The 69,660-nt window shown below is 56.1% G+C and overlaps 2 protein-coding genes and 1 long non-coding RNA gene across 4 annotated transcripts; 2 read left to right on the top strand and 1 right to left on the bottom strand.

The window, feature by feature from the left end:
* Nucleotides 1-26,619: 26,619 nt before the first annotated feature.
* On the bottom strand, nt 26,620-29,807 carry LOC308556147. Its single transcript, XR_013998681.1, has 4 exons — nt 29,543-29,807; nt 28,668-28,730; nt 28,196-28,342; nt 26,620-27,641 (listed from the first exon to the last, which is right to left on the bottom strand). It is a non-coding gene; the product is annotated as an uncharacterized lncRNA (long non-coding RNA).
* A 1,465-nt stretch (nt 29,808-31,272) lies between these two features.
* FAM20C (FAM20C golgi associated secretory pathway kinase) lies at nt 31,273-59,716 on the top strand (the record flags this gene model as incomplete). 2 transcript variants are annotated; one of them, XM_081137533.1, is made up of 10 exons in its annotated part: nt 31,273-31,826; nt 33,435-33,613; nt 40,860-40,938; nt 52,574-52,666; nt 53,571-53,686; nt 55,897-56,077; nt 56,938-57,047; nt 57,251-57,332; nt 58,100-58,159; nt 58,795-59,716. In XM_081137533.1, the coding sequence occupies 10 exons, from the start codon at nt 31,273-31,275 to the stop codon at nt 59,042-59,044; spliced, it is 1,704 nt and encodes a 567-aa protein (XP_080993659.1). In that variant the 3' UTR covers nt 59,045-59,716. The 2 variants fall into 2 exon arrangements, with proteins under 2 accessions (XP_080993659.1, XP_080993660.1); XM_081137534.1 differs by lacking the exon at nt 31,273-31,826 and adding an exon at nt 32,386-32,448.
* An 8,225-nt stretch (nt 59,717-67,941) lies between these two features.
* FOXL3 (forkhead box L3) lies at nt 67,942-69,067 on the top strand (the record flags this gene model as incomplete). The annotated part of the gene is made up of 3 exons (XM_081135500.1): nt 67,942-68,048; nt 68,382-68,550; nt 68,693-69,067. The coding sequence occupies 3 exons, from the start codon at nt 67,942-67,944 to the stop codon at nt 69,065-69,067; spliced, it is 651 nt and encodes a 216-aa protein (XP_080991626.1).
* Nucleotides 69,068-69,660: the final 593 nt, after the last annotated feature.

The raw sequence follows: 69,660 nt of genomic DNA, 5'->3' as shown, positions 1-69,660 counted from the left end.
ACCCCAAGTCTGGACTTGAAACCTCAAGCTTTGGCAGTGGCACCTACAGGCCCCTGGAAGTGACCATTGTAAGGAAAGTGGCTCAGCTCCCGCAGGGGGCTCAGGAGAGTTACCTCCTGAGGGGGTAACCTCAACTGTCCACATCAGTCCACAAACCAAAGGCCTGTGGCAGGTCAGCACTTAGATAGGATGGAGAGAGCCTGTGTGGTGAATATACCTGTGGAGGGATCTTCAGCCACGTGTCAAATTCCCCAATTCTGGTCCTGAGCAAACCTGTGCAGGGCCCATGTACCCTTTTCATCTCATGATCTGGCTGTGTTCAGCACCACCCAAGTACAGAGGCGGATCCACCTGGGCTGAGCAGTCAGGGCCCATCCTGGAGAGAATGTGTATGTGGAGCAGGGGCTCCTGTGGGCTCAGCTGGTCAGAGGAATCTGGCCGCGTCTGGGTGAACACATGTGTCCTCCCCACCCTGGCAACCCCCTGACTTGCAGGAGGGACAGCCCAGCCAAGAGCCCTTGTGCAGACCACACAGGGCCTCCAGACCAGTCCTGGCTCTCACTTAGCACGCTTTCTCCCAAATCTTTCTCTCTGATTTTATTCTACTGAGGGCCTGAGCTTTTACATCAAAATCCAGGAAGCTATTCCTCTATTCCGTGCTTTCTGCTGACAGGCTCATTTCCCAAGGCCTACCTGGCAGAAGGCTGGAGGGCGGAGGGTGGGCCTGACTGGCGGGGTGGTGGAGACTCAGATTAGAACCTCAGCATGTGTCCTGCCCCTTCCCTGGAGCTTGCACTGTATCCGAAACAAATCAACAAACTGTTGCTAGCTACTTTTCCAATATTTTTATCTTACTCTCGCGTTTGCTTTGTGGCATGTCCCTGGATGGAACTTGGGTATCCCCACCCTGTCCCTGATGGGAGGAGCTGGTGGCTCTCGACCCCTGAAGGTCTGCACTGGGGTCGGCTGTGGGTCTGAGCAGCACCCCCACACTTGCCTGTGGCTGGGAGTGGGCCAGAGGGAGCAGGTCTGTGTCACTGCGGCCCTGAACTCACACGGCAGAGCCACAGCTTCTCTTGGGTCCTGCTTGGCCATGCTGCATGGTCCAGAGGCTTGGCCCTCAGCCTAAGGTTTGTAGCTCCAACAAGTGTCCCAGGGTAAGCACTTGTCCTACATGGGGAAGGCTGGTCTGGGCTCCTCCTGACTCCATCAGCCTCAGATTGGACACCTGGCTTGTAAGCTCATCAGCTGCTTGTCTTCCCAGCTTGTGAGCCACCCAGCTACCTGACCCTGCAAACACAGAGCTGTGGGCGCTGGAGCCTGCAGCCTGGCTCAGCTCAGGAGGGGCCCTCCACCTGCCCTCTGAATCCTCAGGTCTGGGGGTGATGGCCCAGCCCTGAGCCCAGGGCCTCTCCAGCACTTTCTTCAGGCAAACAAGGCTTGATGACACAAAGAAGGCCAGCCAGGCCCTGCCAAAGTAACCACCGCCCTGTACCCCTGACCCTCAAAGCCACAGCAATGGGAGAGGACTGAGAAGGCAGTCCCTGGGTCCACTGGGCTCTCCACCTCAGCCTGACAGAGTAATTAGACTCATTAAAACCCTCGGGGATCAGCTAGCACTTGATGTCTTGGGGAATAAAAAATGAAAATGCAACCAATTATTTCCCTCAAACACACAGAAAGTGAAGTCCCTGAGCTCAGAGATGGGCTGCAGTTTGTGGAGCAACAGGCAGGCAGCAGGAGGCGGCTCTCTGCTTGTCTCCACCCAAAGACTCCCCATTGGGTTCACGCAGAATCCCAAATCCCTTGTCACCCCCCACGTCACTGCTGCTCAGAGCCCCACTCTTGAAAATTAGCCCATGGACCCCTCCCCTCCCCATTGCTGAGAGAATCCACAGCAGGAGCCTGACTGTGGCTTTCGTGGAACAGAGGGACCTGGAGGGAAGGCAGCGAGCTCTGGGACTGCTCAGGGAACTACCCCCTGCCCCATGCTCCATAGCCAGCCAGGGCCCAGCTCTGGCCTTGGTTCTAGGATCCGTCCAGGGGAGAATGTATGTGTCTGTGTCTCCTGGCTCACAGGAGAGGCAGGAGCCACAGCCCATGCCCTTCTCTGTCTGGCTTTCTGTCAGGGCCTTGGGGAGGTCAGGGTCCTGGAAAAAGGAGCCCACGGGACTGCTGACTCAGAGCCACTTCCTCCTCTCCCCACCCTCACCATTGGGGAGCACAGGCGCCCACAGCTCAGACCCACAGCCTGACTCACCCACTTGCCAGCTCTGGCTGGACCGTTTCCTGGGAAGGGCAGTCGAGGACACAGTAAGGAGCCCACAAGGAGGCGGATCCCAGGGTCTCTGGGCCCCGAGCACTTCCCCTCTGGCCTGCACTGGACGGCCATGTCCAGAGCCCCTGCCTGATGCTCAGACCACTGGGGGTGGGGGCCTGGAGGAAGCGCTGGAACCTTGCATTTCACGTTGGTCTTAGCCGCAGCCCCGACACAGGTCACAGGAGAGGTCACTTTGTGTCTGTTTCTCCTTGTCTGAAATACCTCTTCACACCTTCTGCCCAGTTTCTATCAGATCTTTCACTCATTCACATTGACTTATAGATTTTACATATTCCTGATGCTGACCTTTTGTTAGTATGTCCTTAGTGAATATCTTCTAATTTTTAACTTCTCTCTCATTTTATTTAAGGTGATTTTGATTACCAGGTTTTTTTAAATTTTAAATACTCAAATTCGTCAGTCTCTTATTTTATAGCCAGAGCTTCTTTAGTGCATTTTAGGAATCCCTACTCCAGCACCACAGGACTTCACCTGTACTTTCCAGGCTGAGTTTCTAAGAGAAGTGCCTGCATTTCAGCCCTTGGTCCTGTAGCTGGTTCTGTGTATATCATAATGTCAGGACCCCGCTTCTTGTCCCCTGCGTCAACCATCACCCACATCGGCAGATGCCTCTGTTCTTGCAGGAAGGAAACCCCCACAGGAGAAAAGGGCAGTCGGATTCAAACACATCCTTGGAGAAGGAGGAATGGTCTCCCGCCCAGATGTCCATCTTGTGCGGGCCCCTGCGACTTCGGAGATGTGAGATTCTCCAGAACAAATTCATTGTGGGGTTGAGTCCAGTCCACACTAATCTGAAGAACAAACACAAGGAGCCCTTTCTCCAGTGCTGAGCAGTTCTCACAATCAGCTAAATGCCGCCACGGACACCAGCCTTGGGGCAGGTCTCCGGGGAGGGGATGCTCAGACAAATCCTTATGTCCTGGGCAAAACCCCAAAGTGAGTGAGGCAGAGAGAACTGTCTGAGCCTAACCACTTGGTTCCTGATTCAGCTGGACCCCCCTGCCACAGACAGCCCCTCTCCAGGAACTACTCACTGCGAAGCCTCACCCTCCAGGGCCTCAGTCTTGGAGTTAAATCTGCATTCGAATGCAATGACAAGGACATTGTGGAGACTCAATTAAGTTGTGCATTTAATTCCCTCAGCTGCCTGGGCTCATGGCAGGGCCGGGGGACACGTGCCGTTTCCTGTGGTTATCTGCACAGGCCAGAGGTGGGTGTTCTCACTGATGGAAAAACTCAATAGAGCTGTGACCAGAATGGGTGCAAAATGGCAAGTTATTAAAAATGAACATCTTAAGGCTCATGTTTCATTGATGTGGACAGAAAATGCTGGGCAGGGATCAGTTTATACAAAGAGGATTTAGCTGCCTTTAGGTCCCTCTCACGGACAGACCCCAGATCAGGGCAGTCTCTGGCCACCGGGCAGGACTGTCCAGAGGTCAGAGCTGGTGTCTGTGACCCTTGGAGGGAAACCAGCTGGACACAATTACTTCAGCAAGAAACCCTGACAGCGCAGAGGCCGCAGTCACGAGACAGGTGTTCACCTTGAAGTTGAGTGTTTGGCCTCCGTGGACCTGGGCAAGGGTGTAAGCAGATTGTTGATAATAATTTAGGAATTGTGAAAACCAGCGATGCCGTAGCTCTGCACTTCTCTGGTCTCCACCGTCCTGTGGAATGGGCTGTGCTCTCCTTCCTGAGGAGGGCACCACCGTGAAGACCTGGGTGGCTCCTCTTGAAGGGGACCAAGTCTCTGACACACTGGGGGGGGCGTGGGGGGGGCTCCACTGTCTTTCACACCAGCGCATCCTCTACATCTTTCTTTCTGAAGTCTCCAGTCTACTCGTAAGTGTTGCCTCTCCTGCAACTGTCTTCTTTGCTTCTGTGGGCTCCTTCCTTCACAGACTTCAGTAACCGCATCTTGGTTGAGTGTGGAGACGCTGGGAGCGGGTGTGCCGTCCACCGTCCTGAACTTCAGATGTTAACCTTCACAACCCAGTCAGCACCACCACTGTTTTGGACCAGTTCCCTTAGAACCGGAAAGACAGATGCCAAATAGTCGTGGCTCTTTGGGTAATTTAATACGGATGCTCATAACTTTATATTCTAATGTTTCTGCCCTGGGTAGAGACTGCGTTTGAAGTTGAAGGAAAGGCACACCTAAGAAAAAGGAGGGATGGAGGGAGCTGGGAGGGAGGGGAGGGTGGAGGGAATCGGGGCCTCATCACCCCTCACTCACTAGGATGGCCACAAAACAAAACAAAACAAAACAAAACAAAACAAAACAAAAACACAGAAAATAACGAGTGTTGTGGAGAATGTGGAGAAATCAGACCCTCGCACGCTGCTGGTGGGGATGTAAAATGGTGCAGCTGCTGTGGAAAACTGTGGTGCTTCCTCTAGAAACTGACAGCAGACTATCACCGTCCTCACCTCCGATATCATGGGCCGCGTTTGCCTCTTTCTGATAGACTCGTGTTGTCTGAGTCCTGTCCGGCTTCTTTCACTGGGTATTATGACTATGAGGTGCATTCATAATGATTGTCCCCCTGCTGTTTAGACCACAGGACCAGGTCACAGTTTGTTCATCCATTCTGCTGTTGGACATTTGGGCCGCGTCATGAACTGTGTCCCTCTGAGCATTTCTGCACGGGTCTTTTGATGAGCAAACGTGTGGATTTCTCTGGGTTGCATACCTGGGAGCGTAATTGCTGGTCACAGGTAGGTGTACATTCAGCATTAATAGAAATGGTTAAACAGCTTCCCAATGTCCACTCTCACCCACAGCACTGGACAGTTCCAGTTGCCCACACCCTTAAAATTGCTTGGAATTGTCGACATTTTAATTTTAGTCATTCTGTTCATTGTACATTGGTATTACATTATAGTTTTAATTTTCATTTCCCTGATGCACAACAAGTGCTGAGCTTACCAATGAGCAGGTTTTCTCATGTTCTAACATGTGTGCTGAGGATTACAAGTTTCCCTCTAGTCACAGCCTTCCCTGTATCCCTGAGTGACAGGCTCTGCCTGGGACAGCTGCTGAGGGTGGGGAGGACCCCTGTCCAGGGGAGTCTGGGTCCATCGCTGGGTCCCACTGAACACTGTCAGAGACACAGGTGTCCTTCCAGTGAAACTCCTGTTGGGGAAGCAGAGGCTCCCCGGCCTTGCTCTCTCCTGGGAGCCCAGAGACCCCCTCAGTCTGCCAGCATTGAAGGAAGAGAACATCCTAACTCCACTGCTTGGCTCATGAATCCAAGGAAGGGGAAATAATCTTGTTGCAAGGCCCACAGGTCAACCCAGTCCTTGCTCCCAGACTGGGATGCCACAGAGGTGAGCTGCTGAGGCGTTGGGCTCCAGCTCTGCTCCTCAACTATCAGTCCTCCCTGCATGTGTCCATCAGTCCACCCTTGGCCAAGGAAAGGCAGGCAGCCACTCAGCTCCCTTACATCCCAGGGACAGGGTTGATCAGATCCAATAACGGGTCCCTGGGAGCACCAGATGGCCATGCCAACCGCATCCACGGAGGCTGACCCTGGACTCTGATCACTGCCTGTCCTGTAGGCAGCAATCACCAAGTGGCCATGTCATCAATGAACAGTGACACAAGTCCAGCTAGAGTCTGTGGCTTGCCTTGCACCGGGTGGCCTAAGGCCATTGAGGGGCCAGGCCTGGTGCCTGCTTCTGTCATCCGAGCAAAAGGCAGGTCTTGCCACCAGCTGACACTTGGAGTGTTTCCCGGTCAGTGTCTGGGTGTTTCCTGCAGCTGCCCAGGTTTCCCAGTGATTGTAGCTCCATGACAGGCTTACTTCTGATGAGAAACCTCTGCTCTTGACGTCGCTCTCTTAACCTGCCCGTTGTTCTCGAGCTTATTCTCCCAGGTAAGCTTTTGGATCTCATGAGCAGGTTTTGAAAACTCCAGATGTGATTTTTCTGACTCGTGAGTAAACCGGGAGAATGAACGTGCTGTTCAGTCTCTACTCAAGGGCAACGTGTGTCTCTCCTTCCCTCAGGCTGCTGTGTAACCTCCGTGAGGCTGTGACCGTCCACATCAAGCCTCTGCCTTTCCAAGGTGTTTATTTGGGTTGTTACTGCTGGGATCGTCCTGTTACGTTTTCACATCGCTAAAGACTTTCTATAGAAAATGCATTCATTTTATACGCTTGGTTGTCATGTTCTTACCACATATTTCTACCACTTATGTCCCGTGTACCCTGCCCCGGGCTCTGTCCCAGGCAACTCTGTTCATGTCTGCAAATGCCGGCTTTGCTGCAAGTCCTGGCTGGATCCGGCGGGAGAGGTCCTGATGGGGGTGCCCACCATGGGGGCCTCAGGAGAGTGCTCCCCAGACACTGTCCGACAGCCCTGCCCTCTGAGATTACCTGGAGTGGGCAGGAATCCTCTTCCGCGGTCTCGCCCACTCCCACGCAGAGCCCTTCTGCTCCTGCCTCACAGGAAATATCCCTGTGGTCTCAGTGATTACTCACCCTCGATCCCAGCTTCCTGTGTGCTGTGGGCAATTTGAGTCTCTTTCTTTTTACTTGTTTGTTCTTTATGTTTTTTTAACTTTCTACTATTTCAGTGAGAAGAAAGGGCAGGAAACAGTGACGCCCACTAGCCCTGGTTGCCTCTCACAGGGGACCCCTAAAAACAACTGAGACCCTCCCCACACCGCGTCTCACTGGCATTTTCACACAAGGAGCAAGTGAGCATTAAAGGAAAGCCTCACACACGTCGTTCCCTCCCTCCTGGGAAGACTGGATGCTGGGCCGGGCTGCGGTCTCCGGCAGCCTCTCAAGACCACAGAGCCCCGGCCTCTTACACTCAGCCTCCGGCTGTAGGACAACATGCCTCTCCCCGGAACAGGCCATGCCGAGACCCTGGTCAAGTCTCTCTCCCCTCTGTCTGGGCTGCGAAGTCTCGGGCCCCTTGGGAGCTGGTTTTCGTCCAGGGAGCCCAGGGATCTGCACTGAGCCCACCCCTTGGCTGTGTGTGCTGGGAACAGGTTTCCCTTCTCCCTGTACCCCATCTTGTCTCCGGTTGTTTCCTGAAGATCTGGACTACGAAATGGAGGGACCCATGGTGAAAATGGCACTTTTTTTCCAAGGACACCTCCAAAGACATTTTAAGAATACATGTGGAAAAAATTCAGGTTTTCAAAAATAGTAAATGTTACAAAATAAACTGCACATTTCCTCTTTTCTGTATAAAACAGAAAACACTGGTTATTTTTAGCTCCACTGGGAAGGGTGGTGGCATGTGCCATGGCACAGAAAGGCCCTTTTCCATGAGCTGTGTGAGACCCCAAGGACGAGGCATCATTCTGAGGACGGGGCATCATCCTCAGGATGGGGCATCAATCTCAGGACAGGGCATCATCCTCAGGATGGGGCATCATTCTGAGGACGGGGCATTATTCTGGGGACGGGGCATCATTCTGAGGACAGGGCATCATTCCGGGGATGGGGCATCATTCCGGGGACGGGGCATCATTCCAAGGACGGCGCATCATTGTCAGGATGGGGCATCATTGTCAGGATGGGGCATCATTCTGGGGACGGGGCATCATTCTGAGGACGGGGCATCATCCTCAGGACGGGGCATCATCCTCAGGATGGGGCATCATCCTCAGGATGGGGCATCATCCTCAGGATGGGGCATCATTCCGGGGACGGGGCATCACTCCGGGGACAGGGCATCATTCCAAGGACGGTGCATCATTCTCAGGATGGGGCATCATCCTCAGGACGGGGCATCATTCTCAGGATGGGGCATCATCCTCAGGATGGGGCATCATTCTGGGGACGGGGCATCATTCCGAGGACGGGGCATCATCCTCAGGATGGGGCATCATTCTGAGGATGGGGCATCATTCTCAGGACCGGGCATCATCCTCAGGGCACCTATGAGCAGAGCTCCACTGGGGTGAGCGCTCCCTGGTCCCCGTCTGCCCCGCGCGAGCCCAGCCGGGGGCCTGCAGCTCCCAGGCGGGGTTCCCGCGTGCAAACGGGGTGGTGGAGCTCTCCCCAGAGGAGGGTGGCGTTGAGGGTGTCACGGGACAAACGTCGAGGAGCACGGGCCAAGTTGGAATGGCCCGAGGGAAAAGCAAACACTGGCTGTATTGGACCATCAGCCACAGAGCGAGAAGTCTCCCGGTCCACAGGGACGCAAACACATATTCCAATAGATAGACAATGTGGGGGAAGGAAGTGCTTTCCTACAGAAGCCTTAACAGTAAACGTAGAAGGAACGAGGGAAACAACGTAGCCATTCAGCAGACAGCCGCGTGGGCCCGTTTCCGCCCGGGGCGGGAGTCAGGGCGCGGGTACTGGAGCCCGAGCCTCCCCCAAGGGCCCGGCGCCTCCTCCCTGCCCTGCGCCCCTCCCCAGCCTCCCTGCGCCTGGCTTCCCTGGCGACCCCGGGGACTGGCTACAGCGCACGTGGAGAGCTACCAAACCACGGGCCTGAAGCCGGGGTGCAGGGGTGCAGAGCGTTCGTTTTGCGGGCCCGCCGCAGCCTCGCCCGCAGACTCATGGCCCGCAGCTCGGCGGGGGAGCGGGACGCAGGTCCCCTCGTCCCATGAACCGGGTCTGCGCGGGCTCCAGGCCCGAAGCAGCCAGGAGGCGCCGCCTGCACAGAAAGACAGCCCGACGCCGAGTCCACGGAGACGCGGGACCAGTCGGGGGCAGGGGGCGGGGGAACAGAGTCCCACGGGCGCAGCCTGCCTTCGGTGTTTTCTGTCCTCAGCAGACAGAGGGAGACTGAGGGACAGAAACACACATCGATCGCCTCTCGCGGGCGCCCCAGCCGGGCTCGAGCCTGCAACCTTCGGGCGTCCCCGAGAGGCTTCCGGCACGACCCCGCGCGGCCGGAGGGGGCGCTGTCTGAGGGCCGACGGCCTCGACCAGCCGGGCCGCGGGCCGGGGCGCGCGGGCTCCCGACCGCCTCCTGCGGCGCGGGGCGGGGCGCGGGGCCGTTTCCCGGCAGGAAGGTGCTGCAGGGGCGCGGGGCGGGCGCTTCCTCTGCACGAGCCGCACCCACAGGCGGGCGCACGGGCGGCCACCGCCTGCGGGGCTGGAGCGAGCAGCGCCGGCAAAACACCGCCCAGCGCCCCGCCCGAGCCCTAGCGGTCCCCGGGGACGCCACGTTCGCCGCGGGAGGGGAGGAGCCTGGGCCGGAAGGGGACGGAACGGGGGTGGCCGGGCGGAGCCTCGAGGGGAACCGCCCTGCCGCCGAGGCGCCCAGGCAGCGCCGGGCGGACACGGCGAGCGCGCGGGGAGGGCGGGGCGGGCTCCTGTCGCCTCCTGATGACGTCACCCCGCAGCGCGCCGCGTGGACGACGAGCAGGCTCCAGCCTGGGGCGGGGCACACGTCAGGCACCGCTGAACGCATGCGGAGGGGGTGCCCGTGCAGGGGACACGCCACACGTCCCGGGGGTGAGGAGCCCCTTCCCCGTCGGGCGTGCGACCCCGCGCCTCCGCACCCGCGCCTGCGCAGGGGCCGCCGCACACCGCGCCTGCGCAGGGGCCGCCGCGCACCGCGCCTGCGCAGCGCCGTCCCCGCCCCTCACCGCGGCACGTGCGAGTCCGGGCGCCTCGAGGCCTGGGGCCGCCCGGGTCAGAGCCCGCGCTGCGCCCGGCGTCTCCGCCGGTCACGGGCCCTTCCCGCAGCCCGCCCGACCACGGTCGGGACCCGCCCCTCCCGAGCTCCGGGGCCACGCGCCACCTCTCCTCGCGCTCCGCTCCTCGAACCTCCCGCAGCCGCGCGGGGCGCCCCCCCGGCCCCCCCCCCCCCGCCTGCGGAGCCCCGCTCTGCGCTGCGCGGGCCCGGCTCCGCGTCGGCGTTGCCGCCCCTGAGTGCGGACGCCAGGCGCTCGTCGTTTCTCAGCTTCAGCGTCAGGTTTCTGCGTCCTGAGGACGGCATAAGAATTGCGTCTTTCTAAGGAAACACTAATGATCTTTCCTGTACGTACTCAGGGACGATCGTCATCGTAATGTCCCCTAGTGGCCTCGGTCATCGGGCGACGGCGGCCCTCCCCGCCTGGTTGGGGACTTCGTTCTGCTTCCGGGGCGCGGTCACTTCTCCGACCGGAGTCCGAGCGCCCGGCCACTCGTGAAGCCTGGGGCTCTGCGCGGAGGGGGGGGGTCAGAGAGAGGGGCGCGTGGGGCCCCCTCGGCCAGCAGTGGTGGCCCCGGCTGGGACAGTCGCTGGTGGGCTTGGGACAGCGGCCAGGGCGACAGCTGGGGGGGGGGGGGGCTGCTGCCCGCAGAGTGAGCTGGGGGAGGGGCGCGGTGTCACCTCGGGCTACACGGTCGCCTGTACACCGACGGGGCGAGAGGAACCCCATCACCGCACCAGAGGGGCTCCATGCTGTCGGGGCTCAGGTCGGAGTGCTCTCCTTTCCCCTTTGGGTGGCAGGCGCGCTGGGTGGGGTTACAGGCTTTGCCCATGTTGTAGGTGCCCCTGAGCTCCCACACACTCACCTCTCCCCACACCCCTGAGACACCTGTCACCACTTGTGTCTCCTGAGATTCGTGGGGCTGTGGTTTTGGGGTGTGGCAGGTGGGAAGCCTGTCCCAGCCTCTCAGAGGCAGGAGTGATGTGTTCATGAAAGACAATAAAAATAAAGGTGCACAATTCATGGCGAGGCCTACAGCCCAATGTTTGAATTGAGAATGAGCAGTCGGTCCAGACTGAAATGTAGGCTGGGGGAGGGGGGACCTGGCACCCCCAAAGTGGGGAGGGTGAAGGGAAGGTGGGCCTGGCAGGACAGAGGGGACCAGCCAGCCAAAGCAGTGTCTCCATGGGTAAGTTTGAATGTGCCCTGCATTACAGGTAAGGAAAATGTTAGGCCAAGTTAAATGTATGCCAATCCCAGAATGTTGCCTAGCATTTTGTATTATAATTTGGTTTTAGATTACATTTCTGCTTGATCTCTCTCTCTTAAAAAAAAAAAAGATTACAGCAGAGCAATTCTGGCTATTTCAGTTCTGGTTAATCAAGTTTTTACTGTACTGAGATTTTATTGGCTAATTACAATTAATTATAATTCTGGAATATATAACAATGACATTATGTAGTTTTAACTGTTGCAAATGGAGATTTAAATTGAGTGCCTATTTCTCATTGGTAACTTTCATGGAGTTAAGTGAGGTAGCCCTGGGCAAAAAGACACAGCCAATAAACTGCCTCTACAGTTTCTTCCAGAAACTTCCAGCTCAACCCTGAGGAGCTGAAAGGCTTTCAGAGATCAAGGGACTCGAGACAGACATAAATGAAACAGCTCACAGACTCCTTCACTGCAATCTTTTCAAGACCCATCATCAGTAATGTCCACCTGAGTGTCCTAAGTCCCCTCGTCATCAGGACACTCCTCAGCATACCTTTTGTCCTAGTTTATCTGAATTATTTATATAGAAAACGTTTTCCCTCCCTGTGAGGTCCTGTTATATCCACATGTCTTTATAGACAACCCCCTTCTGTTGTCACAGAATTTTTCCCCATCTATTCTTGAGTAATTCCTGGGAATTATGTAAAGTGGAGAAAGAAATGCCCTCTGACAGCTCCACTAAAGTAAGGTGAGAGTGGAAACTGGTATACTCTCAGATGGAATTTCTTTAAGAAATAGTTTCTATTTTATCAGTAATCCTTTAGCTAATGTTTTAAACCAACACTGCCAAAGAGCTTTGGAATAACTGGATTTTATCAAGAAAAGCTGCTTTAGAGTCCTGCGTTACAAGGGAGACTTTGGCCAATAAGAAGTAGAGAGGAGACAGACAAATGACCGCCCAGGGCTAGGAAGAACTGAAACCTCATCAACAAAAGGCATTGCTGGTGTGGTAGCTGCTCCCCACAGGGTAGCAACAGAGTAGCTGGTTGCCTTTGCTACTTTAAGCTACAACATTGTAACTTTAATTTGCATAGGCCTGTTTCTCTGTCCATTTCTTATACTCTGCAACATGAGGTTAGTGCCCTACTGGTCCCGCTGCCTCTCCCTGCCCCTTCCATCTCCTATCAGACGGTTATTTTATATTGTGAAGCTGATAAGCCTTTTGTTCTGTAACCATAATTAAATCTCCCTTCTTCTCTGGCGTCTGTGTGAATAGTGTGCTGAGGGGCCAGGATAGCATTTCCCTCCGTGCAGGAGCACACCCGAGCCATTGAAAAGGGAATGTTTCAGCATGAAGGCCAAATACTCGTTTTCTTATACTATGCCATTTTTACTTAAAAGTCATGCCACATTTACTGTCTTATATTTAGACTAATACCTCTTTGTTTCTTAAAACTTATCATTGCTGATCTTTTGGATACATGTATAACAAGTCCTCCCATTCGCTCAAGTGTATCCAGCTTCTGTGTCACAGTAGCAACTATAGGGGATTGTTTCATTGTTACTTTTTCTGGAAAACCCCCTCCAGGACTTCTCCAATCTCCTCCAGTCTTTTGGACTGGCCCTTCAGTGGTAGGCCATGTTTCTTTCAGGGCGTAATTAAAAAACAAAACAAAAACACTACTGGAGACATTACAGGAGGTGACACTTGCAGCCTTCTCTTTCTAAAGCTGTAAATGTGATAGATGATCCCTTGTTGATGAAAGATGGACCAGTTTATGAATTTCAACAAAACCTAAAATATTATCAATAAGCACAATCAGCTTAATGGTTCATAAACCAGATGCTTAATTGTTGAGACACAAAAGGTCTAAAAAGGTTGCCTGGCCTTTTTCCAGAAAATGTTGGTCTGAGAACATGGATTTTCTTAGTAGTCTTTTGTTTCTTTTTCCTTCATGTCCCACTGTTGGTCCTATGGAACATTCTGGACCTGCCTTCTATACAGGACATGTTTGTCTTGTGCAGTGGCCATGTGGCCACATGCTTGGGAACCAAGTGCAGGTGAGAGCTCCTAGTCTGTGCCCAGGGCTCCCTCACACCTACACTCCTGGCTCACCCTCTACCACCACATTGAGCTCAGGGCCTCGTGTGCAGTGGCATCTCCCTCAGAGGGCACAGAAGTTATAGGCACCTGTAAATTAACAGCAACACCTGGGCATGGGCTGTACAATAGTTTACACAGAGCAGTGGTTAAGAGAACAGGTTGTAGGATTGGACAGACCAGCTGTGCACCTGTTGCCTGACCTTTTATCTCCAAAGCTGGGATAATGACACCCACCTCAGGGGGCCACCTGGAGACACAACCTAAGGAGATGCCACACGGGAAGAGTCTCCACAACCCAATTCCCTGTGCAGGTGGCAGCTACACATGTCTGTCTTCCAGACTTCTCTGAAGACCTCTGCCTGCCTAGTTCTGTTCCTGTTTCCATCTCAGGGTGACAGGCAGCCCCACGGTGCTGTGATGGCAGCATGGTCTGCAGCACAGGAAACCCTGGTCCAGGAGCTCTTACCTGGCGAGCGCAGCCCATGGTTTACCAGACTCGAACAGGTGAGCAGCCAGGTGTTGAACCAGGTTACTCAATTGATTTTTCTACAACTGACAAGATCAGAAAAGTGGGGCTTGAAGTTATCTGGAGGAGGGACACTTGTGAGTAGGAGGTGGACAAAATCAGGAGATGTTGAGTCAGAACCAAAGACGGGCCCTATCGATCTCCCAGCACATGTGAGAGCTGCCTCCTGGACGTCCAACCAGCAGGACTAGAGGAATCAGTGGTTCCTCTTAGCAGCCTGGGGACTAAGGGCCAAAGAGGACTGGGGCATGACAGGGTGCAGATGAAGGCCGTGCGTGTTGCTTACTGCAAGAGAAATTGCCTTGTGATCATCGCAGATGTGGGCAGCGCTGTTTTTATTCCCCATGATCAGGTCCAGCTGTATAAACAGAAACCCAAAATAACAGCCGCTAAAACAAGACACAAGTGCATTTTTTGTCAGTAAAGGAAGCACGGAGGTTGGCATTCCTGGCTCAGGAAATTGGAAATGGGGTCACTGGCAACCATGCTTCTCTCCAGCTACTCGTGGCTTCTGTTCTCCCTCCCAAAGCAGCTGCTGGAGCTCCAGCCTTCACATCTGGCTGCTCCCTAGCTTACCAGGAGGCTTCCAGAAGCTCAGACACCATTCCTGCTTCTGTATCTTCATCCCCAGCTTAGTTGCCCACCTGTACCAACTGCATGGGAGTCTGGAAAATTATCAATCGTTTAGGTGGCCATGTGTCAAAGTTGGGAGAACTGTCACTAAAGAGGAAAGGTGCTGATGTTGGTGTGATTCTGTGGTACAGTAAATATATTTTTTGGTCTTTGTCCCGAGCTCCTGCCTAGTGCTCCTACAACCTTTGTAATTTCCTAAGTGTTAAAGGTGACAAGAGCATCTTTTGTTTTAATTCTCAGACTTTGGCCCCAGTTCCTGACACAGAGCTCCTTGTAATATCCCCAGTGATAGGAGTGTCTCTCGTTCTACTGGGGCAACTCTTGGTGGGTCCTGGATAGTTCAGGACAGGGACTGGTCACCCAAAGACCAGAGCCTGATTAGAAGCTAAGAAATTTCATCTCTACTGCTCACTCTCCAGAGGGAAGAGGGGTGGAAATGGAATCAGTACCTGCTCGTGCTTGCACAATGAAGCCTCCATGATAATCCCAGTAATGCAGGGTTCGGAGAGCCTCCAAGCGGGTAAGCACATGCATCTGCTGGGAGGGGAGGGTGGTGGCCCTCAGCTCCACGGGGACAGAAGCTGCCATGCCCTGGGCCCTTCAGTACTTCGTCCTGTGTGCATCTTCATCTTTATCATCTCATTTATTATTAAACCAGTAAACATAAGTGAAGTGAGGGGTCATGGACCACTGTTCTATAGCTGGTCAGTCAGCAGTATGGGTGACAACCTGGGAGGATGGCTGGTGTCTGAGGCAGGCAGTGCTGTGGGACTGAGAGTGGATGCTGACTCCAGGCAGGCTGTGTCGGAACTGAACTGAACTACTGGACGCCGGCTGGTGTTGGAAGGTGGGTCGCGTGCAAAAAGCCCACACATTTGGATCCAGGAGAGGAGTGTGAAGTAGAGAAAGCCATGGGTTTTCCTGGGCTTAGCAACTAACAGTCTTTGCCACAGTATCTCATCTGTTCACATTTTTTGGCTTTTTCTCTGAGGAAGTGGGAGGGCCCTGAGAGGAGGTGACCTTCCCAATTAGTGGGTGCTGGTCAAAGCAGGGTGGGGGAAGGACAGCCACAGTCATGCCATCAGGAGGTGACAGCAGCTCTGACCTGGTGGAAGGTGGAGGCCAAGGAGAAGGGCCCAGGTGGATGAGTGGGGAACACGGGGTACATCATCTTCAGATGGGACAGATGTGAGGTGCAGCAGCACCGGATGGCTGCTGTCTACTGCACGGGCGGGACTGCAGGGAGAGGGCTCAGGCAAAGTGCAAGAGGCCTCAGCTGGCACGTCACCTAATCGACACAGGGTCACATAGGCAGCCAGGCACGTGGACCTGGAGTCAGGAAGAGCCCCCTCTGCATGCGTCGTCTGGAAGTCAGCATTTGGAGCAGAGGGTGATACTGAGGAAGGAAGTACACTGAGCGCCCAGGGACCTGCATGCTGGGAGGTGCGTGAAAACAACCTACAGGAGCCTGGGAAGGAAGGCCAGCAGGCCTGATAAAATCAGACAAAAACAAGAAAACTTGTGGAGCCTGAGGGAAGGAACGGGACCCACTGTGGTGAGTGCTGCAGGTCAAGCAGGATTATTTGGGGGTAATGGAAAAAGGACCCACACACCCCTACTGACCCACGGACCTGGGAGGGAGAAGGCATGCCATTCACAAGAGCCACTGAATTTGGGCGATTTACTCAGTGACATTACTGTGCATGCCATCTACTGAGGTGAAACACTCTGGTCCAAGTTCAATAAGAGGCAGGGCACTCCTCCCTTGCCTCCCCCTTGCCCCCAACCATTAATCCCAGAGCCTCAGTTTAAATGTGACCACCTCAGGCCAGCATTTCCTGCCTGCCGAGCCAAGGCAGGTCCCTTCCTCAGCCCCTGCTTGTCTCCTGACCCGTGTCACCCAACATCTGCTTCCCTGGCCAGGAGCTCAGGAGCTCTGGAGGGCCATGCTGCATCCCAGCCCCTGGAGAGCAGTTGGGAGGAGCAGAGGAGCCATCCTCAGGCACAGGCTGCCTGGTCCCCAAGGCCACCAGGAGGCGCAGTCCTGGCTCTGTGCCCCTGAAGAGCTTAACCCTTCCGGGTGCCTGAGCCTCGGTGAGGCCAGGACGCCTCCACCTTCCCACCGGTTCTAGTCATGGAGACACCATGCTGACCATCATCACCAGGGAGCTGGTCAACCCAGTGGATGTTTACAGCACCGCTGGAAACACAGTTCCTCCTGTCACAGTCCCCCACTATCTGGCATGGTGGGGACCCTGTCTGGTCTGCAATACAGCGCTGACAAAGACTGTGAAGCTGGTGGCAGGTGGCATGTGAAGAGAGTACACCTGCTCTGATTTCAAGAAGAAAGACTGGAGAACAGGACACTGCCACCAAAGCCACTTGTCTGCAGGCTGGGAGTTTGGCTGTGAAGAGGTCCCTGCTGAACAGCTCAGAGCTCGCAGGGCCAAGGCCGGAGTGAGAGCCATGGGGCTGCCTTAACCCTTTCTGGTATGTAAACGTTGTTCTGAGCACCGTGGTTTGAAAGGCACTGGCTAAATGCACCTGCTGTGGCCCGGGGTACTCACCAAACCAACCTGGGGGTGGAGACAGTCAGCCTGTCTGGGGTGAAGGGTGCAGCAGTGGCCAGAGAGGAGCCCAGAAGCTTGGCCTTCCTGGCTGGCATGTTCTCTCCTGTAAGAGGGTGGCGCAGGAGGTAAGGAAATGGAGGGGTCATAAGGGGCAATATCCAGCCCTCATCCCCTCCGGCTCCTTAGAGAAGCAGATTCTGTCTCGGGCACAAGGGAGGCTGTCCTGTCATAGGATGAAACACCAGGAGACATCATCTGCCAGGTCCTAGAGCTGAGAGTTCCTTGCAACATGACCCCACAGCTCAGAAACACATCTTACCAGGATAGGAGGGCAGTTTCCTGCAAGCAAATCTACTATTCAAAACCCATGATCTTAATCAGGTGGTTAAACTGAGAACTGATCACTCAATTTACTGATAGAGAACTGTTGGCTCACCCAGCTTTATTCTGGAGGCCCCCAGGTTTTCACCATGAGTCACGAACAACATAAAAAGAAAGATACATTTGCCAGAAACTCTCAAATTTCTGTTTACAAAGTGTCCGCTCAGAGCATACAGGGAAAGGTCCTTGCAAAGGGACTCAGACCTTCACAGGAGATGACAGTCTAAATAATACCAGACCAGTGACAGTGACAGTGAGATTCATTCTCTGAGCCCCAGAGATATTGGCCTTAGAAGCTGAGATGGATGACAATAAACCAGGTACTGGGGTGGCCCTGAGGTGGCCCACAGGATGGCCAGGTGAGGGGCAAGAGCAGCTGCAGACTGCGATCACCTTGTCGCTCCCACAGAGCGGGTTCTACGCAGCAGGGCTCTCCCACGACACTCCTGTGGACATGTCCCTCTTGACCTTTTTTCAAGGTAAATGTTAGCTTCTGTGCAGCTAGCCAACAAAAACAGTAGCTGAGAGAAATGCCCTTGAAAATGCTTCCATCAAGAGACATTCAGGCACTTTAAATATATACTTTATATCGACCTTAATGAACACTTTGTTTCCTTTGATAACTATGATTTCTTTATCTTCCAGCAAACAAGGTCCAGTACTTTTTACTTTTATTTCGCAGACTACGGGGCTGCTCAGTGGCTCCTCCTCCAGCAGCTACCAGCACAGCCTCTGCCTTGGCGTCTGGGGAAGGGCAAGCACACCCTGGGGGCAGTCCAAGGGCCTATTCCTGCTTTTGCTCTGGCACCACCTGCTCAGGTCTCTGTGTCCTAGACATAGCCAGTGCCATGCAGATCTGTGAATGGGACCCAGGACACGTTCACCAGGGGCCGGGAGGGCTCAGAGGGAACCGGAACAGTAAAGCCCTTCTTAGAAATGCTGTGTTACCTTCAGTCTCCCAGGCAGCACACTCCTCTGTAATGCGAGACTCGCCTGCCTCTCAAATCAGTCTACTTAGAAGGGCTGGGTATTCCCAATCTAAAGCTCCAGGGTCTCTAACGGGCCCTCAGATCCTGCTTGCTGTAGGGTGTCCTTGGTGCCACCAAGACTGAGGGTGAAGAAAAGCCTGGGGGAATTCCAGGTCCCCCACTCCTTACAACCCCCACAGCAGCTGTCTTTGTTTTATTCACTATATTTACAAGTCCTTGTATTTAAAAAAAAAATACAGTATTACCCTGGCCAGTGGTTGGGCATCCTGCCAGGCACCCAGTGGTGGTCAGTTTAATTCCCAGTCAGGGCACATGCCCGGGTTTTGGGCTTGATCCCCAGTAGAGGGTGCAGGAGGCAGCCGATCGATGTTTCTTTCTCTCCATCTCCCTTCCTCTCTCTCTAAAATCAATAAAAACATATTTTAAAATAATTTTTAAATGGAGTATAAAGTCATTGAATCTAAAACAATTTGATGTTAAAAATCAAGAGGATTATTTCAAAGGGTGGGTGGACTTAAGCTGCCCCTGCCTCAAGGGAAGCCCTGCTTGTGAAATCTTCAAATGGCAACTTTGTTAAAAAAGAGAAAACAACTGAAAAAAACATCATTTAGTCGGTTCTGCCTGTGACCCAAAGCCCAAGAACATAGGTGTCCCTGTGCTCTCCCCGAGGGACCTGCGGCTGGAGACCAGTGTCAGGCAGCCCTCGCGGCCTCCCGCCTGGGCTGCCATTTCCTCGCTGCCGGTTCCAGCCTTGCTTTTAGCAGCACCCACACCACTACCCGGGGCAGGAAATGGGCCGCTTGCTCTGCGGATAAGAATTCCACTAATGCTCTAAGAATTCCACCGATGCGATGCTCGCTCTGACCTTAGCTAATTCCAGCGTCGTTAGCACTGCATAGGTTTCAAAACCACCTCCATGCTAGAAGCAGTGATGGGTGCCTTCTGCGCCTCCCTCATGGGCCGTAAAGTGAACAGAATGATGGGTTTCTGGCCGGCCAGCCCCTGGCTGAGTAAGGGCCAGACGGGGGAAGACAAGCCTCTCATCTCCAGAGCAGAGCTCAGGCATTGGCTTTCTAATCACAATGGACTAAAAGGTAAAAATATTTACATGTACACAACTCACCCTCTGTTACCTAGAAACGAGTTTGTTTTCTCACTAGTTTCTCCATCATCATTTAAGAAGAATGGTAACATCTTTGATCTTTGTTTCTTTAATCACATTAGATCCTAGAGGACGTTCCCTGAGCCTGGTGCCCTCCTCACCTCCACCTGTCTCCTCACCTCCACCTGTCTCCTCACCTCCACCTGTCTCCTCACCTCCACCTCTCTCCCCACCTCTGATCTCCCATAGCAGATGCAGGAGCAACACTGATTCTCTCTGGACAGCCCCATTGCAGGCGGCCTCCTGAGGAGAGTTAGGAGACGGGATGTGGGCAATTAGAGAATTAGGAATGACTGAAAAAAAATCTATTGACGAGACCAGGTGAGACACTTGTGGGGAGACAGGTCTGGCCTGGCGAGCCCCACTCTCAGTGTGGGGTCCCCCTGAGGGACAGCAATACAGAACCTAAAGTGTTTCACCCACTGGCCATAGCAGGACCACACACTGAACACTGCATTTAGCAGAGGAGAAATCAAAGCAGTTTATTGGTGCCAAGCTGGGAAACCTGTGAGCTAGCTCTCAAAACCCAGACCTCCTGATGATTTCTAATCAGGGGCTTTAAAGGCAAAGATTGAGTGTTAGGGGCTAGGGGTCCTGGGCCAAGCAGATTGCTTTGGTCTTGTGCAAACGCCCGTGGATTTCTACTCTGATTAATTTAGTCCCTGACGTCTGGTGTCTTCGTCACTGTGGTCGGGTGATCTAACCAGGCTGAGGAGCCATGATTCTGCAAAATATCCCATATTGTGCACCAGTGACGCTATCTTTAGAGCAAGAGGCAGAAACTAAATGTCTTGTGACTATTTCATTGTTTAAGCTATCATTGTTTTGAGCTTAACTAGCTACATTTTCTATCATCAAGCAAAGTGTATTTTTAAACATTTTTCCTGGAACCTTACTCTTTGACTATAAGCTATGTGGCAACCAAAGCACATGAAACATTTCATTAAAGCTGGCACATCTCTAGACTCCAGGATCTCACTGCCCGTTTCGGAGGGACCTTCTCTCCGGCCTGCGGGCAAACCCACCTGGGGAGCTGCAAGCAAGGGAGTCAATGAAAACTAAGCAGAAACCGCAGGTCTGCCGGTGGGAGAAAGGGCTGATGGGCCCCATGGAGGAGTTCAGGAGTTAAACCTGGGTATCAAGATTCCAAAACGGGCAATTGGGACAGGTTGCTCAGGCTGCCTGTGGATGCAGGTTTGGGGGCCTGAGTGGAGATGGCCTCTCTGTAACCCCATCTCTAGGAGGCAGCAGCACATCCAGAGCCCTGGGACTCTGATGGAGGCTGACCGTCCAGCACGAGGTAGAAGCCTCAAGAGGCCAAGACGGGGGCAGGTGCTGGCTCGCCCTGCTTGGCAGGAGGTCTGCAAGGGTTCCGAAGGGGCCCCTCCATCCCGCTCCAAGACACCGTGACAACCCCTCACTGCTCACTTGACTGAGGCACTTTGGGTCTGACACACAGGAGTGAATTTTGCCGTCACTTTCTCTTGGTCACTCAGCCCTGGCTTCACTCTGTGGGTCTTGGTCTGCAAGGAGGGGCCTGAGTGGGCGGCACCTCCTTGTCAGGCCGGCGGGAGGGATGAGTAAGTCTCAGAGCCAGCACACACGCAGGCTAGGCCCTGGCCTCCCCCACGTACCCATCACGCCTGTTACAGTCTGTGGCCTGAGGACTTCGCACGCCCCTCTTTCACTAGCCCGTGAGTTCTCGTCATGGACACAGCCATCCCGTTTCCCCGAGTCCCAGGGCCGGGATGTCTGTTCACCTGACTGTGGGGAAAGTGGGCCAGAGGTCAGTCAGGGGCCTGTGTGAGGGCAAGGCCACTGCGGCCCCAGAGGGTGACTTCCCAGGGGCCGAGGATGGCTGGGCGTTGTGGGTCTGTCACTGGTTTTCTGAGAAAGGAGCAGACGCCCGTCCTTCACTCTCTGCCCAGGGGCCACCAATCTGGCTCAGCCTGGGTCAGGAGGATGCATTTTGGGTGCAGATGGGAAAAGAGAGGTACAGTGTGGACACAGGGAGCCTCAGGGGAGGGTTAACCCTTCCTTCCAGACTCCTGCAGAGTCCAGCTGCCTGGGAGGTTTACTCATCCCAGCCCTGCTGCTGCTGGGTGGCGGCTGATGCCCAGGCTCCTGGGTGGGGAAGAGCAGGGCCGTCAGGGGCTTCCCAGCCCTGCAGAGAAGCCTTGTTCCTCCAGCCTGCATGCCGGTACTGACATGTACCTGTGCACACACGGATTTGAATTCATTACATGCATGTGCACATGCGTGCCCACATACACACGTGCACACGTATATTGCACACACGTGTACACACACACACATCTGTCCCAGGTGCATTCTTCGTCTCTCAGCTACCCCCAAAGGAGTTTGTCCTGATTTCCTGTGATGGAACCATACACAGTGTCCAGCGTCTCAGCTCTCGGGGAGGCTGGGGTCCTGTAAGTGGGCAGCCCTGCTCCCGGGACTGGGCTCTCTGCAGCGACCTGTGCTCAGAGGGGCCAGTTCTCAAGGCTCTGGGGCCTCACTCCCTACAGGACTTCGGGCATGTGCACACCCTGGCTGTCCTCAGTTTACCCACTTGTGCAATGAATGGGTGGATCAGAGCGCTGCCAGGGACCACTGCAGCTCTGTGGAAGGGAGAGAGCTCACTGCCACACTGCCCATGTGCTGGCCGGTTTTTCCTGCATCCCTGTGGTTTTCTGACAAAAGGGGGCATGTTAGTGCCTGAAATGTTCTCACCTCTTGCTATTTTTGCAAAAGGCCTGAACGCAATTGTTAAAAATAGAAATAATGAGGGAAAGCAGATTCTGACCTTGAGTCACGAGGACAGAACGGGCTCCCTGTGTCCTCTCGGCTGGTGATGATAAATGACCGTCGAGCTGCCTTTGTCCTCAGCTAATTTACCCTCGGCCACAGAGAGTTTCTGGGTTTCTGCCTTATTCTTTTTTTTTTTTGGAAAGCTGGAAAGGTGCTTCAGACCTAACAGCCCTGCCTGGTCCTTTTGGGTGTCCTTTGCCTGGCGCTGCTGTGGGCTTGTCCGGGTGCTCTGGGCTCACACCCCTGTGCTGGCTGGGAGCCAGCATGTGCCCAGGCAGGACCTCCCACCTCCCTGCTCCCCTGAGCTGTGCCCGCCTCCCTGCAAAGGGACAGGGAAGGCGGGGATCCTCCAGCACCCTTAGGAGGCTGAGTGTCAGTGGAACACAGGCCGTGCTCCCCGATGTCCCACAGGAAGGTGGTTTAGGGCACGACCATGGAGCTGGCCAGACCCCAGCACCTGGCTGCCGGGAGTCCCAGCATCTGTTGAAGACGAAGAGGAGTTTGCATTTGGAAAGTGCCTTTGGCATCTCTCCCACAGTCACTTCTCCAGCCCAGGAAGATCTCCCCCCCCCCCCCCCCCCCCGTACTCCCTGCTCGGTGCTGTCACCTCTCCTGGCCAAGAGGAGCCCCTGAGCTCCGCAGGACCCACAGCGAGAGGGTGCTCAGGGGGGCTGTCACCAGACCCACAGCACCAGAACTGAGCTATGGCACTGCCTCGGTCTCCGTGGATTTAGACCTCAGTGTTTTAAAATCCAGGGTGCAGCTTGAGGCTCACAGCCACACCGCGCTGTGCTGAGTGCTGAAACAGCACGTTTTTTCTCGTTTCAGGGAAAGATTCAGGAGGAAACAGACTAGAGGACTTTCTGTGAGTTACAATGTGCGGAGACGGGAAGGTGCTGCTGGGCCATGCTGGAGGCGCAGGAAACCTGGCTCCCGGGATGCATGGGCCTGTTCTAGAGATGGCGGTGGGCATGTTTAACGTTTCATCTTTATGAGTTACTCTGAGGCAGGTTCTGGTCAGTCCCCAGAGCTTCCTGAGGTGGTGCATTTCTATCCATCCACTGTGGCCCCAGGCCACTCAGGCATAAACATTGAAGTTGCTGCCCTTTCTGCCAAGTTTTTGTGTACATGCAAGATTTTCAGTGTGTCTCCTGCTGGAGTGAAGAGGGGTGTGTAGCTCTGAGTATATGTGGTGCATGCACACATGAACATGTGTGTGTGTCTGTGGGTAAGTGTGTAGGCATGTTACAACATATTTGCCTTTGAGTGCATGTGTGTATGCACCTTTGTGTGTCACATGGGCATTTATACACGTGTATTGTGTGCACACACAGGCATACACACGTGTATCTATAAAGGCGTGTGTAGGGGTGTGTGCGTGTACCTCCCAGGTACTCAGCTGCTCCCTGTGCCCTGACTCCCTCACCAGGCTGTTGGCTAGTGAGCCTTGCTGAGGCCCAGTCCTTGCTGCACACCTGCTGCCAGGACAAGGGAGGGGCAGCTCTCGCAGTCTCAGGTAAGCAGAAATCCAGACCCCGGGCACTGCCTGCACCACTTGCGCTGTGGGTTGAATATTCATCGCCCAAGTTAACATACTGCAGCCTGATGTCCAGTGAGGTGGTGTGAGGATGCGAGGCCTTTGGGGGTGGTCAGGTCTAGAGGGTGGAGCCCCCATGATGGCCTAAGAAGAGACTCCCAAGAGCCCTTCTGTCCCTGTGGCAATATGAGGACAGTGAGAAGACAGCCTTCTAGTGACCAGGAAAGGGTCCTCCCCAGACACCAAAGACACCGGTGCCTTCACCTGGGACTCAGAACCTCAAAACTGAGGAAGAAATGTCTGTTTAAGTCTCCTGGTCTGTAGTATTTTTGTTACACAGGCCTAGCTGACCGAGACCATGTCTTATGCATCCTGCCTGAGTGGTACCAGCCTAAGACCACCATGCTGGACTCATGAGACCCACAGCAGTCAAAGGGAGGTGCAGACAGTGGAGGTGATTCCCCTGGGGTGTAAGCAGGGACCAGGAAGGTAAGGTGCAGCAACGGGCCCACAGGGGCAAAAGGAGATGAGCACTCCTGCTTTCTGGTCAGTGGTGTTAGAAGTGGTTTTGTTTTCAGATCAGGGGGCTCCATAGGCATTAAAATAGCATCAGCCACAGCAGAAACAGCCCTGGACCTACCTCCTGGTGCAGGCTGGACTCCACACCCTGGTCTGCAGCCCAGTGTCTCTCTCTGGGGTCTCCACAATCATGGGGCAACATCGGCTCCAAACACCAGAGCCCATGGATGCACTGTGGCTTCGTCAGCTGTGTGGTTGGAGGGAACATCCCCGGGAACTCAGGAATAAGCATCGTCCCCACAGGAAGCACCCAGCCCACTGGCACCCTACGGTGTTATGCAGCCTGAGCCATAGTCAGGGCTGAGCAAGTCCTGATCCCTGGTGCAGCCTGTCCTGGGATGACCACATCCACTGTCAGCAACATGGGGTCTTTGCCAGGCTGCTGGGGTACCACAATCCTGGGCTCCCCCCAGTCCACCTGCAGAGCAAAGGCATTTGGGCAGGTCAGGGAACCCAGCACTGGGCAGAAGGGCCTGAAATGCAGGTGTGGGGTTTCCTGGTGTCACCTAGTGCTTGGTAATCATTGTGGGCACCCAGGAACGTCCATCCTCTGGCTCCTGCCTCTCCACTTCTCACTCCGACATACTTGTCTTCCAAGCTGCCGAGGCCTCTGAAAACATTATTCAAACCTTTGCACCTGAATTCTCACATGACAGAAGGGCTGAGTCTCGATGAAGGGAGACAGACCATCAAAGAAGGCTACACTTCTCACCGAGGGGTCAGAGGCAGCCGGTGTCCCACACCCCTCGGGGTCCCTCTGCCTCCTGGCTTCTGGGTCATTCTCTGCCTGGGCCCACCCACCCATCTTGACTACTGGGCAGCTCAGCTGGGCCCTGGGAGCTGGCCTCTCTGGTGGGACCTGGCGTTTCTTTCCGCTTTTGAAGCAGAGCAGACAAGGAACCACAGTTGGTTTCAAGGATATTTACACCATATCTCTCTAGGCCAAATGCAGTGGTTTCCTTGGACTGAGAAATCAATCCATCTTTTCAAATCCCGTTTCAGTACTGGGGAGGCTTGGAGCAGATCTGGGGCAGATGTTGTCCAGCAGCATCCAGAGGGTGAGCAGAGACAATGGGGCTCAGCCTTCACTGTTCACAGGGGGCCTGTGCTGGGGGAGCTCGGACAAAAGGGAAGACTGAGTGTGTTCATTTCCTGAAAAAGAGAATGGGATTTGGATAAGAAAGTTCATGCGGGTGGCTGAGGAGGGACCAGAGCCTCCTCGCTGGCCTGGAGCTCACACACCCTTCAGATCCACCGGGTCAGCGCCCCGTTCCTGGGAGCACCGCAGGTTGTTTGGGCTACAGTGAGAGAGGGACCCACCTCATTACGCATCATGCTGGGATCCACACCATGCCCGACCTGCCGCTCTGCCCGCAAGCACTGCTCAGGGGCACGTCTGCCAGGCGGGCACCCCCATAGTCCCAGGGCCATCACGATAATGCAGAGGTGTGATAAAAGCCATCTGTCATCCATAAAACACAACGTCGCCATTCTGCAAAGCCATAAGCCATCCTGGGGCTCAGCCAAGAAATGGCCTATAAAAGTCTGAATAATGACCTCAAAGCTTACTTTCGATCTAAATTATAATCTAGGCAGCTGTTTGCAGGGTTATCTGTATGCAGTCATTTTCCTCCCACACTGTTACTGAGCTCGGTGTCTGCTGGCCTTTTCAGCAGCTCCTCCCATCAGCAGCACTGAAGTGTCGAGAATGTGCTGGGCAGTGGTGGGGGCACAGGACCCTGTCCCTCTGGGTGATCAGTGGCAGTGCTGTGCTCACGCCCCAGGCCCTGCACGACCTCCAGGTCTGCAGGGAGGAGAGCTCAGCCCTGTCCTGTCTGCTTGGTTCTGTAGTAACATGGACAATGAAGTCAGACACTCTCCCTGGCAAGAGCTGTGGGGAACCCTCTGGCCACGTCCCACAGGGCAGAGCCCGGAGCCTGCAGAGCACAGACCTGCAGGAGGAGGAGTCCGAGGGAAGTTGAGCAGGGCTCACCTGGGGCTTGCACCTGAGGAGCAGGTGGCTGCACCACCCAAGGCAGCAGGGGCCCCATGCCCCCCAGCACAGCTGTGACCTCAGGGGTAACCCCACGTCGCCCACATCATGTGGTTTATCAGTATGATTTTTTTGTCCCAGACGCAGAAACTTGAGGGTTCTGGATAAGATGTTTAGCTGTAATTTATTCACTTGAAGTTTGCATTGGCCTCTAAGTATCAAATCTTATTTGTTTAATATTCACATTTTCAACTCTAATCACAAACCTATAGATTTCATTCATGCTTCAAATAATGCTTGGTGAGTGCGTTTAATCTTACAAAATTCCTTCTGAAAGTATTCCCCTCGACCAAGGGAAACACAGAACATGTCACCAACAGCTCCCCAGGGTGCCCTCCTCAGAGATAGTTCCCTACTGCTCCTGGTGGCTCAACTTTTTAACAGGAATGCGTTGAATTTTACAAAGTGGTTTTCAACACCTATTGATTAATCACATGATTTTCTCTTTGAAGTGGAGAAAGTGAAGTAACCTCTGCTTCCAGGTGCCAGGGTCTCAGCTGAGGGGGCCTCGCCTGGGGTAGATGTCATCTGCAGAAATCTCCAGGTCACTCTACTTTGGAGCAAGGTCAGGAACAGGCAAAGTGTCTTTTCCTTGAATGCCCAAGGGAGCTTCTGGAACAACGGGCCAACCTCTGCTTTTAGGCGTAAATATTTGACCCTTTTTTATTTCCTCTGTGGTGGGTGGTCTAGCTTCATGTTCTAGTCCTTCTTGAGTCAGTTTTAGTCATTTCAGTTTTTCTTTAAAAACACATTTTTTGTTTGCATCAGATAGGATGGTGCCGCTTTCCCGGGACTTTAAACCTTCCTCATATGGAGGCACATCGCCGCTCAGTCCTAAGGGCACCTGCTTTGTCTTCTCTCTCCTCTCCCTCATCGGATGTCGCACGAGGACACCTCTGCTGGTCTTTTCAGAGAAATGCCCTCGTTTTAGGAGCCCGCTGACCACTGTCCGTTTTCTATTGCACTTGTTTCGGTTTGTTCAGTACCAATGCCTTTCTTTTTTACCTGGGTTGGTTTCTCTTTCTCTAGTTCCTCAGAAACTGAGTTCATTTAATTTGAGTCGTTCTCATTTCCTAATAAATGCTGTTATCATTCCAAGTTTCCTCTGAGCACCTCTTTGGTGGCATCCTGTAAGTTTTAATAGGTGCTGTTCTCATTTTCATTCATTTTTTAATAGTCTGTAATTTCCCTTTCGGTTTCCTTCTAAACCCCCAAATTATACGTGAGTGTTTTTATTTGTGTTATTAGTTCCCAGGTAGAAATATTTTCAAATCATAGTCTATGTTTTATTAAACTGCATTGTGTTCAGTGAGCAGACTGCAGATTAGATGCACATGTGTGTCTCTGTGTATGTGTGCATATATGTCCATGTGTGTGCATGTTCATGTATGTGTGTGTGTGTGTGTGCACGTGTATGTGCGTGTGTGTGTCTATACACCTCAGTGAGCAGACAGATATCTGTCTTTGGAATCCTTGACATTTTCCTTGTGGTCAGTAGTCGTCTTTGTGGTTATTTCATGCAGATAGAAAGAATATAAAGTATGTGTTCAAATGACACAATACGTAGGAAAGTGACATCAAGCTTTTTGTTGCCTTATTCGATGGTTTGGGGGTTTCTTGACGTGTTGTTTTAAATTAGAACAAAGGGCCCGGACAGTGTGGCTCAGCGGTTGAGCACTGACCTGGGATCTAGGAGATCGAGGTTCAATTCCCAGTCAGGGCACATGCCCAGGTTGCAGGCTGGTCCCCCATGGGGGGCGTGCAGGAGGCAGCCGATCAATGACTCTAAGCACTGATGTTTCTCTCTCTCTCCCTCTCCTTTCCTCTCTCTGAAATCAATAAAGACATATTTAGAAATGATAAAAAATAAAAAATCAGAACAAAGAGGCTCTATTTTCCAGAGGCCCCACCCCCACCCCCAGGCTGTGGCTGTGGCTGTGGCTGTGGCTGTGGCTGTGGAATAAAAGGGCCAGGGGACCAGCAAGGAGATGGACATGCTAGAGAGTCAGTGCTGGCAGCTTAGGGATGAGGTCACCTTTGTGCACAGAACAGTTCCCCTCTCCCCACAGTCCCCACAGTTCCTCGAACCCAGCACAGAGGACACTGGTTTTTATGTCCCCATCTCATGTAAATCCGCCCACCCAGGCCCATTACCATCAGCCCCATGTTGGCCAAGTCCCAGGAGAGTGTGGAAGGGCATCAATCTTGCCGTGTTCTCTGTGCCACCAGACAAGGGTTAAACCACACACCCCAGGGAAGGCCACGACCCCCTCCTCCCTGCTGCCCAGAGCACAAGCCCTCCTGGCAGCCCAACAACACACTCTTGGCTCCCAGAATAGCCTGTGGCCATGGGGCCTGTGGTCAACAGCCTCAAGAGTCTCATATGAGTAATCCATAGGAAAACACTGCAGAACCCGAGAGGTGTAGGCACCAGGACCTGAGCTGGTGGGCAGGTCCCTTGGGTCTCCCTCCTCTACGCTGGGCTGGGCTGGGCCGGGGAGGGGTGGGTGCAGTGGGGAGAGGCAGGCTGGGTGTTCCAGAGGAAGGAGGCATGCCAGCACGTGGGCTGTGCAGCTCCCCTTCCCCCATCCCTCTGAAATGTCCCAGTCCCCTTTCCTCCCCCTCAACTCCAACCTCAAGGCCCTGATGTTCCTCTGGGCCCATCCCAGGGCCTCACATTTTTGGTTCCTGCGCTCAGAACACCATCCCACAGACCTCCAAGTTCCTACTCCCTCACGTTCGTGCTTCTGTTCCAATGTCACTTTCTCAGGGAGCCTGTCTGTGATTTATGGGATCAGCCCACCCTGAGGACGCTGACCATGAGAGGGCTGGTGGAGGTGTAGAGGGTACAGGACCCTAAGGCCAAGGAGACACTTGCTGGGCAGGGTGACCACAGGTCTAAGCTGCTATGTGCCATGAGGCTTGTCCTTGGTCCCCTCCCCCAGAGGAGTGGGGGGCCTTGCTTGTCCACCTGCATCTCAGTTCTACATCATTTCCTTGGCTGTCTGGGCAACCCAGTCCAAAGTTACCTCTTCTGCACACAAACAGTGCTGTCAGCGTGAACGGGAGCGAGGGAGCTTCAGCTCCAAGGATGAAACTGTCCCAAGTGTCCATCTCCCCATCAAATCCATCGGCGCCAGTCCGGCTTTTTCACTCATCTCAAACCAGGCGAGCAGGGAGGGCCTCCCTCCTTCACTCAGCAAGTACCTAGCGGGACCCTGCTGACCGGCAGGCACTGGGCCAGCACTGAGATTTAAGGGTGAGTCACAGGGATACGGTCCCCTGAACCCGCCTAAGAGGAAGCTGAGGCCTTCGGAGGGCGGCGGGATGCCCAGGACAGCAGAGCGAGCTGGGGAAGGGCCGCCCCCACGGAGGCCGCCCCGTGCCCGCCGGGAGGCTGCGGCTGGGGCGCTCGCCACCTACCTGCTTTAGAAACTTCAGTGCCTGGGGCAGGGCAGGGCAGGGCAGGAACCACCGTGCCCCAGGCTCACTTACCTTCCGCGACTTCGGGGTGACATTCGCGTCCCCGCTCCCCGCTCGGGCTGGGGCCCAGACGGCCTCGCCGTGGACGCAGCGCCGGGTGCGGAGGCGAACGGGCGCGCTGCCTCCTGAGCCGCGCACCAGCCCCTCTGGGAGCCCAGGGTCCGGGCGCCGGGCGCGGTCCCCGCGGGCAGGGCAGGGCAGGGCGGGGCGGGCCGGGCCTCGCGGCGGGTCCAGAAGCGCCGGGGCCGCGAGTCCCACCCGCGCCGCCCGCCCCCGGGTCCCGCGCGGCCCCTCGCCCCTCCCGCCCGCCCGCCGCGGGGCGCGAGGTCGCCGTCTGGCGGCGCAGACGCCGGAGGCTGCGGGGAGGGACTTGGCCGGCTCCGGCCGCGGCTGGGCCGGGGAGGGGCCGAGGCTGCAGCTCGGCGGCCGCGGCGGGTGGGCGCCGGCCCGGGGAGGCGGACCGGCCGGAGAGCTCTCGGGGCCGCGCCCCCGGCGCCTGCGCCTCCGCCTCCGCGCGCGCAGGGCCTCTCCCCGCCGCAGCTGCAGGGGCGGCGCGGGGCGCGGCCGAGGGGAGGGGAGAAGGGGAGGAACGGAGTCGGCGGCCGGCGGGACTCGCGGGGCTTCGGCTCCGCCAATCTGCGGGCGCTGACGCGGGGGGCGGCTCCGCGGCGCTCGGATATCTGCCCGCCCGGGCGCGGGGCGCCGAGAGCTCGGCCGTGCGGGCTTCGCGCTCCGGGGGCGCCGCTGCACCTGCCGGGACTCGCCCGCCTCTCGGTGCCCAGCCCCGCGCCCCGCGCCCCGCGCCCCGCGCCCCGCGCCCGCGCCGCCCCGCGAGGGCGCCGAGCCCTGCCCGAAAGAGCCGCCGTGCTCGGCCCAGAGCCCGGATCGGGTTGCGCCGCGCGGTCGCCGCCGCCGTCCCCAGGCCGCCGCGCCCTGGCCGGAATGGGGCGCCGCTAGCGCCGCCCGAGCCCGGAGCCGGCCACTGAGCGCGGGGGCCTCGCCCGCCTGCGCCCGCAGCTCCGCGAACGGGCACCGCCGGGCCGGCCGCTGGGGGGACAGGCACCGGCGCGAGATGGCCCGGCGAGCGGGCGGCCCGGCCGCGGGAGCCTCACACGTGGTGCGCGCCCGGGGGCAGCGCCGGCGCTGGTAGCTGTCGGACGCCGATGGACCTCGGCCCGAGCCGCGGCGCCTCGCTCGTGCCCCGGCGAGACTAGAGGGCGCGGGCGGCGGGCGCTCCGGGAGGGCGCCCGGGCCCGGCGGCGCCCGCCGCGCGGCCATGAAGATGGTCCTGGTGCGCAGGTTCCGCGTGCTCGTCCTGGTGGTCTTCCTGGTGGCCTGCGCGCTGCACGTCGCGCTGGACCTGCTGCCGCGGCTGGAGCGGCGCCGCGCGCGGCCCTCGGCGGGGTCCGGCTGCTCGTGCGCGCAGCCCGCGGCCGCGGCGGGGGCGCCCGGCTGGGCCCAGGCGCGGGGCCGCGCGGGGGAGGCGGACGCCGGCTGGCCCAACAAGCACACGCTGCGCATCCTGCAGGACTTCAGCTCCGACCCCGCCTCCAACCTCTCGTCCCACTCGCTGGAGAGGCTGCCGCCCGCCGCCGAGCCGGCCGAGGGCGCCCCGCGGCCCCGCGGCCCCGCGCACCGGCCGCTGCTCCGCGACCCGGGCGCCCGCCGGCCGCCGCCTGGCCCGGGCGGGGGCGGCTCCCTGCTGGCCAGGCTGTTCGAGCACCCGCTGTACCGGGTCGCGGTCCCGCCGCTAGCGGAGGACGACGCCCTCTTCGCTGTGAACGGGGACATCAGGTTCAGCCCCAAGGCGGCGGCGGCGGCCCCCGACTGGTGAGTGGGGCCAGGGCGCGGGGTGGGCCCGCGGGCCCTGCCTGAGGCGCCCGGCGCCCTGGAGGGTGAGGACGCCCCTGCGCCCTCCCGGGCCGGCCCTCCGCCTCGGGCACGGTCCCGGGGGGGGGGGGGGGGGCTCTGCGGGCCGCCCGCTGCCCCTGCCCAGGGCGCTGCCTTTGTCTCAGGAGCCGGGGAGCTGCCCCCGGGAAGGCCCGCGGGGCAGGGCCCTGGGCCCGGGCTTGGGCAGTGGAGGCAGGCTCTGAACGAGTGAGCTGGTGAGCAAGTGCAGCCAGCCTACCTGCCCCGCCCCGGCCCCGGCCCCGGCCCCGGCCCCGGCCCCGGCCCGGGAAGCTGCGCCTGCCAGGCTGTCAGTACTTGGCACGGCCTGTGTAAGCCAGTCACTGAGAACAGCTAGCAGAGGGGTGGGAAGGCTCCAAAAGGCATAAGGAAGGTGCGCTCCCAGCCAGTGAGACTGGTGACAGCTTCATAAGGGTGAGGAGCCTCCGCCAGAAGCTCCTCTGCAAACTGTCCTGATTTAAACCCTCCCCCAGGCCCTCCTCAGGCAAAGATCAAGATGAGCAGATGCTGCAACCCAGAGTAGTGAAATATTAACCAGCAGCGGGTAAATAACTATCTGCAGGTCGCCCAGGCCATGGAGGGGAGCAGGCAGGTGTCCAAAATCTCTTAGAAAGATCCTTTTTCCCTGAAATTTGACCAGGCCCAGTGTTTTGTATCTAAACACTCCAAGGTGTGTATTTGGGGGCCTCTGGGCTTTGTCTGCCAGCCAGGTTCAAGGAAATGCTCAGAAACTTGGGAATCAGAGCAGTGGCCTGGCCTGTGGTCCTTCGGAGGAGACAGAGCCCAGGGCCAGTGGTCAATGAGGTAGCCCCCCATCGTGTCCACTGTGGGAGGGGACTTGGGGCTCAAAGGGCCTCATGTGCAGGTGAATTAGAGCTGAGACTAGCCCACCTCTCCCTCCAGCCCAGCAGGAAGCAGGGTCTGCTCCCCCAAGACTGGCCTTGATCCAGACGCGTGTAAGGACGGCCTCGTGGGTGGCAGGTCCTGCCTCCTTCCTTTCTCCCCACCCAAGACTGCTCTTGTTAAAATTAAATTTAGTCTGTTGCATCATTCCTACCCCAGGTTGTTGGAACCAGAGCAGAGTTCCCAGGGAAAGTTTCTGACAGACTGGGCGTGTCTGAGACTTGCACACGGTCTGTGGTCAAAGATGAGTTCGGTCTCCTGCCCCAGGGAAGAGCTAAGGCCCCTCCTACCCCAAGCTGACATCACGCTTGTCAGGCTATTTGGGTGACCCTGGGACAGACGCGGTGGGACCCAGCGCCTACGTCCTGGGTTTGCTCCTGCTTTAGTTATAGCTGTCTGTGGCGGCTCCGAGGCTAGGTAAGAATTACAGGCCTTTAGATATATCATTAGCCGGTAGAACAACAGCCACAGGAAAAATGCGGACATGGCAGGGTCCTGACTGTGCAGAGGCACCTTTGAATAAAGTACATTTGTTTGGGTCCAAAGTTAAAGCCTTGGCAGCTGAGCCTGACCCCCCCTTGTTCCCTGTCCTTTCCCTGCTGATTCCGGTCACTGTCATTTCTGTAGGCCACACGAAGGTCCAGAAGACAAAGAATTCTCACCCACGGGGGAGGCAGCAGTGGACAGCTACCCCAACTGGCTCAAATTCCACATCGGCATTAACCGGTATGAGCTGTACTCAAGGGACAACCCAGCGGTCGATGCCCTGCTGCGGGACCTCAGCACGCAGAAGATAACCAGTGTGGGTAGGTTCCCTCACTACGCCTGCGATGGGGCCTGGGAGCCGTTGCCCCCGCTGGAGCAGGCCTCGAGGGAGGGGACAGGTGACTTCACTGCCATCAGCACTTGAGGGGATGCTGCACTCAGTCCTTCCCTAGCTGAGGGCACAGCACTTCTAGACCTCAGGTCCCCCCACCAGTAAAGAAGAGGCACCGCTGGGGCTGCGGCCCCTCCCTCGGCGGTGAGGGAGGCACAGTGGGGCAGCCGGGGGCTTCCTGTGGTTGGGCCAGCATCCGAGCTCAGCCAGGTGCTCAAGCCATTCCATGTGGACGGGGAGTGACCAGGACCCCACTGTCCAGGGTGGAGGCCCATGCGTTTAGTTGGGAGGCAACATCTCTGAGGGCTTTGGGACCTGCTGAATGAGACAAAAAAGGGCTCTAGTTACTAATTCCAGGAAAAGGCGTCAGCAGCAGTTTCTGAGCATGGAGTGTAAGCCATTGTTCTTGGCCTGCAGGTGATTCTCTGTGAAGGTCCCTGGCAGTCCACAGTGGCTTGGTGGAGAAGCATGGGGGACAGGCTGGGCCCTGGGGTGGGGAGCACAGTTCCCAGGCGGGTGCACCCAGCCTGGTGAGACAAGTGAGTGCAGGTCTCCACACTGTGCTCTGCGGGGAGCAGGCAGTTCTGGGCACTAGCTCTTGGTGTCTGGTAAGCAGTCCTGGTGCTGGAAGGGTTCCCACCAGCTGGGGTTCTGTTTGGTTCTGACAAAGGGCAGTCAGGTGTTACCTATGAGACTGGCAGGTGAGTTTTCTAAAGTACTTTAGAGGTGGTTTTGGGCTGGCTCTGCTAACCCTGAGCTGCTTGCTGGGGGTCACCTTGCTGTGGGAGACAAAACGTATGGCCTCTCCCAGCATGCGATGTTCACCCTGGAGAAAGAGCTGGCCAGAGCAGGCTCTGGTCCTCTCTCCTTGCTTGCTGCCCAGGAGGAATCTGAGAACCCCTTCCGAGCCCAGCCCTACCCCAGCCCCCCCTGCTGACCCTCCCTGGATCCAGGGCTCCGGGCTGTGCTGGGAAGCAGTCCCTGTGAAAGGTGGGGATTGTCTTGGAGGACCACAGCTGGGTGTCCCTTTCACTGATAGCAGCTGTGCCTGTTACAGAAGCATCCAGGGCCTTGACGAACTCATCCATTCAGCAGACTTCTGTGGGTACCTCCTGCGTTCCGGGCCCCTGTCTGGGTGGTGGAGAGTTGAAGATGAATCCAGCTGACCTGGGAGTTCCAGGGGGGCACTCTCAGTGACCAGGAATAAGTGCTTTAAATGCCGTACAGACAGTCTAGGAGCATTTAGAAAGGAGAAGACCCTCATCTGGAAGGAGGGTGAGGAGGACCTTCTATAGAGACCTCACCTGGGCCTTTACCTGAGTGTAGGCTTTCCTGGCGGAAGGGGCAGGGAGGGCGGGGCCTTCCAGGAAATGAGAAGGACATTTTAGAGGGTTTTAGGGAAGTGCAATGTTCACGTTAAAAGGGCCTGCTCTGCTGCTGCTGGTGTGCTCTTCTCTCTGCCTCAGTTTCCCCATCTGCCAAGTGGGCTTGTGTCTCTCAGGGAGATTACACCTTGTTCTAATAAGACAGTGAGTGTGAGCAAGCTTGTAAAGTACTGACTAGTGCTCTGCAGCCTGGGCTTCTAAGCCCCGCCCCGGGGGAGCAAATGCAGGGTCAGGGTGCTAGGGTGCAGAGTCTGGGCAGGCTCACCCCTCAGGGAGCAGAAGCCCCTCAGCTCTCACTTGACACTGCTCTGTGCAGACAGCAGGGCTCTGGAGTCCAGGGGGCAGCTGCAGCGGGGGGGGGGGGGGGGGGGAGCAGGCCTCCAGGGCCCACAGGCAGCTTTGCCCACCCTGGGCCCCCTCCTCCTCCCATTCCTGCAGGGGCCTGGCCTTGGGGCACCCCCACCTCAGGGGTGAGTCTCTGCCCATCAGTGTCCTTCAGGCTGTCTGAACTGATCTTACTCATCCCCCGACTACACTGATGGACCTGGTCTGAACCCTGTCACACTGACTCAGCTGGTCCAAACCCCGTCTGTTCCTCGGGGGCTGAGCCTGTCAGCACAAAGGCTGGTCATTTGCAGTCACTATAGTTGCTGGCAAGTTTTACTGATGGGACCAGGAGCCATCCCCCAGACAGAACAGGGGCCTGAGGTCGGTCCTGGTTCTACCAGTCACGAGCCAAAGTGACTTTGGGCACATGGACCAACCTCTAGTGCTTATGGGGAACATCTGATGGTTATAACCTGGACCCTGTAATCTCCAGCTTGCAAATCTGAGATCCAAACAACTCATTCAACAGCAGAAGCCTGACTCACCCCGAACTCATGGGGAAAGCCAAATAGATGGACTATTTATGAGTCCTTATTGTTTTTACTTGCAGTGAAATTAGAGTGTGTTTGATCACAGGGCCTCACCCCAGCCCACTCAGGCGTTGGTTACGCAACGTGGTTACACAGACACCACCTGGACTTTGGTCATAATCCCCAAACACTTCTGCCCCCAGAGAAAGGACATGAACCCAATAAATGTACTTCACAGGGTCATCAAGAGGCTCCTGAGTAAATGAGAAAGCTGAGAACAGGATGGGCAGTGTCCAGCTAGCTAGGTCTCTGTGGGGTAGCCAGAGCACCTCCCCTGAGGCAGCCAGTGGAGAAAGGCCTCTGCCAGAAACTTGGCTTCACTCCCCCGCTGGCTGGGGTCTGGAGACGCTCCCAGGTGAGTTCACATTTGTGAAAAGGCCCCTCTGAGGAGGCAGGAAATCCTCACATGTGAGCAGAGTGGAGCAGCACTCAGGTGTCCAGTAGACCAGGTGTCCAGATCCAGGTCGCCTGTCTTCAGAGAGCAGGAGAGGAGCCCACCTAAGGCCAGGCTGCAGGTGTGTACGGTGAACGCACACTTCCCAAGAGGTGTCTTCCCCCACATCCATCTGGACATTTGGTTGGAAACCCAGCTGCTTGAGACAACCCCTGGCTGGGCCCTCAGCTTAGCAGTTGCTGCTGGGCAGGTGCAGAGACGGGTCCCTAGATGAGAGCTGCCTGCTGTTGGTGGCCCTGACCCTGGCATTGCTGTGACCCAGAGTGGGCTGCAGCCTTCAGAGGCCCCATGGGGGACCCTGGATGGCAGCCCCTTTATGAGAGCCCAGGGCCTGTCTCAGGACTCGAGGTTTGGTATCGCCACCCTTCTGGGCATGAAATGGAAGAGACAAGACATGGACACCCCAGTGACCTGCAGTGTGGGTGTAAAAATGACTCCAACTGTAAAGAGCCAGAAAACCAGCTGCCCTCCAGCCGCCCCTACAAATAGACAACCTGAGGCCCCTGAGGGGAGGCTCACCTGTGGTCAGCAGGCCCTGCTCGGCTCAGGATTCTGTCCTCAGCTGTCCGGCCCGGTGATCACTTCAGTCTTTGAGCTGCTCATGTTGTCCACCAGAGCTGGGAACGCAACTCCTGCAAGGTTCTAGAAACTTCCTCTCAGGGTGGTTCCATGAAGTCCTCCAGCTCAGAGCCACCAGTCCACTTCACAAAGCACTTGGCCAGCAGAGCTGTGTCTGTAGCCAGGCTCCTGGCAGCTGGGCCACGTGGCTGCCGTGCACAGTCATGGATGCAAAGAATAAATGATGCAATTACCTGCTCTTTACTTGGACTGACTTAAAAAGGAGAAACCACACTGGCCTGAGAGGATTCGAGCAGCCTCTTGCCTAAAACGCAGACGGATCTGGACAAACCTGTAGTGGGTTCCTGAACAAGAAAGAACAGTCCCATAGGACTCGTCTTGGGCACTCAAGAACCAGCTGGAGTCCGGGACTAATTAGCTTGAGGAACAAAGATTGTGTGGGGCAGCCCTTGGGCCGCTGCCCAGGGTGCTTTGGGGCCGAATGGCTGCCTGGGTGTCCCATCACCCGAAAGGCCACAGGCGCCCCTCCCATCCCAGGTGGCAGGCAGCAGCTGCCGGTCCCAGTGTCTGGGGCCTGAAGAAAGAAGCCTGAAAATGCCCAATGAGCCAGACACCCCAGGCCCAGTGCTAGAGGGGCCCTAGGGAGGGAAGATGAAAACAACCCCCAGGATGACTAAGCCACATGTGGAGAAGGCGGCAAATAGCCGAGCCCTCCTCAACTCTCCTCCCTCTGCCACCGTCTGGTCCAAGGTCAAGAACAAAAGCCTGTGCTGGTCCTTACCCAGGGTCCTGTCCCCCCGCCCCCACATCTGCTCTCTCCACTTTGAGCAGACGGCAGCTGTGGCCCCGGAATCTGACAGGTGTGTGATCCAGTTGCTCCTTGGGACCCTAGGGAGGGACGCTGCGTTTCTACCCAGGGCAGCGGCTGTCTTACAGAGAAGTGTGGTCTAGGCTGGCAGCGGTTATGGCTCACAGGTCGCAGGGGTGACATGGTGGCCTGAGTCTGGGCAGCACTGACCGGGTCTGAGTGTGTTAGTGGCCATGGGCGTCACAGTGCCAATGAGCTATGAGTTGTATATGTAAAGCATTACGGTGACGTGTGCATGTATGTTAACATGTATGATTAATGATGCATGTTGTCAATGGCTACCAATCAGTGTTAATTACTAACATATCTAACACACAGTTCCCCAAGGGGATGTGACTTCAGGGATGCCAGGAACAACTGAGCTGATGGGAGGGATCTGCGGGTGGGAGGTACACTGGGCAGGTGGGCTGGAGGGCGGGGCACATACAGAGCACCGCAAGGATATGTGGCTGTGGGTGGGTGCAGAGGGAGCCAGCCTGCATGCTTGGAGTGCACTGCGCACTGGTGACTTGGTGGTGGCTGCAGAGATGGAGAGAAGGTGGCAGATGGCACAGGGATGCAGTCAGGGTGAGAGTGACTTCTGAGGACATGGCCACTGGTATGTGCCTGGCCTCCTGCCCATGGTGGGCTCACCCCTCAGTTGGGTCCCTCCCCAGGGCTGAGGTTGGCTGGATTTTGATGGACCTCTGTCCACTGGGACACCTGAAGACCAGACCAGGTGAGGGCCCACCCAGCAGCTCTTGGTGCAGGGCCTTTGCCCGCACACCTGGGCTCCTCCTGTGAGCTTGCCTCTGCTCCCACAACACCTCTCCCAGCCCTGGGACAAGATTGCCTTAAGTTGCCACCCTCAGTCTGCGTGCAAGAAGAAACCCCAGATTCACACCCTCCTCCTCAAGGCCTCCTCTATGTCCTGGCTCCGCTGCTGTGGCCCTCGAGCTGACCACCTCCCCGGGCCCGTCCTGCGGGGGTAGAAGCACGGGCTCCTGGGCACGCCTGCCTCTCCCCACCCTGGCCTTTGCAGGACACTGAACAGTGAGGTGTGGGTTTTGTAGAGAGACGGTATCTGATCTCAGAGCAGAATCCGCAGTGTCTTTCCTCGTGGCCTGCAGCGTGGTCGCGTGAGTGGTGGCAGCGTGGGAAGGCACAAGTCCCCAGAGGAGAGGAAGACGGTGCCCAGGACAGGTAGCGAGAGCTGGCGTTTCTGGAGCCCTTAGTCACTGGTGGAGCCTAGTGCCCTTTATTTCTAATTGCTCTGTGGGGAGGAGCTGGGAACACAGTGGAGATCAATTAAACTGGCCAGATTTGCATAATATTTTGTTATTAAGAGAAACCAGAGTTATAGGCCCTGGAAAGAGCAGGTGGACTGTCTCTGATTGGCCCAGGAAGGAATAATTAAATCCAGTGACCTCAGTTATTAAATGGAAATGCGGACATCAAGTGGGGCTCCATCAGGCCACTCGTTTTTGTAATAACTACTGCTATTTTCATCTTATTAAAGATGTCATAGTTGTTTGGTGTAGACATTTAGAAAGTGCAGATGAGGGGAAAGGAAATGACATTCGCCTGCAGTTCTCTTGAGAGGAAACCATCGGGCTTCAGCTGCCCACCTGTATGTCCATGTTTTCCCCCCACTTTCACACACCTTTCAGAAGAAAGCGGTCTGTCCGTCCCTGCAGTATCTGTGCTAATAATCGCGCCACAGGCAGCTGCTGCGTCATTACACTTCCTGGCACCGCCATGAGGGCCACGTAGCGTTCCCACACGTGGGATTACGACGCCTCTCGTACGTGCCCAGGGCAGGGCAGCCTAAGGTTATTTCCAGTGCTTTGGAGGGAATTGGTGTTTGTCGCTGGCTTTGTTTCCCTGAGGAGGGCGCAGGCTGGGAGAGCCACTGACAGGCCCATGTCCCATACTGATCTGTGGAGCCGCAACAGCTCTCTGTTCTGGATGCCCAGACCAGGGCCCCTTCAGACACAGCCAGGCCGTGGCCGGAGCTGACACTGCATAGGGAAGAATCGGGCCAGTGGCCAGGCTGGGAACCTCGAAGAAGGGTCTGAGCTTGACACTCGGAGGCCAGGGGAGCCACTGGCCACCTACAGGGAGATAACTCTCATTCATCCTTCGTTCCCTGTGACAGTCTGACATTCTGAATGTGCCGAGCCGGGTGCTTCTCCAGATGCATCACAGTGTCACCCCCTTTGGGGTGCTAGTGTCCTAGGAGGGTGTGACTGTCATCCCCCTGTCACATGTGAACAGCCCCCTGGGGTGCTGACAAGGCAAATAATACATGTCCCTAGTTCTGATCCTCCCACAACCCCATGGAGGAGGCTGGTTGGAATCCTGAGCCCCACTTAACGAAAGGGGAAACTGAGGTCAGGAAAGGTGAACTCCTAGGGTACCCAGCCCAAGTAAGCTGAGCAGCGACTCCAGCCTTAAGGCTGCTCCACAGCAAAGCCCTCCAAGGCACTGATGCTCCAGCACAGGGCCTCCACCCCCATGGTGTCCACACGGAGGCCCTGGGAGCCCCTCTGATGAGTGGGGTGCTGCCAGCCAAGGGGTCTTCAGGGTGCCCTCAGACTAACCTGCTCAGGCTTCCTCTAGAGCCCAGAAGCTCACACTGGGCCACAGTAGTGTGTGTGTATAGCTCTGTGTATGTAGCTCTGTGTGTGTGTAGCTCGTTTGTGCAGGTGTCTAGGTGTGAGCGGGTGTGTCTGGGGGGAGGGAGGCACTGCTGGCAGGTACATGCACCCAGCATTCCTGAAGCCAGTCCCTTTGTCTGCGGGTTGGAATATATAGAGATTCTGCCTGACACCTGAAGGGGAGGAGGGAGTGTCGGCATCATTGTGGGAAACCCCAAACCTCCAGGCAGGATGGGGGCCCAGGCCGTGGGATCAGAGTGGTGAGCTGGCCTCGCTGTCCACAGAGGGGTCCGGGGCAGCAGGTGACCCTGTGTCTCTTTTCCTCCCCTGCAGCCATGAAGTCGGGGGGCACTCAGCTCAAGCTTATCATGACGTTCCAGAATTACGGTCAGGCTCTGTTCAAGCCCATGAAGTAAGTGCAGGATGCTGGCGGGGGTTGGGGTGCGGAGAGGGGTCTTCGCCAGAGCTGGGGTTGCCTGCAGGCACTAGGTTTTGGTGGGAGATGCAGTGCATCCCCCCGTAGTGTTCTGAGGTGAACTCTGGGTGACTGCTCCTGACTCTCTCCCTGTCCTGACAAAGCAACACAGGGAAGCCCCCCGCTGCCCACTGCTCCCCATCCCCGTTACATGGTTGGAAACCCACTACAGATCATTTCTGCTCCACCGAGAGAGTGTTTTAAAGCAGGTACTAAACGTGGACACGCCCCTGACGGAGGTGACGCTCCCTCTACAAGCCTCAGGGGTCCACAGAGTTTTCCTGTAAGGGGCCAGCTGATAGGTGTTTCGGGACTGCAGGCATGTGATCTGTGTCGCAGCTGCTCTGGCTGCCCCCCTCGCCCCAAAGCCAGGTGACATGGAAGTGGATGGGCATGGCCGTGTACCAGGGAAGCTTCGCTTATAAACCCGGGGTGGGCTGTAACTTGTCCTGCTGTAGATAACATAAAAACTGCTGCCAAAACAAACACTGAAGCACTGAATGCACGTGAAAATGTGTGGAAATGGTGGAGAGGGGACATTTGAATACCAGACCACCCCAAGGAAACTCAGGAGGAGCATCTGTGGTTGGTGACGTTTCTTTTGAAGGTGTGTGACCCCGGGGCTTGGGTGCCCCACGGGACCAAGGTTGTCCCACCACCTCCTGTGAGTCCCAAACAAGGCGTTCTTGCTCTGGCAGGAGAGAGCAAGGGTCGCACCCCAAGTGCCCCCAGGGCCATGGGAGTCGTGGGAGGCTGAGGGGCTTGGTGGGGACTGTGGCAGCTGCAGGGCGTGGTTCCCACCAGAAGGGCAGCTGTCTGTGGCTTCTTGGCCATCTGTCCTGACTTTTTCAAAATAAGCTACAAATATGGTTTTTTCCCTGCTTAATCTTCAGATTTTAAAAAGGTGACAACTAATCCAGAAGCATTTCAGATACACTACAGGTTGAACAAGCGCAGGTACCGGTTTGTGTCTGTGGTCGAGGCCTGTCTTCGTGTTCCGCTGTCTCGGGGCCTCTTGCTGCCCTTCCTTGGGACGGAGGGAAGGTGCCTGCCCGGGCCTCCCTGCCTGTGGGCCCAGGCTGCCTGGTGCAGGTGGGGGTGCGAACGCTACCCACAGAGATGTGAAGGAGACCAGGGGATGGCAAAGGCCTGAGGATGCCAGGCCAGCCTGAGGTCGGGGTCCCAGGAGAGCTGCCATGCCTGTGCATGGACGGAAGGCTCTCTTTAAGAGAGTCTTACAGGAAAGGGTGCTGCGGTGGGCTTGGCTCTCTCAGGAAGCCTACAACTCCATAGTTTCTAGTGTGTGCGCAGACTGTGTGTCCATCCCCACGACCGACTCTAGGAACTCTCATTACTGCAGAGAGAAGCCGCGTACAGTAAATCCTCGCTTAACGGCCTCAGTGGGTTCTGCAGCTTTGAGTGAAATGATGTGTAAAGAAACGTTTTACCACAGGCTCCGTGGTATAGATGAGAGTTTCTTCCTAGGACATCTCATCCAAATGTTGACGGAACAACTGAGCAGAGCATTGTTTGGAGACCTCTGTAGAGGTCACTGTCCCTTCCCGAGTCCTCCTTGCCCTTCCTCTGGGCTGGGACGTCCACGATCCCCTTCTGTCTCCATGGGTTTACGTGTTTTGGATGTTCATATGAATCCTGAAGTGCGTGCTCTCAGCAACCAGCTTCTCTTGGCTGTGGTAGGTGCCAGTGCCTGACTGCTTTCTAAGGTGGAATAATATTCCATCATGGGGATGGGTCACGATTTATATGTCCTTCAGTTATTGGCTGTGAGCTGTTCCCACTTTTTGGCTGTACAGATAATGCTGTTGTGAGCATTCATGCACTGGTTTTTGAGTGGACATATGTTTTCATTTCTTTTGGGTAAATGCCCAGGAATGCAAATGCTGGGTCGTATAATAAGTAGATTTACCTGACCAGACTGCTTCCCGCAGCAGTTCCCCGACTCCGTAATCCCACTCCAACCTCACAACCTCGCTGACATTGTAATTACCCATCCTCTGGATTACAGACGTCCCAGTGGGCGGAAGGCGGTGTCTCCTTGTGGACTGACTTGCGTTTCTCTAACTAATGACATGGAACATCTTTTCATGTCCTTTTTGGCCATTTGTCTTTGCAGAAATGTCTATTCAGGTCTTTTGCCATTTCTATAGTTGGGTTGCTTTTGTTAAGAAGTTGTAAGAGTTCTTTATGTATTTCAGACACCAGAACCTTTTCATGTGTGGTACCCTTTTTAACTTTGAGGACATCTAGTTCATCTATTTTGTTTTTGCAGCTTGTGATTTTGGTGTCATATTTAAATTTTTATATTGAAAACTATGTAGGTAGCGGTGCAGGCGATGTGTGTGGCTGAAGTTGCAGTAGTCTCCGGTCTGTCCCTTCCCCGAGTGCTGACTCGCGCTGGCGGCTGTGGGCGCGGAGGGGTGCGGCTTCCCCAACACCCACTCACCTTTCCTTCCTTTTCTTTCTGTCTCTGAGGCCTCTCTGCTGGGCTGTGACACTGCCCCCCCTCACCCTCACCCCGTCCCCGAAAGCTATTTCCTCGTCTTCATGTTGTTAGGACCTGGCAGCCTCTGTTCCGGAAGGAACGGGTCTGGGGGTAACGGTTCTTTCACACATCAAGTCACTTGACCTTTCCGATCGGGGGTAGGTTTTATTACCAACACTCCCTCAAGGAGGAGACACGGAAGATCAGAAGGTTTAAATGTAAACAAGGAGTGGGCCACAGACCAGGGCTTGAGTCCAGGCTCGGACATCAGGCTCAGGCAGGCCGGCCGGGGCGTCTTCGAGAGAAGGCAGTCGCTCCTGCTCTCCCAGCAGGCTCTAGGGCACTGCACGTAGTGCAGAGGACTTAAATGTTCTGATATGTCTCCCGTTTGCTGTGTTTATGGCCCAGCATGTCTGATCTGCCTTGATTTACCTGTTCCCTGCCAGCCCAGGCCTTGGCCTAGTGGCAGAGGCTGAGACTCAGCCGTGCGTCCTGTGCCCAGAGCCTCCCCACGGGCCATCTGCTTTCTTTCCTTTTGCGAAGAATAGAAGTGTGTGTGTCTGCGTGTCTGCGTCTGTGGGTGTGTCTGTGGGTGTGTCTTCGTGTGTGTGTCTGTGTGTGTACACGTCTCCCAGAGAAACCATCTGTGAACAGCTGTTTCGAGGCCCAGGAACCCTCACAGCCAAGATGCGTGGACAGAGGCAGCTGCAGAAACCTGGAATGGGCCTCTAAACGCAGAAATCCAAGCCGCTCCTGTCCTGATGAGCGTGGCCACCAGGCCTAGCCTCCAGGCGGCAGCGCACACAGAGAAGGGGAGGTGCAGGCAGGGGCGCGGGGCGGTGGGCACAGCTGGACATCGAGTCCGGTCCCTTGTTCACCCTGCTGGGTGCTCGGACCTCAGGCGAGCGGCGGACTGACCATGCCACGAGTCCACCCAGCTGTTCAGGGGCAGGGTGGGAAGGAGGGCGCTTGGGCCACTCAGTGACCTTGGGAGATGACCTTTGAGCTGGGGGTTGCAGAATGAATAGTCCTCCCCTGGGGCGGGAGACTTCTAGGCACACGCCCCACACACGAAGCCCTGGAGAAGTAAAGGGCTGTGAGGGCCCGTGATCGAGCAGCTGGGAGTCTAAGCCTCTGAGTCTCTCTGATGAATATTCGTCTTTTCTCTGCACTGCCGCCTTTGCTCAGCCCGGAGGCAAACACGTTGCCCAACAGCCAGTCCCTGGGTGTGGAGCCAGCAGAGGCCTGGGCCTTGCCTGAGGTGGACAAGGACCCCTTTGTGTCTACACTCAGCTTGGGCCAGTCTCCAAACCCACCCCCTGCCCTACTCCTGACTTTCAGGAGCTCAGCATCCTTCCCGTGAGGCCAGCAGCCAGGATCCTCAGTCAGGTCTCAGTTCGCTCCACGAGAAGCTGCCCGAGCCCCGTCCCACCTCTGCGGCTGCAGTGCTTGGGTCAGAGCTGCTAGGCCCCAGGCCGAGGCGGGGCCTCCCTGGCCCCCTCTGAAAAGCCATCCCCTTATAGATCCTGGCGCTCAGGTTCACCCCTCACCTGTACCCCACCCCTCACAGTCATCAGTGCTCACCTGTCCTGGCATCTGGTATTCAGCAGGGACTAGGACCCATAAGGTCCCACCTGGCACAGAGCTTGAATTCTACGGGGAGGTGAGAGCCACGTAAACAGATAAACACAAACATTTCAGAGGGTTAATCCGTGGAGAGGATTCAAGCTGAGATACCCTGGGGCCAGGCAAGGCCTCTGTGACTTCGCCAAGCCTGGGGCCCAACGGTCCTGAGGCGAATGAAGGCCTGAGTGGCCAGCGTGGAGCCACTGCCCAGCCCCTGTGACAGGCAGGCAGGCAGCCCCGGGTCGGAACAGAGCACATTCCACTGGCTCACATACTTAAAGGCTCCAGTCGCAGGACACAGGTCATCTCCACTTTCATGAATTATTTTTAGTTAGGAAAAAAATGGACTTTATTAATTGGAAAACTAACAAACGACCCATAACGGCTTTTGAGAGACTCTCTTGAGCTTCCCACGGCATTTCAGCAGCAGAATGGTGCTGGGCCCATAGGAGGCTCCGAGGCTGAGTGTCAGGACCACAGCTCAGCCTGTCCTGTGGCCCATGCATCCCTGCTCCTTGCCTGGCAGGACCCTCAGAGAACAGCTATCCACCCTGCAAGTCCCACCATCGAGAGGACAAGCTGGATTTGAATGAGCTCGATAAGGCGAGAGCAGGTGCAGCATCCTGAGAGCTGAGTGGGGCTCACCTGATCTGTGGGGCTGTTGCCAGGGGGACAATATGGGTGGAGCCTTCCTGAAGTAGGGAGGGCCTCCCCCTGTTCCCACCCTCGTCCGCCTTGCTGATTGTGGCAAATAATTCCTTGGGGCTTCTGGGAAAGAATATCCCCTTTGTTTAAAAATCAAAGCAAGTCATTTTTTCCAAAACCATTCTCCTGAACAGTGGTATGGAGATCGTCTTTCTGTATTCTCTCCAGTTATTACCGTCAGGGGCGCCTGCCCGTGTGTGGGCCATCTTTCTAATTGTCATGAAAGGGACAGAAGATTAAAGGCAGGAAAAGAAAATATGGACTTCGTTTTCTTTGCACCGGGGAAGAAAGTGAAAGTCGGGGCATTTCTTTCGGGAGCAGCATGATCGGGCCTGGCAGTGTTTTATGCCCCAGAAGGAAATTTTGCAGACGTATGAGCTCCTCACACAGCCCAGAGAAGGAGCCAGCGTGCAAGCCCTCCAGTTGCAGAATTAGTGTGTTTTCCTTCTGGAGGAAAGTGTCACGGGAGTGATCCTGCTGCTGACTGTCCCATCCTCGGAGCGAAGGTTCAGAGCATCATAACATCCTTGTCTTTTATTACATTCAAATAAAATGATGAAACGTGGGCTTTGGCAGAGCAAGATAGCTGCGCACCTGTGTCCCTGGGGCCTCTGGGGAAAGGGCACTCATTTCCACTTTAACTTCATTCTTGAATCATTTCCATGAAAACTGGATGAGCCGAAGGAGGGTGTTTGAAACGAGGCAGATCTGAACCCTCGAAGCAAATCTTCTTTCCCCTTTGCCTTTGAAATCAAGTCTAAATCATTGCAATTATTTTTACATGGAAATGACTTCAGACTTTCCTTATAGTTACAAATCTTCTTTGAGTCATTTTTGGATTGGTTTTCCTTAAGTTGACTGCAAGAGCTTTGAGAGTCTCTTCTGGGTTAATTTTTCCACCTGACCAAAGAAAGGCGTGGCTTTTCTCCTTCTGCATCCTACTCTGAAGAGGGTCTCAGTGTCTCCCGGAGACCCTGTGGAAACATGGGTAGATTTGAAGCTCATCATGGTCGCCTGAATGATGGCAGATCACAGTTGATTCTGAAGCTCTGGCCGGTTGGGGAATGTGCAGGTCTGTGCTCATCCCGGGCAGGCCCCAAAATCGGCCATGGACTGAGTGACTGCCCCCTGCAGCCTCGCCCCACAGACCAGCCCAAGCAGCGGCTCAAGGCCAGAAGTTGGTACTGAGATACAAGGCCCAGAGCTTTCTGGGTTGGAAGGATAACACATGCAAAGGCCTGTGACAGCAGCAGGCAGATGGTGGGAGATGGCAGGGACCCCAGGATCCACAGGAGTGCATTGAGAGTCACTGGCAGAGTAGCAGGAATTCTGTGGTCTGTGGAGAGTGGGGTGATTGGGGCTGGAGACACGGATGGACGGTGCTTATGGACAGGCCCTGGATGGGGTCCCCACAGGCAAAGGTCCCAGAGGAGGTCATCCAGCAGCCACGTCGTATGTCCTCGGGCTGGTGCAGGCAGCATGGAGAGCCCTGGATTGGTTAGCTCACCTGCCTGTTTAAAAGAGAGAGTAAGCAGGGTGACCCCAGGCACACAGGAGCCCTGGCAGTCTGGAGTGAACAGCTCAAGCGTGTGCGTGTGTCTGGCTGTGTGGGCATGTACACTGTCATCTTCAGACGCTTTCCCAGCCTGTCCTCGTGGCCTCTGTAGTGCAGGGCTTGGGATGGTGGTCTTTCCCACAACACACAGGGGTATACTTGAGGCCCTCCTCTCTCTGCCTCAGTTTCCCATCTGCACCCAGGGATCTCAGGAGACCTGAGCTCTGACTAGGACCCAAAATAGCCATGTGACATTTTCTGTATCCCGAGAAATTGCTCAGCTGCACCGTCCTCAGACTTAGGCCTGACTGTTTGCTGTTTGTTTCTGCCGTGACTCTCACATCCCCATTCAACTGGCCTCAACTCGGCTGTCCCACAGGCATTTGGCTCACCCCGTGGGACTGCACGCCCCTTCCCTCTCCACACAGGCCTGTGGGCAGCATCAGTGGGGGACTATCAGAGGGTCTTTGCTCCTCCTGGAGGTGTCTCCCCTGAACAGCCACACCTGCCACACCTGCCACATCAGCCTGGAGAGGGTGGGGGTCAAGGCAGCCTTTGTGAGTGGGCCTTTTCCACCAATTGTGCCAGGTGTCCAATGCAGAGGTAGGGCCCAGACCTTCTCCAAGACTGGCTGTCCCCTGGTCTGTGGGATGGAGACACTTCACAGGGTCAGGAGGACTCAGGAGTGAAGTCACGTGACTGCTTAGTGGGCACTCAGCTTGTAGGAAGAGTGAATAATGTTGGCTTTTGTTCCTCCACAAGCCTTGGTAACAGGCTGCCAGTTTCCTGTTTTTAACCAAACACAAGTTCTCTATTTTTCCAGATTAAAGAACATTGAGATGCTAATAGTCACAGTGGGGACTGTCGAGGGGACTGTCCTAAAGGAAGGAGCTGAATGGTGACTGTTAAAGGTTGAGGGAGGTCGTGTGGAGCTTGGACATGTGGGGCTCTGGTGGTGATGTCCCTCCCACTGAGTCACAGTCATTGAAAGGGTCCTTCAGCAGGAGCCAGGGCCTTTCTCAGGGACAGGCAGGGATGTTCCTGCAGCCAGACCTCTGGCTCTTCCTGCATCCCCCTGTGAGCCTGGACGTCTTCAGGCCTTGCCACGCCCAGCTCCAGGTCTGATTTTTGGGGGGCCCTAAGGAAGAAGCACAGACTTGGGTCAGAGACTCCTGGTTCCCACCCAGGACCTGCCATTTCTAGTTGTGGGATTCCACAAATGCTTCTCCCTCTTTCTCGGCCTCAGACTTCCTGTCACTAAGATAGAGGCAAGGATCAGAGCCATGGGAACCCCCAGAACTAACAGTGCAGTGGGGATGGCCATGCCATTTACTGGATCAGCCTCTCTGGCTTCTGTGGAAACAGAGGTACCTTCTCTCAAAACATTCTGTCATTTCTTAGAAGTGGAATAGATCTTAGTGGTGGCATGACTAGATCTGGAGGAACAGACCAACTGCACACCCTCTCCAAGGTTGCTAATCACGGCGTTCGTGCTCAGACTCGCTGCTAGTTTCCTGGGCTATGATGGATTTCCACAAGAGTAGTGCTTAAAGCAGCACAGTTCTGAGGTCTGAAATCTCCAGAAGCCTGCAGGCTGTGCTCCTCCTGCAGACTCGAGAGACTGTTTCCTGGGCGGGGATAGCAGGAGGCCTTTCGAAACTGGAGAAAGCAAGGAAAGACTCTCTCAGAGCCTCCACCTTCAAGGTCATCCGTGCAGCCTTCTCTGCAGTCAGATCTCTCTGCTTCCCCTTCTAAGGACCCCTGTGATGATATTGGGCCCACCCAGATAATGCAGGATCACCTCCCCATCTCAGGATCCTTCACTTAATCACTTCTGCAAAGTTTCTTTTGTCATTTAAGGCAGCATATTCACAGGTTCTGGGGATCCAGATCACAGATTTCCTGGGATAGGTCAACACAGTATTCATTTTCACTTTAGTATGAATAACCAAAGCCAGCTCTTATTGTGCTTCCTTTGGAGCTAAGGGAAGTCCCTCTAAAGGAAGGGCGTCTGGGTGTGGAAGTGCAGGACTCCCCAAGAACTGGTCCTGAGTGGCCTCTCGTCAGGGCTTAGCAGGCCTGAGACTTGAGGGTGTTAGGGGTGCTTGGCATCCTCCTGGGGGCCACCCTCCAGTGCTGCTTTCTATTGGCCTGTGGGGCTCAGCATGACCACCTGGCCCAGGCAGAGGCGTGAAGTTTTGGGGCCTTCCTGAAAGGGCAGGAGTGGAAGAGAGCCTTCCTTGGGACCCTGGCTTTTCTGAATTTCACTGAGTTCTGCCTTTTCTTCCCTCTTCAACCCCCTTTGTCCCGCTGCCAAGGCCACCTTTCCCTGAACTGGTCACTGAGCTGTGGCTGGTGCCTGATTCCTCAGCTGCTGATTTACAGGAAAGTTAGCCTCTAAACCTTCTCAGTTTCCTGCAGTGCAGGCTCAAGGCCAGGTACAGCTGGCTCTGACCTCAGAGGCAATGTGAGGGGCCACTCCAGGCACTGACCACTCTGTGTACAGGAGCAGCAGCCAAGAAGGTGTGTTGCTGGACCAAGAGGCTCCTCCTGTCGCTGGTCTCCTGGGGGTCTTAGTGTGTCCAGAGAAGGCACTGTGGCCTACTCCCTCCCTATCATCCAGAGAGGACCCTGACTCCTGGGCACTGTGCTCCTGGGTTCTGTTCCAAGAAGTGCTTGTCCACAGCCTTCCAGTCTCCCCCACTTCCTTGAGCAGGTACAAATTCTTAGAGCTTAGCCAACCCATGGTGTCCCCTGCAGCATTTCCTTTCCCTGTGTCCATCCCCCTACCCCAGAAAGAAGCCCAGACCCCGGTGGGCCACGCCCTTCACCTGCCCTCCCAAACCTGGGCACACCTTCAGCCAGAACACCTGGCAGAAGGAGAGGTTGCCTGGTGACCGGGGTTTAGCCGAGCACAGTCTCCTGCCTGGGGCAGTGGGTTCAGTACTTTTCCAAAGTGTTTTCCCCAAACAGCTGAGTCAGCGACAGCACCTTCTGTTCCACAGTGCAGTCCAGGAAGTGCAGGAAGGTGGCAGACCTCCACACACACGTCCCCTGCTCTGCAGCCTGGCCCTGAGAAGAGCCGGCGTGCTCCCTGCAGCACATACATACACGCAGCTGAGACCCCTGAGTTTTCCTCGAGTGTGGATTGACTGGTAGGGGCAGCAACCAGGATTTGAGCAGATGGTTCATGGAGGCTGTCATCTCACCAGACTGTCCTGGGGGGTGATGGGCTGGGTGGCCCTGCTCCACTCCTTCCTTCGCTGGCAGTACACGGCTCGCAGGTTGCACAACCCTCTTCAGCCTCCCCCTTCATTGGGGCCTTACAGATTAGTCCCAGGTCTTTCCTGGTCATTCGTCCCTGTGTGTGTGTGGGGGGGGGGGGTGGACTCGCTCGGAGGACAGGAAGGGTCGTATCAGCAGCCACATCCCAGAGCCCTGTTTTAGTATCTCGTGAAGACGGAGGTGTGCAGAAATCCCTGTTTTACAGTTGGGGAGACCAAGGATGAAGAAGTTTAGGGTACTTACCCAGCCCTCCTTGCTGGAACTGGGTCTGCCCACCATCGGCCCAGGCCCTCTGCTCCTACCCATGGGCATCTGCCAAAACAAAGGACTGTGGAGGCCCATGCAGGGGTCCACCATCCAACCCATGTGCCCTCCTCCCCTTGGGGGCATTTCCCAAGTGCCCAGCTCTGCCCCATGGGCCTTATCAGGTTAAATTGGGTCCCTGCCCCAAGGAGCTCCCAGTCTTTAGGAGCCTTAAAACCACTCACATGCCATCCACTCAGGTGGAGTTGTGCCAAAAGAGCACGGAAGCCCCAAGAGCATCTCAGCCCCTCTCTGTGTACACAGACAAAAAAGCATTTCATAACCATTTCTTTGCACTTCCAGGGCCATTCTGGGGAAGGAGCATCTAGAAGCCAAAACAGCCTGGCCTGTGTGGCCTACGGGCTGGGGACAGAGCTGTTTTTTTTCTGTGAAAACCCTGGGGATGGAGGAAAGGCGAGAGGTGGGAGGGAACCAGGAACTTTTCTGAAACCTGGTCAGAGACTGCAGAAGTGATTGTACTCTTCCCAGAGCAACAGGGCTCAGAGCCACCTGCATTCCAGGTGTGTGACCTGCTCAGAGGTGAGGGAGAGTGGAACAAAAGCCAAAGCATTGCCAGATAGAGAACACTCACTTTTTAGCATCACAGATATTGCCCCTGCACATGAGGCAATAAGAGGTCAATAGATGTTAGGGACAGTGGCCATGGAGGTAATGGTGGTGGTGACCATGATGGTGGTGATGATGATGGTGGTAATAATGATGGTGATGGTGATGGTGATGGTGATGGTGATGGTGATGGTGGTGGTGGTGGTGGTGGTGATGACGATGGTGATGATAGTGATGGCAGTGGTGGTGATGGTGATGGTGGTGATGGTGATGATGGTGGTGATGATGGTGATGGTGGTGATGGTGGTGATGGTGATAGTGATGATAGTGATGACAGTGATGGAGATAGCAGTGGTGGTGATGGTGGTGATGATGGTGATGGTGATGATGGTAGTGATGATGGTGGTGATGGTGATGGTAGTGATGATGATGATGGTGATGGTGGTGATGATGATAGTGATGACAGTGATGGCGATAGCAGTGGTGGTGATGATGGTGGTGGTGGTGATGGTTGTGGTGGTGACAATGAAAATTGAAGAAATAACAATGGAAAGAGTTTGATGCTGCAGATAGATTTTTGCCCCTTCCCTGTGCTTCTTCCATCAATTCCTCCTCTGTTCATCTGTTTATTAAACACCTGTTTTAAAGCAGGTGCTTGGCTAGGCACTCCTGCCCAAGCCCTGCAAACAGTGATCTAGTGTTGTGATGCCAAGCTCCTCAGGGGAGAAGCCTCCATCTCAGGCTGCCAAGAAGGCCTCTGGGGGCCGAGGCGGGTCTGAGGAGGAGTGCAGGGCACAGCATAGGCAAGATGCAGAGATGGGCAAGGCTGCTAAGAGGTTTAGTGATGCCAGAGCAGCAGGGTAGGAGAGGAGGGCAGGACTGGAGAGGTCGCCAGGAGGTTTCTGACTAACAGTCCTGGAGTGGGGGAGGGACCAGGGAGATGGGGTGAGAAGGAATAAGTGTGGGGAGGCCTGGCCAGAAGGTTTTCTCAGTAATAAGCCCTTTCTGATTTGTCTGGTTTTCTCTAGGCAAACGAGAGAGCAGGAGACACCCCCTGACTTTTTTTATTTCTCTGACTACGAGAGGCACAATGCAGAGATCGCTGCCTTCCACCTAGACAGGTGAGCTCTACTCACCTTCAGCTCCCCATGGAGGCCGGTTTGCTGGGGTCTGAGCGCTGAGCTCGAACTGGTCTCTTCAGCTCTCACCACTCCCTGCTGATGGGGCCCGTGGATCCCCCATGGACAGAGATGAAAACTGGGGCACTGTGAGCATTTGATTTGCCCACAGCCCATGCTCATAACCATTCCTTTCCTATGAGAGAGCAGTTACCTGCTCTCAGGTGTTACAACCCAGATGACGTGCCCTGCTGTGCCCACACCCAGAACAGCACCCACAGGACATGCCCAGGAGTGGCTAGGACCCAGGGTAGATGGTGGACCACTGGGAATAGAGGGAAAAGGGAAGAGGGGAGGTGCATCGAGGGTTGTGAATTTTGCACAGGGAATTGCAGGTTTAAATTTTTCTGGGAGGTGACAATGGGACCGAGGGATAAGAGTTGCACAAACTGTCCCCCCACTGTACTCACCTGTCTTGCGGGCAGCTCTACCCAGGAGAATGGATTCCTCTTTGGGCTCTACAAGGCCCCTTGCTGCTAGAGAAGTGGACAGGCAGCCAACGTAGGACCATGTGGGATTGATGGTCAGCAGCCCCTGGGCTCACTCAGAGCTCTGCACCCTCCACGGACAGTTCATGGTTCTGGCTTGGGTCAGCCCCAGGGCCCAGAGGATTGGGCCAACCCTTCCTTGGCCCTCTGGAGCCTCATGCTCAGGGTGTGGCCAGGGCCCACAGGGTCAATGTTACCCAGGCTGGTTAGAATGCTGAGTCCTGGGTTGACCCTGGTCTACAGACCAGGCAGAGCCACAGGCCCCAGGAGGCAGAGAGAGGTGATTTCACTAAGCTCCACCTGAAGCCAGCCAGAGAGGAGCAAGATAAAGCCTCCCTCCAATTCTTCTTTCCTGCCAGGATCCTGGACTTCCGCCGGGTCCCTCCTGTGGCCGGCAGGATGATCAACATGACCAAGGAAATCCGGGACGTCACGCGAGACAAGAAGTTGTGGAGAACCTTCTTCATCTCCCCAGGTAAGCTACACCTGGACAAGCCCGCCTGGCTTGCTGCACACAGTAACCGGGAGCTCAGTTACCTTTAAGAAATTGTGTAGAATACTGGTCTCCAGCCTGCTGTTTTCTCTAACCACATGCCATGTGCCCCCCCACGTCGAGGGGCTGCCCCAAATGGTTGCACTTCCCTGTTCAGTCTGCCCCCGGATGGACATAGAGGTTATTTCTACCATCTGTTTTTTCCAAAGGCAAAAGGAATTCATTTTGGAAAGCTCCCAGGCTCCCGGGAATGTTCTCCAGGTGATGCAGCCAGGGAGACCTCTGTTCTCTGAATTCTCCCCCAGGGAGACTCTGCTGTCCATTGTGCTGACCACCTCAGGGTCCAGGCCGGGCCACACCCCAGAACCACCTGCACAGGGCTGCCCAGGCTGTGTGGCTGCTCCTAGCCACTACTTTGTGCAATTTTTATTGCAACATTTCTAGTGACATCTTTCAAAGTTGCAAAAATTAAGATAATAACACTGGTTCCCATGTGCCCACCACCCAGTTTAGCCACCGGCAGCATCCTTCCATTCTGTATAGGCCTCTTTTCCAGGGCTCTCACCTCAGAACCACCTGAAAGACAGTCTCAGGGTCAGCAGAGAGGGGCCAGAGGCCTCTGCTACTGCTGACAATGTGCCATGGGTGTGGCCATGCGGGCTAGACAGTGTCAGGGTTCAGGGTGCTGGTGGCTCTGGCTCTCATGTTTCTACACACCCCAGGCTCCTGAGGGTTTCTCCAGCAAACACATAAAATGACGACTCATGAGCACATGGACCCCGTCAGTAAATACACACGCCAGTAGGTGCCGGATGGGCCTGATCAGCAGGTGATAACCAGCCGGGAACTTGCAGTAAAGCAGTGAACTGTGGCAATGAGCTGATCTGGGCAGCAGACCACGTGCACTTTCTAAATTACTCATTTTTATTGAAACATAATTCACATATTGTAAACTTCACCATTTTGAAGTACACAGTTCAGAGGTTTTTAAAAACTTACACAGTGTTGTACAACATCACCACTATCTAATTCTAGAACATTTCCCTCACCTAGAAAGAAGCTCTGACCCTGTTAACAGCCACCCCAATTGTCCCCTGGCATCCATCAATATTTCTGTGTGGATTTGCCTGTTCTAGGCATTTCATATGAATAGAATCACACAATGTATGGCCTTTTGGGACCTGACTTTGTTTACCAAGCACCACGTTTTCATGGTTTGTTCATGTGTAGTGAGTGTGGTCATGTCACTCTTTTTAAGGTTATGTGGTGCTCTTTTGTGTGGATTTAAGGTTACACGGTGTTCCGTTGTGTGGATTTAAGGTTACACAGTGTTCTGTTGTGTGGATTTAAGGTTACACGGTGTTCCGTTGTGTGGATTTAAGGTTACACAGTGTTCTGTTGTGTGGATTTAAGGTTACACGGTGTTCCGTTGTGTGTATTTAAGGTTACACAGTGTTCTGTTGTGTGGATTTAAGGTTACATAGTGTTCTGTTGTGTGGATTTAAGGTTACACAGTGTTCTGTTGTGTGGATTTAAGGTTACACGGTGTTCCATGGTGTAGATTTAATGTTACCTGGTGTTCCGTGGTGTAGATTTAATGTTACCTGGTGTTCCGTGGTGTAGATTTAATGTTACCTGGTGTTCCGTGGTGTGGATTTAAGGTTACATAGTGTTCCATTTGTGTGTCTTCTTTGGAGAAATATCCATTGCACTCCTTTGTCCATTGGTTAATTGGGTTATGTCTTTTTAATGTTGAATCGTAAGTTGATTGTATTGATAAATGCTAGATCCTTATCAGATATATGATTTGCAATCATTTTCCCACTCTGTGGATCATCTCTTCACTTTCTTACAAGTATAAATGCCTTTTTTAAGCTATGAACACTGACTCTAGGATTTCCATAGACTCCAGTCCCTTAATTTTGAGGATGAGCAGGAAGAACCTGGGTTCAGATCCTAACTCTAACACCCACAGCTGTGTGGCCTCGGGAAGGTCAGCTGCCCTCTCTGGGCCTCCCTTTTCTGTAAAATGGGATTGAGAGGTTTGCTGAGATGGAATGTGAGAATGCAGATGAGCCTGCCTCCCCTGGGAGGACAGCGGCCTGGCCCAAGACAGACACTTCAAGGAGGGGCCAGCCTGGGAGGTTGTGGCTCTGAGAGACCCACTGACCAACTGCATCCTCTACTGTCAGCCAACAACGTCTGCTTCTATGGGGAGTGTTCCTACTACTGCTCCACGGAGCACGCCCTGTGCGGGAAGCCGGACCAAATCGAGGGCTCACTGGCGGCCTTCCTGCCAGACCTGTCCCTGGCCAAGAGGAAGACCTGGCGGAACCCCTGGCGACGCTCGTACCACAAGCGCAAGAAGGCAGAGTGAGTATGAGCCAAGCGTGGCTGTGGGCCAGGCCCCAACTTTCCTATTCTGACCTTCCTGGGGTGTCGGGAGGGCTTGCTCCTATCCATTTGCAGCAAGAAGACAAGCTCAGAGGGGTCTTGGCCTTGTTCGCGCCACATGGGTGTGAGGAGAGGCCTGTGCCGTGTGTGAGGCCACCGCCTGATCAGGTGGTCGGAGGGGTGTCCTCACTCTGAGAATTAGATGTGGCCCCCGAAGGGCTGTTGCCCAGACCACTGGGTCTCTGGAAACACAACCCCTTGGTGTTCAAACATGGCTTTTGCCCCCTTCTGCCCTCTTGTCCCCCACGCAGGGAAAACGTCCCGTCCTTTTAGCCACCAAGAGGGCCTGTGAGCGAGGTGTCCAGACTCTGTTTCTTTTTTTTTTAATCTTCCCTCAAGGATATTTTTTCCATTGATCCTTAGAGAGACTGGGGGGGCACATTGATATGAGAGAGACACATCGATTGGTTGCCATCTGCATGTGCTCTCACAGGGGCTGGGCATCTAACCAGCAGCCCAGATATTTACCCTTGACCCGGAATCAGACCCACAACCCTTGGGTGCTCTGGCCGACGCCCTAATCGCTGAACCACACTGGCCAGCACCAGGCTCTGTTTCTTAACAGGGACCCTCCAAAAAAACCTCTGGGTGTGGCCAATCTAGGGCAGAGTGGGATTGCTTCATCACCTCCCAGCCCCATACTCTTGTTAATGTATCCTCAGCCTGCTGTGGGCATGTGAATCTTCAGACACTTCATTTTATAGTGACACCTTTTCTCTAAGCCCAGTACTTTGTGTAAACCCAGAGCTGGGCCAACCTCTCACACTGACTCTCTGCAGGTGGGAAGTGGACCCCAACTACTGCAATGAGGTGAAGCAGACACCCCCCTATGACAGCAGCCACCGCATCCTGGACATCATGGACATGACCATATTCGACTTCCTCATGGGTACGGCAGGGAGGCTATCCAGTCCTGATGCAACTCAGCCCAGAGCTCCAGTGCCCATCCATGGGGACTGGGTTTGAAGAGGGACCCTAGTTCCTGCTTTTACTTTGTGATTAAGGCTCTGGGTTGGACGTTGGGAGGGAGGAAAGCTGCCTCGGAGCTGCACGCAGATGCTCAGCTGCGGGCGGGTTTGCTTTTCTCCGCAGGGAACATGGACCGCCATCACTATGAGACTTTTGAGAAGTTTGGGAACAAGACCTTTATTATCCACTTGGACAATGGAAGAGGGTGAGCCCTGCTCCTGCAGACTCAGGGAAGGGCTGGCCCCGTCCGCCTTCCTGGAACCCAGCCCAGATGGGAGGCAGTGGCTGTCTGTGGGAGGGACAGTGCTGCCCCCCAAGGTCCACTCCGTGATGCAGGGCCCCATAGGCAAGAGGGTTCATGATGTTATTTAACCTGATTCTCTCAGTAACCCTGTGAGCTGGGTCCTGTTATATCCCCTTGTTGCCCTGGGGAAACTGAGGCCCCCAAGAGGTTGCTGGCCAAGAAGAGCAGGTCTGTGAGGAGCACGCAGGGCGTCCACCCACAAGTAGGCATCTGGAACCAGCAGGTGGGAACAAACAGCCCTCCTGGCCTGGACCATGAGGGAGAGTGGTCCTTGGTGCATGGGGAAGGGAGTATGCATGTAGGGGGCCCCCATTCCAAATGGTTAAAGCTGCAAGCGCTTGATACCTCAGAGAAGTCAGCCGTGGGCACCTGGACGGTCCATGTGTGGGGGTCATGTGTTCCCAGCTGTGAAAGGTGCTGCTGTGCTCACCTGGCTCACCCCCCCCCCCACCATCTGCTCAGCCCGATCGGGACCCTGCAGTGATGAGCCTCGGCTCAGTCCGGTGGCCAGAACACCTGGCTCCTGCCTCGCCCCAGGCCCTGCCCCAGGCACACAGGAGACACTGCTCACCCCGGTGCTCCTGTCCCCGCAGGTGCCGGGGTTGCAGGCTCTGCACACAGGGGACCTCCTTTGACTACCGCTCAACGATTCTGCTTTTCTTCCACAGGTTTGGAAAATATTCCCATGACGAACTTTCCATTCTGGTGCCTTTACAACAGTGCTGCAGGTACCCTGCCCTCTGCCCTGCAGGGAGCCCCACCCTGTCACCTCAGGAGGCCAGGTGCTGCCCCCGCCAAGATCAGGCGGAGTCGCCATCCCCTCCCCGGTCCCACTCCAGCCACAACTCAAGGAGAAATAGGTCCAAGCCCCAGTGTGACCCCAGCCCCTCCCGCCGGATGACGGCATGAGCACCTGTGCCCCAACCACACCCAAGGCCTGTCCAGCTCAGGCTCCAGGACCCAGCTCCTTGTCACCCTAAGGGCCCATCTTACAGATGAAGATGCGGAGGCCTAGACTCTGCCTCTCCGCCACCCTCTGCAGGGCTCCCCAGCCATAAGTTGGGGAACAAGCTGTGGGCAAACCACCTGCCCTTAGCTAAGGGGGTATCTCTGTGTCCACCCTGCTCAGATGGACATGCTGAGCCAAGAGGGGGACTGTGTCTTGGGTGAGCAGGCCATCCCTCCCTCCCCAGCATCTGCCTACTGGGCCTCCCAGGGGCCACCCGTCCTGCAGGGCAGGACCCTCGTCACTGTGCCTCTGAGAAGTGGGGGCCTGGCAGGGCCACCCCGGGGGCCCATGAGGCACTTGACCTCAGCTTGTCCGCGCACAGAGGTCCATCAGCCCAGCACCTCTCTCCTGCAGGATCAGGAAGTCCACCTACCTGCGGCTGCAGCTCCTGGCCAAGGAGGAGTACAAGCTGAGCCTGCTGATGGCCGAGTCCCTGCGCCAGGACCGGGTGGCCCCTGTGCTGTTCCAGCCGCACCTGGAGGCCCTGGACCGGCGGCTGCGCCTCGTGCTGCAGGCCGTGGGGGACTGCGTGGGGAAGGATGGGCTGCGCCGCGTGGTGGACGACGACCTGGACCCCGGGCACAGAGTCTCCACCGACAGGTAGTGACCACAGCCGCCGGCCGGCGCCCAGAACAGACACGTGTGCCGAGCCACAGACTCAGGCGCCACAGGGCCGCTCCAGGACCCGGGGACCTCGGGGGCGTGAGGTCCCTCAGCAGTGGGTCTGACAGGACACCTTCCGTTGTTTTCAAGACAGAAGAGGGTGGGGAGAGAGCTCCCCGCGCTGACGGACAGAGGCGGTCCGGCGGCGGGCGGCCCCCTTTTGTGTGGAGGGGAAGCCTTTACGTACTGCTTTGTGTTTATACACAGACTGTATGTATACAGAGCGCTGCCTAACAGACCCCAGATGCACAGAGAGCCACCCTGGAGGACTCTCGTGCTGTGGACCGAACTTAAAATAAAACTTTCCCCTCCCTTCCCTGCTGCATTCGGAGGATCCCCTCCGAGACTCCGGGCTCCTGATGCCGACGTGGACTTACGTGGATAGATGAACATTCACATGTGTTTTCAAAGTGATGAAAATGACCAGTTATTCTGTTTCTCGGCACCGCCCACCAGCACCCAGGACCTTCCTGGGTGGTGGCTGAGGGTGCAGCTCATCATTGATGGGGATTCGATGTAAATGCGTCACACGGGGTCCTCTGCAAACCTCTGGTGCATTTTTGTGGAATAGTTTGCAATGTGATAAAAGTGCAATAAAGATACAGCAAATGTGTGTTGGGGCCTCCATGGGGTCCAGGTCCCTCACACCCTGGTACTCAGATGCCTGCCCGACTACCCTTCAGAAAAGAAAGTCCTAGTGCTGGGCATGGCTGAGACCCCAGCTTTCAAGGTGTCCAGAGTGGCCAAGCACCTGGGGCTGAAAGGAGGGGCCTGGAACAACACCTGAGCTCTCTCCAAGAATGAGGGGTGGGTGTGGGGAGGGAGCTGCCACCTCTCCAACTCCTGCTGGGGCTGGCTCTGAGAGGTGGGTGGAGATTCTCCCAAGCACAGGTGGGCCCCAGAGGGTGGCTTCAGGTGGGCCCAAGTGTCTGCCTAGTGGGAGCAGGGACAGTGGTGGCTGCAGGCAGTGTGGCCCAAGAGATCCAGCCCCTCGACCAAATGCTTCCCTCACCTGCTGGCCCTGGGTCTGAAAACCAGCTGCGGAGAGCCTGCCTAGGAAGCTCCGGGCTCCTTCCAACAGTCGCCAAGAGCATCTCCTGGGTGCAGGCACAGGGCACCATGACACCCAAGTCCAAGAAGGGTCAGGTGAGCCTCAGTGTCCTCAAAGCACAAGGGTCCCCAGAGCCGAAAGACTGGACATCACAGCCCCACTTGCCTTTTATTGGGTGTTTCCTCACCCCCACTGTGACCTGGTCTGCGTCCTGTTTCTGGTCTCTGGAGCTGAAGGTCATATTATTTTCCTCGTTTTGTAGATGGGGAAACCGGGGCTCAGGAGCATAAGGTCAGGTTAGGTTCCTGGAATGGCAGAGGCAAGGCTCCAGATCTGAGACTCACCAGGGCTGAGCTCAGGTAACCACAGCCTCACTTGCACAACCTGGTGCTGACCAGGCTGCAAAGAGTGTCCAAAGGAAGTGGGCAGGGTGATGGATAAAGTGGCCCCCAAAGCCTGTCCCCGCCCGTCTTCCTGCCTCCGCACACGCTTCCTGCCCTGCCGAGCCTCCTCGGCTTCCTCCTCACCAGCCACCAGCTGCGAGCGTGTTCCCTCCAGTTCCGCAGCACCCAGAGTCGGCGGGGTCACCGTGCCCCACCCCGCCCGTCTTCGCTACAGGAACAGGGAGGAGAAGCGGTCTGCTGTCTTTCATGATCTGATCTGTAATGTTATTTAAGACTTTTTAAACTGTGTTCATTTGAATCAAATTCAAAAGTTAAAGCTGCTGGTTGGGAGGAGAGAGGGGGTCAGAGTGAGCTGTGAGGCTCCAGGCGGGATCAGCCACGCGGCCACGCTGCACTACCACAACACACTCGGGGCCCAGGGCTTCCAAGGCACCCTCCAGCCATGTTCTCTGAGCTCCTGGAATTGCTCTGCTGGAAGAATCGCTATCCTACTGTACCCATTTTACGGTTGTCTAAACCAAGGCTCTGACCAGTGAAAGGACTTTCCTGAGTTCACAGAGTAACATTTGGGGCCCACATCTGCCTGGCAGCTGGATGGCATGAGTCCTGTCACACCTGACCTCCTCTTTCCATCTTCAAATTCAACAACCACTCCACCCGGAAGCCCCAAGAGCCCCGCCCAGTGCCCAGCCTCCCTCCTGGGGCTCCAGTGGAACCGAGTGGAGCGGAGGCAGAGGGGAGGGCGGGGGAGACCGGGGCTCAGGGAGTCGAACCAGAGCAAGAAAAAGGCCTTTCAATCGAATCCCTCTCGGTGAGTGTCCGATTCCCAGGAGAGCTGAGCAGCCTGCTTTGTCCACAACTAGGGCAGCATTTTGCCAGAGGGGCCAGAAAAACATATGGGTAAGAATTCAAACGCTATTAAAAGAAAAAGAAAAAAATGGAAAAAATAAGAACCAATCCCCTGTTCCTGGGGCTGCCTGGGATCTCACTCTGGAGAATCAAGAGGCCAGCAGAGAGGGTGGCTCTGGGGGCAGAGGCCCCTCCAGAGTTAAGTCCGAGAATGAACCGGTAACCTGCCGTGTACATGGGGCGCCATGGGGGCCCCTCCCTGTGGGCCGAGGGGACAGGGTGTGTGGGGGGCTGTGGGAACGCACCTCTATTCCCAGCCCCTCATCCTCCGAGTTCCAGACAAGAACAAGGTCGCCCACCGTGGCCGGAAGAGAGTGGCCACCTCGCGGACGGCGGGGCTGCTGGCCTGGGGCCCAGGCCTTCTGGGAACTGGGCACGGTGTCCAGCCTCTGGGGGTGGGAGGAATAGCTTCTGGCCTCGTGGCTTTAATGGGATAAGTAGAGAGGCCACTAAAGCGGCTGGGGGCCAGCTGCCCAGAATCAAATCCCCTGTTAGCTGTGGGACCTGGCAGCATGGACACCAGGGCCCAGCCCAGGTAGGTTGCTGTGGGGGCTCCAGTCAGCCTCAGTCAAGGCCTGGTGGGTCCCTTGACTGGAAAACATAGTCTTCCCTGGGCACCAGCGAGAGGTGTCCTGCAGTCACCTTGCCCTGGGGACACTGCCCATGTCCAGTCCCACTGCTCCACCTAGAGGGCAGCTTGGGAAACGCAGGGCAGAGATAACCGCCGCCGGCCTCAGGTCCCCTTGCTCCTGAGGGTCAGAAGCCAGGGTGTCAGAGGCCAGGGGACGCAAAGACCCTCCGCTGAGGGGAAGACGGCCCCCAGCCAGGCAGGCCTTCAGCGGGCCCCTGCCCGCCGTTCGAGCTCCAGCCGGGCCAGCCTGTCTTTCCAGTGTCAGGTGGCCCTCAGGGATCTCGCTGTATCTATGAGTCTGTCTCTGTTTTGCTTGTTAGTTCATTTTGTTCATTAGATTCTACATATGAGTGGAGTTATATTATATTTGTCTTTCTCTGACTGGCTTATTTCATTTAGCATAGTGCTTTCTAGGTCCATCCATGCTGTTGAAAAGGGTAAGATTTCCCTTTTTTATGGCCAAGTAGTATTCCATTGTGTCAATGTACCACAGCTTTTTTACCCACTAATCTACTGATGGGCACTTGAACTATTTTTAAATCTTGGCTATTGTAATAATACTGCAAAAGAATCTAGTTTTTAAAGAATATTATGTGTTAGTCATTTTGCAAACGGAGCTTGCACTCCAAGACTGGAAGGGTACATACCAGCGTGAGTGTGGCTGGTTATGAGTGATACAATTGTAGCTGTAGGTGATTTTTATTTTTATATACCTTTCTCTAGTTTATACACTCTGTAACAAACACAACTTCTAATTTAAAAATACGAAAGTGTATGCTAAGCTGTATCAGGACCTTATGGAGGTCATCTGAAGTCGCCTGTGGTCTCCTCGCCCACCCTCCATCCCTCCTCTGCACCAAATGCAAGTACAAATTTGGCATTTATCAAGACCAATTTTGTATTTTTGCTACATATATATGGGTCGTACACAACACAAGTCACCGTTTCATTTCTGATATCCATTAATGACGCCGTCGAAGCTTAGACATTTCAGTGGCTATGCTGGTGAGGGCCACCGGGCCCACTCACTTAGCTGCAGGTGCCCAAGGATCCCCAGGTCAGGCTGCAGTTCCCACTGGTCGGTGCCCAGCTGTCCCCAGATGTCCCTGCTACATGACTCCACACAGGCCCCTGGTGGACATACATGAGGGTTCCCCTGGCCACGTGCTGATGGGTTTGAATCCTGCCTCATCCCACACGTGATGTGTCTCCGGGTGAGTTGGTCACCTCCGTGTCCCTGTAAATGGGAATGGCCAGTAGTGCCTAACTCATGGGACTGTCCCGAGAAGTAAGTCAGTTAATATAAGTAAAAACATCCTAGAACATTGCTGCCTCTGATTGCTGCTGACGCAGTCATTATTAGTAGTATTTTAAGGAAATTTTTGTCAGAAGATCAGGGGAGGCTTCCTTTTCACTGCCAGGCCCCACATTAATTAATACATTGTTTTTAGAAGTGAGTCAAGTAAATGTTTCAGTGCTCAAAGAAACTGAAATTCATTAGAAACGTTTTCCATCTAACCAAACTTCCTCTTCTATTCAATTCAATACGTGAATGGTTTGGCTATTTCTCTACCATTCAGCACGGGGGTGGGGTGGGGCAGCCGGCAGCTGTTTTCCACCCCCACCTCCCAGGCCTGACATGCAGGTGGCCCAGACCATCACCTGTCCCCACTCCTCCTGCACACCCAGGGAGGCCCATGGGAAGAGCTGCTGCGCAGACTCCCTCGGCCTCTGCCTCCCAGGTCTGCAGCCCCTCCGTGGCCTGCATGGTCCCCGCTACCAGCTGCAGGTAAGTGAGGCTCAGACGCTCCCCAGGAGGTGATGTTTTCCTGCACTTGGGTTTCTTACCCAGCAACCCCGGTTCTCCAAGGGATTGAAGAAAAGCCGTGATTGTGCAGAGTTCTGGTTTTAACGCTGTGAGGGTGGAGGGGATGCTCTTTTCACTGGGTCTCAGTTCTGCCTACAGAGCTGTGAGCTCGTAAGTGGGTGGCAGGTGAAGCCACGAAGTCTGTAGCAGCTGGTTACTCAGCAGTAAAAAGTATTACAGAAATCAATGTGAATTCATATATCACTTTTATTACCCAAGAAGTACGCTGTCCTTATAAATTAAAACTCCATGGTCATTCTGTTCTAATTCAAGGCGACTTCTTCCGGATCTTTTTCCAAGGGAGGCTAAGGTCTTCTCAATAACCTGGCTTTGCCAGGTACAAGCAACGCTGAGCAGTTTGCTCACCTGGAGTTGCTGATGGGTTAAGTTCATGTACGTCAGGAACAGAGCAGAGCTGACACATGGTAATTGCTCAGAAAACGTTCCCTGCAGGTCCCGAGCGTTTGGCTTTGCTCTCATGCGGGGCAACAGGAGATGAATTCAGTGGATTGCTCTGTGACTGTCATCTGTGGGGGCACTGTCTTTGTCAAGCTCAAATACACTGCCCTTCCGTTTGGGTGGGTTTGAAAGTGGCTGGCAGGTGACCAGAAGCAACCCAGGGTCTGGGTGTCGGGTGTGACGGAAGTTCCCAGGAGTTACCAGACCAGAGGAGGGGTCAGGCTCCTACCGCAGCTGAAGGATGAGCTGTCTGTGCCCACAGACAGGCTAAGTAGCAGGACTCTGCCAGCGGCATCAGAAACCGCATCATGGAGTCTGGGACCAAGTTCTCACTGCACACAAAGGAGCTCAGCTGGCAGCTAGGAGGAAGGCACAGCTCCATGTCTCTCTATTTTTAATTCAGTGTTTTCCATTAGCCCAGGGGTTTTGGTAACGAGAGCTGTTAAGTTAGAGCTGGTTTCAGACTCAGTCTCTGATCTCCACCAGCTGTGGGTGCAGGCCTGGGATTCCTGTCATCTGTTCCCTCTGAGGGGCTGGTGTGCAGCCTTGACCCCAGGAAGATGGGTCCACACATGGGGACTTGTACTGTGGGGAAGGGTACCTGCGCCTCAGGGAGATGGCTTTACCTGGAGAAGGAAGACGGAGAACGGGGCTCAGGCGGAGCCAGCTCGAAATTCCCCTCTCCACAAGGTTCTGATTTGGGCCAAGCCTAGGAGGCACTTACCAAGATCTGGGAGTAAAGTAGCAGCTGTTGCTTCATATCTCATGAGGGGCCAGCAGCCTTATTTTAAGTCAGAGCACGTGGTCCCTGATACTGGCTGGGACGGGAGATGGGCCTAGAGTTCCACCAACTCCCACCACAGCGTCTCCCTCGGCTCCTGCCTGACTGTGGGCCTCCCAGGCGGATGAGCCCCAGAACCTAGGCTCACAGAAAGCTCACCTGCAGCTCAATGGAAGGAAGTAGAGAAAGAAGAGGAGGGGAATAAGGGCTGGCAGGTGAGCAGGTATGGGCATTGCAATTCAGCAAAGAACCCAAACAGAGGGGGGCCGTGGGGTTCTGTCCCTCGGACGCTAACAGTGACTCGGCGCCTATAGCACTCTGTCTAGTGAGTTCATTCTCACAGCTTTGACAACTTCAGGGTCCAGCCTCTAATACCACAATGGCAAGGGGGGTGGGTCTCCAAAGCCACTACAGGGTTTTTAAATTAATGTTTTAAAGTTGAGATCTTTGTAGATTCCATGCAGTTTGTAAGAAGTAAAACACAGAGATCCCTCTACTCAGTTTCCCCAGTGATGACGTCTTGCCCACCCCAGCGCAATACCGGAACCTAGATGCTGACCTTGATGCACTCAGGGTACACGGAGCATGTCCAGGGCCACAGCCTGCCTGCCCCACCTCTCCTAACCCCAGGCAACCATGAACCTGTTCTCTACTTTGTCAGTTTGTCATTTCAAGACGTCACACACTTGGCATCGTGTTATGAGCAACCTTTTGAGACTGGCCTTGTTCACGCAGACAGAGATTCACCCGGTTGCTGCTGCCAGCAGTCGGTCCTTCTGGTTGCCAAGCAGTGTCCCCTGGTGTGGAAGCACCATAGCTTGTCCAACCATTTCCCTGTTGCAGGGCATCTGGGCTGATTCCCATGTAGAGATGTGATGACTACAGCTGCTACAAATACTGTGCACAGGTGTTTGAGTGGCTTTCTCCGGATAGATGCCCAGGAGTGCAATTGTAGGGTCACATGGTAGTTGCAGGTTCAGTTTTTTAAGAAACTATCAAAATGTTTTCAAGAAGGGCTGTACCATTTTACGTGCCCACATTGCAGAATTTTTAATTTCTATGTCTGGTAGTGAGGCTAGCAGGGAGCCATGGAATGTGTTTGAGGCCGAGTGTGCCTCAGATCACAGACAGAAGCCAGCCAGCCACAATGCCCATGCAGAAAGGCCACATGAACACCTGTGCACAGTATTTGTAGCAGCTGTAGTCATCGCATCCCTACATGGGAATCAGCCCAGATGCCCTGCAACAGGGAAATGGTTGGACAAGCTTGGTGCTTCCACACCAGGGGACACTGCTTGGCAGCCAGAAGGACCGACTGCTGGCAGCAGCAACCGGGTGAATCTCTGTCTGCGTGCACAAGGCCAGTCTCAAAAGGTTGCTCAACACGATGCCAAGTGTGTGACGTCTTGAAATGACAAACTGACAAATGGTTGCCTGGGGTTAGGAGAGGTGGGGCAGGCAGGCTGTGGTCCTGGACATGCTCCGTGTGTCCTGAGTGCATCACGGTCAGCATCCAGGTTCCGGTATTGCGCTGGGGTGGGCCACCTTGGCGTTTCCAGGGGACATGGGCAGCCCCACCCAGGCAGGCCTGCCCTTCCTTCCTCATCAAGGGCAGCACCAGGTGCTCTGGGGACAGCTGGCTGGACAGAGCGCAGGTCATTCCAGAGCTAAAGGTGCTACATTGAAGGGAGAATTTTCCAGAGAAGACTATCCAGGCTTCCTGGCCTCAGATGGACCCACAAACATGGCCCAGGATCAGAATCCTGCAGATTATTCATGGAAATGCCTTTTGGTGGCACATCCACAGTGAAACGAAGCCCCCACATCCCACCAGCTTAAGATCCCATCTCACTGCCTTTTCCTAAAATTTCCTATGCCCCCCGTCTTCTCTTTTGCATGTACCTGGAACACGAGCTTTTGCACTCGAGACAGTGGAGCGGTGAGTGGCTTGGCTGCCCAGACAGGCAGAGGCTTGGTCCCCGCGCAGACCCAGCCACTGGGCTGAGAGCCCTGCCTGGGGGCCCCTGGAGGAGGCACCCTTCTGCGCAGTAAGAGACAGAGCTGCCGGGGCACTGGGTGCTGGAGGAGTGCTGACCATCTGTCTCTGGACAGGCTCTGACCCAGGGAGGGCCACACCCATGGGGCGCACCCATCCCATCTGGACCCCACCGCTCTGGGGCTGAGAGAGGCAGCTGGGGAGGGGGGCACGAGGGCGACAGTCCAGTCCTGTCTGTGGCTTGGCAGCCAAGAGACCACTCTGGGGATCTAGGTGCAGGGGAAAACCTACATGTGCCCAGGTGCGCCCAGAACCCACGACCAAGGAGCTCCCAGGAGAACCCGCCGGTGCAGGGAGCTCCCAAGGGCCCCCAGCTCCCGCTCCAGGGACCCAGCCCCTGAACTCTGGGGCCCGGCAGGGAAACAACCGGCTGGGAGGGGAGGCAGCGGGTGCCCGTCTTGCGGGCCAACCACCCCCCGGCTCCTTCCTCCCCCTCCCGGCCAGAGGGTCTCCAGAGCCCGCGCAGCTCCCCTCCGCGCTTCACCGGCGGCTGGGGCCTCCCCCGCGCCGGGATTGGATGCGAGAGAGCGGGGTGGGGACGCGTGGGGGCCCCAGAAGTGCAGGTCCAGCTGGGGCGGAGAGCACCCCGCAGTGCAGGCGCTGCCGGTCCGCGCCCCAGGACCTCGGCGCAGGCGGGCGAGCTGGCGGGCGGCGCGGTGGAGGCGGCAGCCCTGCGCACCATGTTCGACAGCTCGCAGTACCCCTATAACTGCTTCAACTACGACGCCGACGACTACCCGGCCGGCAGCTCCGACGAGGAAAAGCGGCTCACCCGGCCGGCATACAGGTGGCCGCGGGCACGGGGGCGTCCCTGCGCGGGGCGGGGCGCCGCTGGCCGGGGCTGCCGGGGGCGGGAGGCTCCTTCCTGGGGGCTCCGAGGGACACCCGGGCTCCCAGACTGGAGACGGCTGGGGAGGTTCTCTCAGCTTCCCCGACGGGACCCCCAAGGGCCAGCGAGAGTTTCTGGGTCCGAGAGAGCGGGGCGCCGGGGTCACTCACCCAGAGAACCCCGCGCTCTCCCCTCCAGCGCCCCAGAAGCCGGGGGCGGGACCCGCAGGGGGCTCTGGGGAGGACCCGCGACGGGAGGGCCGGCGCGCGGCCTGACGCCCCGTGTTCGCAGCTACATCGCGCTGATCGCCATGGCCATTCAGCAGAGCCCGGCGCGCAGGGTGACCCTGTCGGGCATCTACGACTTCATCACGCGCAGGTTCCCCTACTACCGCGCCAACCAGCGCGCCTGGCAGAACTCCATCCGCCACAACCTGTCGCTCAACAGCTGCTTCGTCAAGGTGAGCGCCCCCCCCCCACCCCGGGGTGCCGGGCCAAGCCGCGGGGGAGCGGCGCCGCCACCCAGCGGGGACAGGGGCGCGCTCCCCGGGGCGGGGCCGACAGGGGCCCGAGCCAGCCGCGCCCGCTCTGTCGCGCCCCCAGGTGCCGCGGACCGAGGGCCACGCGAAGGGCAAGGGCAGCTACTGGACGCTGGCTGGCGGCTGCGAGTCGCTGCTGGACCTTTTCGAGGACGGCAACTACCGCCGGCGGCGGCGACGGCGCGGGGCCCCGCGCGAGGGGGCGGGCGGAGCGCGCGCGGGGGGCGCGGGGCGCGCGGGGGCTCCCCAGGCTCCCCGGGAGCCCCCCCGCGCCTCGCGGCCCCCTGCCGCCCCCCGGGAGCCCCCGGGCCCCGCGCCCCCCGCGCCGGGGAAGGGGCCGCGCGAGGGCCTGAGGTTCAGCATCGACTACATCCTCTCGGCGCCGGACCCCGCCCCGGGCCGGCAGGAGGCGCGGCCCCCGCAGCCCCGCGCGCTGTGAGCGCGGCCGCGCGTCGTCCGGGTTCCTCTCCCGCGGCGCCGGGCGAGGCTGCGCCAGCGTCTCGCGGCCCCGGAGGGAGGACGGCGCCCGGCGGGGCTCCTCCCCCCAGGACGGCCCGCGGACACGCGGCCTCTCCAGGCTCGCTCCGGAGTTGGGGCGCCCCGCGCAGGCTGTGCGCGCGCAGGGCCCGGTCACTGTCACCCAGCGTCGCCCGGAGCTGCTGGTGGCCCAGTGACCGGGGGTGACACCGGTGAGCACCTTCCCCACAGGTAAAGGCCTAACGGGTGCCGGTGCCGAGGTCAGATACTAGTGGACCGCGGGATGTGGCCCCAGGGCCGTCCCTCCCTGTGAGGGATGCTGTGTTTGGAAGTGGCAAGTCCTCTTGTGCTGTGGGCAGAACATTGGGTGATCGTGCAGAAGTCCCAGGCGTTTAACAGGGAGGGGAGAGGGCGGGAGGAGGAAGGAACAGGGGCCCGGGTTGGGGGCGGCGGGGAGGCAGAGCTCACTGTCCTGGGCCTGCCAGGAGGAGCGAGCTCCTGTGCAGACAGGGCTCACCCATCTGGTGACGTTCTGTATCCAGTGGCCGACAAACC

This window comes from Miniopterus schreibersii (genome assembly GCF_964146895.1).
Source record: "Miniopterus schreibersii genome assembly, chromosome: 4".
NCBI classification, from domain to species: Eukaryota; Metazoa; Chordata; class Mammalia; order Chiroptera; family Miniopteridae; genus Miniopterus; species Miniopterus schreibersii.
The sequence above is the reverse complement of the archived record's forward strand: the minus strand, read 5'-3'. Positions and strand labels throughout refer to the sequence as shown.